The sequence below is a fragment of the Stegostoma tigrinum genome, chromosome 16 (assembly GCF_030684315.1).
Source record: "Stegostoma tigrinum isolate sSteTig4 chromosome 16, sSteTig4.hap1, whole genome shotgun sequence".
Lineage (NCBI taxonomy): Eukaryota > Metazoa > Chordata > Chondrichthyes > Orectolobiformes > Stegostomatidae > Stegostoma > Stegostoma tigrinum.
In genome coordinates, this window is record NC_081369.1 from 48,245,039 (window position 1) to 48,317,127 (window position 72,089).

Sequence of the window (72,089 nt, forward strand, 5' to 3'; positions counted from 1 at the left end):
TGACAGAATTTAACTAATAAAGAAGATGGTATAATCTCAAAATAATCTGGATTAATGCAATTCTTCCTTATTGTAGTATAAACAGTACAGCTGATAAGTACCAAAGTATTTCACACAAGCTGAATGCATTGACTAGCTTTTGCAGCAGATGGTGCACAGTACATGGTATGTATTAGTCAAAAGAACATAGATTGGATGTCCAAATCACACTCACATATATAACTACATAAATCTTTCATTGCTTACATTCCAAATGTTTGCTTGAAAACATTGTGAAATTTGTTGATAACATCATCATGGCGACAGAATAATGTTGATCATTTATTCATTTCTTATAGACGAGACACACACAAAATATAAATTTCCATTTGTCCCATGGGAGATTAGTGTATACAATTTTTCATGTGCTGCAGTCTTTGCCCATCCAGGGATTTTGAATATAAAGTGTATGTAGCTAACCATTCATATATCAATGGGAAGTATGTGCAATCATTGCGTTATTAGAATGATATAATGGATGATGAATGCATGAATCAGACAACAGATACAAACTAAATGTGTTAATTTTTCATTCTTTCCTTCAAGTCATATTTTACTGTTAATCATATTATTGTTTATTATCACCTTATTGTTTACACTCAATCTTATGTCCCTATTTGTTTGCTCATTTCATGTTTCCGCCCTTTAAATCACTTTGATCACTTCATTTTTTTGTTTAACAGGTTCAGACATGTATTATTTCTATCACTGATTGTTGTTCCCATTTATATACGAACTGAAATCATGTACGGGCCATACATGGTAGCAGGCTAATAATTTATCTGCCCGGTAGAATATAGTGCATCGATATCGGTTCCTTCATAGAATCATACAGCATGGAAACAAACTCTTTAGTTCAACCTCCAAACATAATCCCAAACTAAACTAGTCCCAGCTGCCTGTTCCTGGCCCATATCCTTCCAAACCTTTCCTATTTATGTACTTATCTAAATGTCTTTTAAATGTAGTAATTGTACCCACATTGTCCACTTCGTCAGGAAGATCATTCCACATAAAACTTGTCTCATGTCTTTTTTAAATCTCTCTCCTCTCAACTTAAAAATGTGCCCTCTAGACTTGAAATCCCCCGTCCTAAGGAATAGACAATACTATTAACTGTATTTGTATGCCTTATTATTTTATAAACTTAAGGTTGCCTCTCAGCATCCTATGCTCAGTGAAAAAGTCCTCACCTATCTAGCTTTTCTGTATAACTCAAAGCTTCCGAACCCAGCAACATCCTGGTAAACCTCTTCTGAACCGTCTCCAGCTTATAAATATCCTTTCTATAACTGGGCGACCAGAACTGGACACAGTATCTCAGAAGAGGCCTCACCAATGTCCTGTACAATCTCAACATGATTTCCCATTTATGTTAGCAACAAGCTGACTGAAATAAAATATTCTACAACTCTGAAAATATCATCAAATAGAAAAGTGCGTTATTTTCACTGATGGAAGTGTCAGTCCTTTGTTTAATATCTTAGATGCATTTTCATCTCTCTTCAAATAGAGCAGTTCTCTTATCTCTATGGGCATCATAAACACGTCAGTTTCCTTTCAATTCTGAATTTCCTTTATTTTGTCTTTGGTTATGTTTGACTATTTTACTACAGTAGAGATCAGAATTAAATTACAATTACAAATGTTGTCCCTCACCAAAAGTATAGTAGTGATTCACAGAAACTTTGTAAGCCAAATCATGAAACTGCAGTAAAACAGTTTAAATACACATTGCTGCTATCAAAAATAATTAGTTAAAACCTTAACAAAGAAAGAATAAAGTAAAAGGGAAAAGCATGCAGTATATATAGTGCCAATGACCTCATCATGTCCAAAATACTTCACAGCCAATAAAGCATTTTTAAGTGTAGGCATTGTTGTAAATGCAGAAAGTATAGTCGTTTATTTATATACAATAAGATCCCACAAACAACACTGAAATAAGTAACAGGAATTTTTTAATAAATTGACTCGTGGGACATGGGCGTCACTGGCTGGGCAGCATTTATTGCATATCCCTAGTTGCCTTTGAGAAGGTGGTGATGAGCTGTCTTCTTGAAATGCTCCCTGATGCCCTTTGGGAGGGAAAGCCAGGACATTGCTGCAGAGACAATGAAGGAATGGCAATATATTTCCAAATAAATAGAGGGAAACTTACAAGTCATAGTGTTCCCATGTATCTGCTGCTTTTGTCCTTCGAGATAGAGGTGATCATGAGTTTGGAAGGTGCTGCCTAAGGATCTTTGGTAAACTTCTGCAGCACATCTTGTAGATAGTACACACTGCTGCTACTGAGCATCGGTGATACAGGGAATGGATGCTTAGGGATATAGTGCCAATGAAATGGCCTGCTTTGTTCCTGGATGGCGTTAAGCTTCAGGAATCTTGATAGAGCTACATCCATCCAGGCAAGAGGGGAGTATTCCACCTCATTCTTGACTTGTGCCTTGTAGATGATGGACAGGCATAAGGAAGTCAAGAGGTGAGTTGTTCACCACAGCCTTCCTAGTCTCCGAACTGCCTTGGTAGCCACTGTGGTTTGGCAACAAGTCCAGTTAGGTTTCTGGTCAACGGTATCCCCCAGGATATTGATCGTTGGATTCAGCATTGGAGCACCAAATGATGTCAACAAGTAATAGTACGATTATCCATTGTTGGAGATGGTGATTGCCTGACATTTGTGTGGCATGAATGTCACTTGTTACTTGTCAGCCCAAGCCTGGATATTGCCCAGGTCCATTGTTCAGGGCGTATTGTTTAATATGGTCCTGCTTGCATTGGAATATATGGCCCACAAACTTTGTATGACACCAGCACTGAAACTCATAAATCACATTCACTTGTGCAGTCAGAAAAATGACTTTCTGGCTTGACAGTAGCATCCTACTTTGGAGAAAACCAATCATGAGTTTATTGCAAAATAACAGTGTGAGACAACTAGCTTCCCCTCTTGTTCAAATTTTTAGAGACACCGTTCCAGGTTAATCTAAGGTAGGGCTCAGGTCTAAAAGTAGTGGCCATTGGCCAACGATGAGCTTTGCACAAGTAATGATTTGTTCAGGATAGTCATTATCATGCAGGACAGTTTTGAAATGACTTATCTCAGCATTAAGCTTATACAGTGAAGTATTGGCCAGGGCCCTATTCACAAGCTTGCCAATGAGATTGATTTCGTACCATGTGGAACTGGAGGAACCTTATTGCATTTATTGATTAGTGAATGTTTATTTTCGACTGATAATTGTAGACCACCCATTGGCAGATTTCACAAATAATACACTGAGAAAATAATGTACACATAATTACTCCATTTTAATGGTAAATTTGAATGCAGGATGGAGTTTATTTTAAAAATGGGATTATTAAAGACATTGTTTGATGCAGCTGCAGATTTAAATATTATAATCTATGTGCAGGGAGTGTGTAAGATATTTAAGATACATCTGTGTCAGATACTAGTCAATGCATTGAATGCAGGAGTTGGAGGTCATGTTGTGCCAATACAAGACAGAGGTTAGGTTGCTTTTGGAATACTGCCTTCATTTCGGGTCTCTCTACTATAGGAAAGATGTTGTGAAACTTGAAAGCGTTTAGAAAAGATTTATAAGGATGTTGCAGGGTTGGAGGTTTTGAGCTATAGGGAGAGACTGCATGGGCTGGGGCTACTTTCCCTGGAGTGATTGAGGCTGAAGGGTGACCTTATAATGAAGGGTATGAATAGAATGAAAAGCGATAGTCTTTTTCCCAGGGTTGGGCATCCAAAATTAGACGGCATAGGTTTAAAGAGAGACAAAAAGATTAAAAAGGGGTCTAAGGGGCAAATTTTTCACACATGTGTATGGAATGATCTCTCAGAGGAAGTGGTGGAGGTAGGTACAATTACAACATTTAAATAGGAAGGGGTTAGAGAAGCAAATGTCAAATGCAGGAAAATGGGACTACATTAATTTAGCATAGTATCAGTGATAATGGGAACTGCAGATGCTGGAGAATCCGAGATAACAAAGTGTGGGGCTGGATGAACACAGCAGGCCCAGCAGCATCTCAGGAGCACAAAAACTTGTGCAGAATGGTTTGTTTCCCTGCTGTGCATCTCTATGAATCTATGTAGGAGCTTGGCTGTCACTGGGCTTCTCACTGTGACCAACAGTAATGTTTGCAAGCATGAAGCCGAGAGCTGATCCCGTGGCAAGACTACCTATTTGGTTGAAAAGCAGATCTGACAAATATACATTGTGGATTTCATCTGTAATGCAAACGTCTGGTCACATTGTGTAATCTCAAGGAAAGCCATAATCAATATATGTAAATCAACAAAGGGACTGCTCATACTCAACAAATGTGGCTACATTAACAATACGCTCAATGACAATTTATATTAATAAGATGTTCCCCTACACATAACCACACTGCCACATGCAAGGGAAAAATGCAGAGACACTTGTAGAAGGGTAGTAACATGCCTGGTGATGTAGGATGAGATTTGTCCTCAAGGCTCACTGTATCCATGAATATAGGGATCTACCCGAGATACACAAATTGATGCCCCTTTTACACCCTATCTTATCAGACTGGTTCCACACAATATGATTTGGTCAAATTGATGTGTGAGATTTTGCAACAAGTTCTAAATTAGTTTTCCATATTCACTGTGTCAGATTCCTTTAGTTTCGTAACAACCGTGACAAGATCTACATTTTTTCAGCAATAGTGTGTCCATTTGCTTTTTCAACATTGCCAGCTTGTTCACCAAGGTACTACTTAAGAAAGCCATTGATCTTTGCACTGAGTCACTATTTCATGGCAATTTAGGTGTCCCATCAATGTCCGAATCTGTGTTTGGCAAACTGATGAGCTTAGCACATCACACAGTTTTAACAACATCACGTACATTGAAATAGATGCTGTCATCGCATGCATATCATAAATGGCATCATGGTAAGTACTTTAAACATCAAATTTAATATCTACATATATTACTTTTCAAGCATCAACAAAGTTCAGAAGAGCACATTATGCCATGCAATGCTCTCAGGCAATTTTACCTCAGGGCATTCCAGTTACCTTTCCACCTCTGACATCATTCATCTTGGAGGATTCACTACTGCTCCCAGTTCATATTCTGACCTTTTCTACACTTCTCCCCATAGACCATGTTGTTCTGTGCCCTACTCCAGTGGCAAATTCGCAGTCTGTCAGGTTTTATATCACTTTCCTATGTAAAGATCTTAGTGAAATTGTTCCCTTCTGCTGAATCAACTCTTGTTTTACAAACAAATATGAATCAATTACCCACTTATGTGACACATTCTTATTGCAGTGAGTGTTTGGATCCACAAATCATAGTGTGCTCACTATTCGGTAGAACAGAGAGGCCTTGGGGTCCCAACTCCTATGCTCAAAATTCTGAGCAATGAACTATCAGCGAAAGTGGTGGTTGCAGGTATAATTACAGCATTTAAAAGACATTTGGATAAGTACATGAATGGAAAGGAGGGGTATGGGCCAACTGCTGGTAAATGGGATTAGTTTTTCTTAGAACATGGTCAGCATGGACTAGTTGGGCCAAAGGGTCCGTTTTCATGCTGTTTGACTCTATGACTACTGTATTAATTCCAGGTCTGCACCTTTCATAGCAAGGACAGCTTTTCCTCATATTTTTCCAACCTCAGCACGCTTCTCTTGAACTAAATTTCCACTTATTCAACCATTCATTCAGAAAAACCACCTGTTCAAATCATTTGCTACAGCACTGTAATTAAGTTCTGATTGGTTGTCACCTTTAAACATCATGCCTTTTAAGGACCACAGTTTATAAGGACTACTATTATATGCTAAGCTAACAGATTCACACATCAATGAAGAAACAGGACTCTGTTGCTGTGTTATTAAAGCTTTCCATATTGATCTGTTAGCCTCTGATAAATGAAGAGAACATAAGTACTAGAAGTAGTAACATATCTATAGGCTATGGCTTAATGGCCACTTTTACAGGTATTACATTTTCTGGAAAACATCAAAACTCAAAATGGCAATGATTGCCACAGCAGAATGGAATTCAATTTCTTCTACAATTTCAAATAACATAGCCATCAAGACTCAGCAGCCATTTGGACAGATGTAAGTACATTGAATTTAAGCAAGAGTTTATTAGAACAGGCACAAATTCAGTTGGGATCCAGACAGTCCACGCTTCTGCTAATACAAGGGAGAAGAGTGTTGACAGTCAGTTGAGAATTCACAAGTTACAGATCTGACTGTAATACAGTGTAAGGGACAAATGGGGGAATCAAACTGGAAGAGGATCTAAGCCTGAATCACAGGTCCTACAGAAGTTTCCATTATTTATTACAAACAATGCCCTTCCCAAGCTGTGCTCATAGCAGGGTGAACTACTCAATCTAATTTTGTCAGCCAAAATCTTCAACAGTTTTTTTTTAAACTTTGTTGATTTGGCAAAATATTCCAAACATCGTTTTCCTTTAGTCCAGCAGTCTGTACTTAAGGAATAGGTTTATAATTTAACACCTAAACTCTGGGAAACTCAAGCCATAAATTCAAGTGCACAAACTCTGAAACATGCCTTTTCAGTGGATAAGCGCTGGGAGGCGTCGATGGGTAGTACAGAATAAAAACCTTGCATGTGGAGGTTCTGCCCAACCACACTCTCTACTGTGTTCACAGAGACAAAGCAATTGAGTTCAAAAGAGTGAGGCTTCTTTGATGACCTTGTGTTCCAAAGGTCCAGGTTATCACTAAATACACATATTTGGATGTTGTCAGGCTGAGAAGCCATACACAAGAAAAGGAAAGAATATTTTTCAATCAACATGTCAATGAGCCAGTGGTTTCAATGTTTACCTGGGCATCCTCAATGTTAATGTCAGATACTCTAGGAGCCCTGGTGGCTCTTAAATCCCACAAATTTCTGAATTCAAAAGCTGTTCCGGGAAGATAGCGTGTTTGAAGGATAGGTTCTAGGGGATTCTGGTTATCATCTACAAACAGGGTTTCAGAGCCTAGAAGCAATGATTTAAATGCCTAGATTACTCAGCATGATGATTTAAAACATATCCTTGAGACAGCGTTCAGAATAACAATGGTATTCATAGAGGAACATTGTCGGAAATGGCATCACCATCTCTTTTGTTGCCTTCAGCAACACTGCTGTTGTTCCCTGTCAAAAGCATTGCACCATCACCATCCTGTGGTGATCATTAAGCACTACAGTTAGGATTGTTTGAAAGGATTCATTCATAAGAGCAAAGAGCAGTTCAAGTGTTGTTCCACATCCAGCAGAAACCGTAATATTCTGTCTCCACAGATGCTGCCTGACGTGATGAATATTTCCAGTATCTGGATGTTTATACATGACAAATAACCACTAAACATTGTCAAATAAGGCTTGGATTTGTTCAGTCTATTGTAATTAGATTATTAATAATATGATAAGTCTTAATTACACAAAACAATATGAAGGGTTCTAGCTGGGCATTTTCCACCAATGGCAGGAGCATTGTGGAAATGGTGCTAACACCAAGGTGCTGGGCACTGGATTAGCATATTTAAAGGTTCCCCATTTTATAGGGAGTTTGCATTTCACTAACTGCTTCGAGGTTCTTCTGGCGCAATGTTCGTGTCTCTACCTCTGGGCCATGAGGGCAGCTTAGCTTAGTGGCTGGGCTGCAATGAAGAGTGGCACCAACAACATGGGTTTAATTTCTACACCGACTGAGGTTACCTGGAAAGATTCTCGTTCGCAAGCTCTCTCCTCACCTGAGGTGTTGTAACCCACAGGTCAAACTCATCAGTTCTCTCTCTGTTTCTCTCTCTCTCTCTCTCTCTCTCTCTCTCTCTAATGAGAGAGCAGTCTTATGGTATCTTTTATCTCTGGGCCAAGAAGACCCGTATTCAAATCACACCAACTCTGGAAATGTATCATCACACGTCTAAACAGGTTGATTTATAAACATCTAAATAAAAACAGAGCACTCCCACTGGGCACAGAGTGCACCAGCTAATTTGAGGAGGAGGCCAAAGGGACTGGAGGATCAAGGGGCCAAAGAGGGGATCACTGATGGGGAAGAAAATTTCCAGCAATCTCCCTAGAAAAGTTATCCCTGATCTTTTTTGTTGTACTGTTTTGAAATATGCTTGGCCTGATTCTCACCTGCTTCTCCAGTGACCACCTCCCATGGGCCTCCTGCTAACCAGTTCCAGAGCTATTAAGCCCTCTTACCAGGCAGTCAGCACTTATCCCCAGTCTTTCAATGGGATACAGGCTCACTGTTTGCCAACTAAGAGTGTGCTTGTGATAAAAGTGCCAGCAATTCTCACTGGTACTAAGCACAATCTTGGGACCGCCCCCAGCATTAAAGTTCGGATTTCAAATGAAAAACTGCAGATGCTGGAAATCTGAAACAAAAACAAAAATTAGTGGAGAAATTTGTCAGGTCTAGTAGCACCCGTGGGGAGAACATAAGACTTACCATTTCAAGTCCAGTGACCCTTTGTCAGAACTGAACTCAATGGACTGGAAACATTAAGTGTGTTTTCTCTGCCAGAGTTGCTGGGCTTCTTCAGCAATTTCGGTTTTTGTATTAAAGTTCTGATGTTCACATTAAAATTCAGGTAACCTTCTCCAGCACTAAAAATTAACTTCTACAAGATTTGACTCTTATTCCTTTAAGTCTTAATTATTGCAAAATGGTTTTAAAATGTCTTTTATGATGTGTTATTCCAGTTTTCTTTCTCTCTAACAATTTCATTTTCCATACTTAATTCGACGTTAAATGAGGCATTTAAGCTTATTTTAATGTATTTAAAACATGGTTGTTTAAACCTGAAATCTCTTAGTTCAGACATTCTTTTGCTCATTAATGCTGCTTTGACCTGTTGGGTCAAGGAGTTTCATAGCCTCCCTTGTTCAGGTAAGTCTAAGAAGCCTTGCAGAGGGTGAATGCTGTCAAAAGCATTCCAAACGACAACAACATTCCACTGCAAAAACTCATAGGAAGTCTTTAGATAAATGCAAGTCTAGTGAATGGCTGCTTTATCCATTTTGGTGAGCTGTACAGATGCAATTGTCCTGACAATTCACTGATTGGACTCTAATGACCATTTTCACCAATTGTTAGTTCAGGCCCAGAACAATTTCTAATCAGAAGTGTCTCAAGTAAAGAAAATAACTTAAGCTGTCATCTAAAAGTTCAACATATAAGTAAGTAGATTATAGACTTATGAATGAATGAGCCAAAAACTGCAGCAGATTTCCTAATGCAGTTGTTGGAAGACAAGTTAGTGAAGATTAGTAAACAGTTGGCACTGTTCTCTCATTGCTTTGAGCAAAATCCAACCCAATATTGTGTGGCATTGTATGATTCTCATAGCACCACCGACAGATACGTTCACATTAAAATGTTAAATTCATTCACTGCTTCTAATATAAAGCATTATTTTTGTGCAGTCAGTGGCAAAACAATATGAATTCCTTGATTGGCGCTGTTAATCTGGCATGATCGGGAAGCCCTGGCTGACATATAAACAGGAGTGTCAGAGTTTCTGCTCACTCTGAGAGTTGGCTCAGCGGCAGCTGGATCAGTGTCAAGGACTCTCCATGTGTAAATAAGGGGTGACTTAGCAACAGGACACAGGCCTCTCTGTTGATCCCCACTCCCTTCACTGGCATGATATGAATCACATGACTCTATTATTGCTTCCATCTTATTACTGATTGGATTGATCCCACCACCCATGATTTTTTAGAAATGAGTATTACTCTGAAAATCTGTTACGCCAGCCAGAATTTGAATGCATTTCTTGTTAGTCCTCCTGACTGCAGTGTTGCCAATACTAATCTCAGCTTCTTGTCACGTTCTTTTCTACTAACTCTGTGAATACTGAAATATTGCCCCTTACATAAACTTTTAGCTATGTAGCTATCTCTTGTTTCAGTAAAGTCTACAACACGCTATAAAAGCTGCCACCTTCCTTGGATCAGACAGGAGCACCAAGTGGTGGTGTCACCATTTTAAGTATACTTTGGAAAATATCATGCTTGTTGGCAATTCCTAAATGATCTGATCATTAACTCAGTCCTACTTTGCTCACCTGTCACATAAAAATACGGAGTCTGATATTACCATCTGGTCATCACAGAATTATAACCTCAGCTGACTTGTTGGATGCCCGCGTCAGTCAGTGCCTTGAACTTTGCCTCAACATTGTGCGACAAACCAAAAATTGTTCTGCATATAGACTGAATTAAAGATCTAATGTTCCCATCAATTATCAATCTCACTGGACAGTCGTGCAACTTTCCAATTCTTTGAGACATTGCTTCAGACTTTTCTCTAAGCTTTGCATTTGATTCACAGAATTCACATTCAATCCAATGTATAGACCCAATGTTTAAGCAGTTTCTCTGCTCAGAATATGTGCAATATCACTTCAAAAACTATAAATTCTGCCTCCATATTCCAATCACTGGGTCTCACATCTGCAGTGAAGCATCAAAGAGTTTGAATTGTGATGTTTAATGTATAAAGATAGAACGTTTTGACACATTTTTGAAATGTGTTCTTGATTTTCCTTGTTTTCAATTCTTCCCACAGTGCTCTGTCAATGACATGACTGCCACTGCATTAATCTACACCAACGGATATTTAAATTGCCCCCAAAATCACTTGTGGTTGCTTCCAATTACAGAGATACGGAATATCCATGGTCGCTATTCATGTCCTCATTTCTTCATCATCTTCAGGTGGAATTCCTATTTCTCTTTCTTTTGCACAATTTGCCAAGCTTCCTTCTCTGCTCAGTTTGTTTCTGCACTTCTTGGCAGAACAGCCCTTTCCCTCCCAATTTGTACATGTCTTTCCCTTGGCAGGATAGCAGGCAGTCTTTTCATTATACCACAGGTTGTCACATCTGAAACATTCTCTCTCAGACCATTGCTGTTTGCACTTATGTGTACCTGGATTCCATTATGACACTCAGTTAACATCAGCCTTTATCATGCTGATGCTGAAGAGATACCAAATTTCATGCAATTTTCACATCTATCTATGGTTTCTAAAGCAGCTGCTGTTTTCAAATTATGATCCTGTGTTGAATCACATCATCTGCTCAGCAGCCTACACTTCAACCTATATGACTATAATGTTGGACAACTTCATCCATTATTCAGTTATTCCGATCTGTCATATCATGATGGCATCTGGTAATCTTTGTCTCGTGATCTCAATTCCAGTAACCCCTGACGCTAAATATCTTGTCTAAGTTAGAAAGGTATCACTTACTTTGCTCTAGAAAATGGGTTGTGCTTGTTTTGGCACACTTGGCAAGTAGAGTGTCCACTTCACATACCTGTCCACTTGGTCACAGGACACAATTAAACTTGTGCATGTAGCACTTTGTAATAAGCTGTGCATGCAACCCGAACTATTCACATTATTCTCTAGCTGGACATCTGTTAAGTGATTTCAAAAATTTTGGGTTTCACCAAACTGCCTAAAGGCAGACCATATCTTTTAAAGACAGGCTGCCCTCTAATTTCAGATGGTAGAGTACACTTTCAAGTCTCAAGAATTAGAGAAAGTCTACCCAGATATTCTGATGATGAATTAGAAGTTCTCTCTCATTAGTGGACAAGAGAAGTGAGATCCTGTTTCACCTGGTGCGGTAGAAATCCATCTAGACTTCAAACTTGTAGCCAGTTGGAAGAGGTTCCTGAGGAGCTTAAGCCAGGAGCTTCCCAGGCCATGCTTACAATGCTTGAGGATCATTGATCTTACCAGTTTTGCTGCTCAACTCAATATCTATTCCACCTGTAGCCTCACTACTTACATCATTTCCATTCTGCACTTGAAATACATAAGACCATAAGAAATAGGATTGGGGTAGGCCATTCAACCTCTTAATATTTGTTCCACCATTTAATAGGATCATGGTTGATTGGACATTCATCACATCTGCTTTTCTGCCCATTTTAGCAAGTTCTGTTAACTGCCTAAGACAATCTATAATGATCACAGCTGATGGTACTACTGGATAAGTCAGATCCCAGAGTGAAATCCGGCCTGAGAGGTTTGAGTTAATGTGGACTTTTATTGAAACAACATGACACAAGGCTACACAGTCACTTCAACAACCATAAGACCATAAGAAATAGGAACAGGAGGAGGTCATTTGGCCCCTCAAGCCTGCTCTGCCATTCAATTTGGTCATTGCTGATCCAACATTCCTCATTCTTTTTCCTCCCTTTTCTCCAAAAAACCCTGATGATTTAATAATCAAGAATCTATCTATCTTAGCCTTAAATGTGCACAAGGACTCTCCCTTATAGCTCTCTCTAATGAACGGTTCCAAAAATTCACAAGCCTCTGAGAGAAGAAATTCCTCCCCATCTCAGTCTTAAATTGGTGTTCCTTTATTCTGAGGCTATGCCCTCTGGCCCTAGACTCTCTCATGAGTGGAAACATTCTTCCCATATTTATCCAGTCAAGCCCCTTAAGAGTTCAATATATTTCAATGAAATTATCTCTTAGGCATCAAATAGAGTCCCAAACCATTTAATCTTTGCTCACAAGATAATCCCTCCATACAAGGGTTCATCTTAGTGACCTTCTCTGAACAGCCTCCAATGAAATTTTTTTTTCAATAAGGGGACCAAAACTGCTCACAGTACTCTACATGCGGTCTCACTAGCACCTTGTCCAGTTGCATTAAGACTTCCCTGTCCTCATACTCCAACCACCTTGAAATAAGAGCCAACATTCCATGAGGCTTCCTGGTTACCTATTGTGCCTCTATGCTAGCTTTTTAAGTTCTGTGCACAACTCCCTTTGTGTTGCAGCTTTCTGAAGTTTTTCTCTGTGTAAATAATACTCCATTCTTTGTTCTCCATTCTAGAATGAGTAATTTCACATTTTCCCACATTATACTGCATTTGCCAACTTATTGCCCACTTATTAACTTGTCAATATCTCTCGGTGAACTGCTTGTATCCATCTCACAACCTGCTTGTCCATCTTGTTTTTGTTGTCTGCAAATTTGACTATTATACAGTCACTTCCTTCCTCCATGTCATCAAAATATATTACCAATATTGGAATTATTTTATGCGTTCCCAGCACTGCCCCTATGGAAAACCACTGGTCACAGACATTTATTCCACAAAGAATGAAAACCAAACTAAAAGTTATCTAGATGTAGAAAAAAATTCTCAAACACAGTGCTAAGCAAAGTTTCAACCTATTCTCCCATGTTCTTTAGGATAAGTTGAATGCTCAAAGTACCTGTCACTGTAATGACTGTTGAAAAGTATCTGATTAACTCCTTTGCCATTTCCTTGTTTGAAATTATGGAGATCTTTCCAAAGCAATTCTGCACAGTGGCAGGAATGTAATTATTTTCAGCAACTTTCCCTACTCTTTGGACCTAAACAGCTTTCCAATCATTCAGCTTTCTAAGTACCAAATACTTTGTAATGTAGAGGTCAGCACGGGCTAGTATAAAGCACAATATTTCTGTGGCATTGTATACTTGTGATTTTAAAACGTATTTAAATGGAATGCTTTTTCAAGAGTAAAGTTGCATACTGTAGAAATAAAAGACAACACTCACTTCTGCAGAAGGAGGTTATTTTCGGGGAGCCGATAATGTAACAATTACAGTAATTAAAATAGGAAATTTTCTACACTGCACTATCCTCTGAGAGTTGTATGTCCTGCATTACTTGGTTCAGTGGGAAAAGAGACAGCTGTCACATTCTGACAAATTAATTCCCTGGGGCACAGAACTCCATGTTACAGTTCATGAGCATAGTGACAATCCATTTCCTGTTGGCATAATGACTTATGCTCCAATAATTAAGGTTGTCATCTATATTAAGTTGTTGAATCCCTTTCCCTATTTTAAAAAAAAAGTTATGTACTCGTGTTACAATTTACTAAACAAACTTTAACCAGAATTTCACATGCTGTGGTGAAAAAAATGGCCTGCATTTACATGTCTTCTCTCATGAACACTATTTGTCTCGAAGTTTTCTGCAGACAATTAACTATTTTTTGAAATGTATCTGCTGTTAAGGAAAGTAAATACCTACATGAGAATGGTATTTCATCATACTATTAAAATGTTTGAAAGTGTTTCACTCTTTGAGCATCTTTTTACTGAAAACTATAGCAGTCATTTGTATGAAACAAGATCCCAGAAACACAGGTAAATTTCTTACCATTTAAGATTACTGCTCAGAGATGCTCAACGAATCCTTTGAGTCGGTGCTCGCACTTGGCTAGAGTAACATATTGCTATTTCTATTCCCCTGTTCTCACCAAAGCCCTGAATCAGAGTCATAGAGCTACACAGCATAGAAACAGATCCTTCAGTCCAACTCATCCATGCCGACCAGATATCCTAAATAAATCTGGTCCCATTTGCCAGCATTTGGCCTTCTAAACCCTTCTTATTCATGTATCCATCCAAATGCTTTTTAAATCATGTAATTGTACCAGCATCCACCAATTCCTCTGGCAGCTTATTCCATACACACACCATCCTCTGCATGAAAAAGTTACCCCTTTGGTTCCCTTTAAATTTTTCCCCTCTCACCTTAAACCCTTTAGTTTAGGACTCTCCAACCCTCGTGGGGGGGGAATAAAGCTTGTCTACTCACCCTATCCATGCCCCTCATGACTTATAAACCTCTATAAAGTTTTACTGTTTCAAAATATGTATCAGCAGTTCCTTTAAAACACGCAATCATCTCTGTTCCAATCATTGCCATTGGTAAAACATTCCTTCTTCCAACAGAGTACAATGCAAATACATTTCTCTGAAATAACTCCTCTAATCTTAATTTCTTAAACCCTCAATTCATTCACCCGATCAAGCATTTTTTAAATCATATTAATTCTCCTCTTTGCCATCTTTGCTCCAGTAGAAACAGTCTCAATATTTTATGTTTCTCCTTATAACTAGTTTCTCATTCGTGGAACTATTCGGATAGATATAAGCTAAACTTACTGACAATTCTCAAACAGCACACCCAAAACTGCACCCATTACTGTTTTGTGACAGAATCATTAATTTGCTTAATCATTACTTCATTGTTCTTGGGCCCCATACACATTATAAAACCAAACATTGAATTGGTCTTTGTTATGATGTCTCCCAGCACATACATACATTCAGGGATTGATATATTTGAAGCCCTAGGTCACTTTTATTCATCCATATCTTTCCGTGTCTTTAAGTATATACTCCTATTCCTGTTGTTTTCATCCAAAATGCATTACTTTTTCCAAAATGAGCTCATTTGTTGTGGGTCTGCTGGCATGTAAAAAGTTTCAGATTCTAACAATTTTCTAAGTGAAAACCTTTTTCTTTATCTCTACAATAGATCTTTCATGAATGGTTCTGAATCTGTCTTTTGTCATTTTGTATCTATGAGTTTAGTAACTGGTTCATACCCTAAAGGGAATATTCTTTTCCTTTATATTCTATCAAAACTTCACATCGTTTTAAAAACCTCTTAGTTTAGCTCTTAAATTTCTCTATTCCAAGAAGAATAATTTTGTGAGGCACAGTATGTCAGTATACAGTTAACAGATGTGTTCAGGATATCAGCACCTTTTCATTGCATGTGACGTGAAAGAGTGAAAAGCTAAGCCTGGCAGGGTAGTGGCTCAGTGGGCAGCACTGCTATCTCACACTACCAAAGACCCAGGTTTGATTCCAGTCTCAGGTGACTGAAAGTTTGCGTGTGTTTCCGAGTGTGTGTTTCCTCTAGGTGCTCTGGTTTCCTTCCACAGTTCAAAGATGTGGAGGCTAAGTGGATAACCATGGTAAATGTGAGGATACAGGATAAAGTAGGGGTTGGGCCTGAGCGGGATGCATTTTGGAAGGTTGGTGTGGGCTTGAGCGATTGAATGGCCTCCTTCCGTAGAGGTTCTCTGATGCATTTTAACTCAGGTCACTTGAAGCATGACTTGCTGAAGGGAGCATGCTGCCATTTTTAATTGCATAGTTTAATATTATTACATGCATTCATGTGCTTGTTAATGTAATCTTTGTATTTATGACTTAGCTTCAATAAATGTCTTGTCCACGCTCTAGTTTTTCATGTTGTGAGGAAAGCATAAGCATTGCCATATCAGGTAAAGACAGACTGTTGAAGGCAAAATACGCATCATGTTCAGGAGTGGTACCATCTGTGAAAATACTCCGAGACATCAATGGTAAACATTTGGAAAAGCAATTGAAGACCAACAGAACAAAAGCTTCAGTCATCAGACAGTTTGGAAAGTTAGTAGTATCATATTCTGTGGCACCTCTACAGAACTGTCGATAGGGCATTGAGCAGCCAGTAGAAACAGCTAATTTATTTTTGAATCAAATATTGCCTTAATTAATGATTAAAATTAAAACCACAATACAGGCAAAATTAAAGGTTACAAACCTCTGCTGATGCATTGAGCATCTATGCCTCACTTTCTTAAAAGAAATGTTAACAGCTTGTTGATCTGATTTTAAAACAAAAGGGCAGGTAGATGGCAGTGACAGCACAGTTCCAAAGTGCTCCTAAGAGGGAAGGGCAAGTGTATTTAATTTTAAATGGCTTCCTACACAAAGACTCCAGACCTCAATTGACTCTGCCATTTTCATTTTACAATTTGGTGTAAAAGAACACATCAACCACGATGTCATTGAATGGTAAACAGCCTCAAGGGGCTGAATGGCCTTCTCCTTTTCCTACATTCCAGAGAGGGAAGTCCAAAGAATGTCATTGCTCTTTATTTGCTGTCAACACAACCTACAGGCAGAAACCTGCTGCTACAAGTTTGCAGTTCTTAAACGTTTTAGTAAACCAAGACCAGTAAAGAAAATGCAGTAAAATAAAGGCAAACAAAATGGAAAAACAGAAGGAGGAAGAAGCATAATTAGTATAAGAAATCAACATCTGTACTACATTTTACTTCTTAAATTGAAAAACAAAAATCTGCCATGAAAAATGGAACGCAAAAATGTAATTATGAGCTTGGGCATCCAGTAAAACCTTCACTGAATGCCAACTATTTAAATGGATCTGTCTTACAGATCAAGTGATAGAAGGATGCCTCTATGTGTTGCAAAGTGACCAGTAACTTTCCATTGCCTCAAACAAGTCCAGTGAGGCAGATCTTGCCTATTGCAATACTACAGCCTCAGAAAAACCATTTTTGAAGTGGATGCATCACAGATTGCCTAGACATGTGTCATTTGCGAGATGAGAAAACTTTTACTTTTGATTTGAAAACCCTGTCATCTACACAAGCTAACTATTCCAACACAGAACATAGAAGAAAAACAGTTCTGGCACTTGGCATCAGTGGGTTTTACACATGTTTATTTGGAAACCCACATAAAACCAAGATATTCCTCTTGATCTACACATTTTCAGTCTAGTCTATGAAGTTGAAGGCATTCTCAAAGTTGATCTGTTACACTTTGATGAGATCCAAAGTGAAGAATTGTAATGAGCAATTGCTGAAAATGAGCAACTAAAAGATCACAAAAGATCATCATCTAAGGACAGGCTGACAAATATTGAAGACATACCTGAGAAGGTTTGTTTACTTTGGCCATATGGAAATGAACTTGGTGCATCACAACATGTCATTTTCGGGGCAAATAAATTCTAAAATCAAAGCATTGTGCCAAGATCTATTGTCTATGTTACACCAGGGAAACATGGGTATTAAATGCACAAGACAGCTAGCAGTTGGATATGTCTACTGGCTAGGGATGAATCAGATTTTTCGATGACTCGTAAATACATGTGAGACATGCCAAATGTATTAATTCCAGCAGCAGAGGGAGCCTCTTCATCATACAATGTTCTATCCATTCCTTAAATGAAAGTAGAAACAGGCTTATTCACAGTACACAGGGAAGATTACACCCTGTGATGGTTTACTTCTCTAAATTTCTCATTGATTGATGATTTAGAAACAAAACAAGTGCAGCCATTCCTGACACGATGATTGTTATTTTCAATTTATTCAGTGTTTTCAGTCATGTAGCATCTAACAACAGGCTACAGTTCACTGGCAAACTATTTAAAGGCCAGATGTTTTTGGAGGGGGTGGAGAGTGACCCATGTTGAATCATCATCCAACTGTACTCATTGAAAAGATCTAGCAGAGTGTATATGGTATGTTCTATCAACTCAATGATTCAGCGTCTAGCAATAAAGCAAGATTTTCACATTGCATTGCTGCATTTGCATTCAACATCGGTGGGATTACCATCCCCAACACAACTTATGATTGGAAGGTTCATTGCAAACAACCTTGTCTGGCAACCACTAGTTTAACTGTTCCAAACAGGACATTTTTCCTCAAAGACAGAAAATGAAAGAGGCGCATGATGAGTGAGAAAGTAGAGAAACATTACAATACTGCAAAGGGTGTGTGTTAGAAATACAAATACTTGGATACCAGAAAAAAGTTTCCAGAATAGGCAACTAGCCCAAATCAGACAGTTATTACTGATAATGGCATTACTTTGCAAAGGAATATAAACCAGTTCAGATCAATTTATGACAAACTAATCATGCAAGATGAGAATGAAGAAGAAAGCTCTGACAATGATGACATTCAGTGACAGCAACCAGCAACAATACTACTAAGTTGTTGAACAAAATAAAACGAAGAACAACACAAATCACTCTGGACAGGTGTATGATCACCAAATCAGCGTGAGTTGTCAATCCACCAAAGTGTTACATGGAAGTTTGAATTGTTAGTCTTGTAAAGCCTGTTTTTACTTATTTATACAATTATCAAATTTTACAACAAATGCCTGTGTATATTCATGTACATTTGTTTTCTGATCACCTTTGGAAAAAAGAGGAATGTTGTGATATGCCAATACACCTTTAAGAGACACAATATGTAGTACAAACATTAAGAGACATGCTTTAGTGATATTATCACCATATCATAGCATATGACCCAAGGATATAAAGATCTCAGACTCTATCTTAACTCTGGCCATTTCAAGCATGTGCTGGCGGAAGGCTGTAGCGTTTTATAGCCAAATAATTTAATGTTAGGCCCAAACACTGGTGCAGGTATATCATGTGAATATAATATTTGTCTGTGTTAGTAAGCTGTAACAAACATCAATCAATACTTTTCAACAACTTCATTGCTGAGGCCCTGGGTAAATATCCCCCTATGTCCTTTCCAATACCTTTATGTCCTTCCTAAAGTGTGATGTCCAGAATTGCCCCACGACACTCCAGCCAAGACCTAACATTTCAGCATAGATTATGGGTCAAAAGTTATGGTCAGCTGCAAAAGAAAGGCATCTAATATTTGCTAGATATATTTTTATACTTTCAAGGAGCTTTTGTGTTGTAAGTTAAAGATCTAAATGGTGCAGCACCCTCTACATGAGATTTGAGATCTGTTTGGACAGAACAAGAAATATGTATCTCCTAGACCACATTGAGGAACTGTTAAAGAACAATGCATTCTGAACCAGTACATGTTGATCAGAATATTGAATGTAATCTCAAATCAAGAACAGAAAGCATAATAAAGAGAGGGACGAAGGATAAGATTATGAAGGAGGCAGTGGAGAAGGAGAGATAGAGATTAGAGGCAGAAAAAAGGAACAGGTACTAAATGTTCTTTATCTATATCAATAATTCACAGTTAGGAATGGGGGTCCACACTTTGCATAGAGTTAAAGAGGTTGTTTGGTAATAACTAGGATTCATCGGAACTGCTAAATCTGATACTTAGACTAGAATTGATTAACCCTAATTTCTGTAACACATTTAACTTGTATCTGTCAGTTGGAGTACAGGAACCACAAGCAGTTTAATATAATGCCTCAGCCATGGAACAACAATGCATAGTTGGCTCTATGAATATCCGTCTTCTCAGGAAGCACAAAAGCCTGATCCACTACCTCTATAAAGAGGTGTTTGCCTTCCATGGTAAGTTTTGTTATAACAGCATATTTCAAATCTGGACAAGTGAAGAGGAGAAATGAATTCACTTTTTGTGGCAAACATCTCTACCTTGGATTTGCTGCAGTGCTCCAGAGAAGCTCAACGAAAGCTGGAATAATAGCATCTCATTTTCCACTTGGTGACCCTGTAGCCTTCAGGGCTTAATATTGAGTTCAACAATTTTAGGACCTGAGCACCTTCTCCCATGTCTTTACACAATACAATATAATAGGCCTTGTCATCACATGGGCTATTACCAAAAATAACCCATTATCAGCCACTAATGGTCCTAGTTGGCAGCCAGTGATTCTCTCAGGCTAACCATTACCCATTCCTCTATCTGCCCAAGTGTTGTTCTCTCTCAAAAAATGCTGGAAATCAGAAACCAAAACAGAAATAGTAAGCAAAAAACTCAGCAGGTCTGGCAACATCTGCAGAGAGAAAGCAGAGTTAACGTTTTGGCTCTATTGATCCTTCTTTAGACCAGAAGAAGTGTTCTGAAGAATAGTCACTGAACCCAAGATGCTAACGCTGCTTTCTATCAACAAATGCTACTTGGCCTAATGAGTTTTTCCAGCAATTTTGATTCTGTTTATGATTTCCAACATCTGTGGTTCTTAGTATTTTTCTGTTTTTTCCCATGTGAAATACTGCTTAGAAAGTGAAGAACTCAATGTTGGCTCCAATCTTGATTAGATGGAGAGGTCTATGGAATGAGGTGAGGATTTTCAAATGACCTAAGCTGACTTTGTTCTAACACTTTGGCTCACTCGAGAAGACTGAGAACAGAAGAAATGGCTACCTATAATTACAGACACCAACCTCAGCTATCTGCTTCTCCAAGCTGAGACCAGTAAACTGCTCTGAGGAAACTGTAACCACTCTATTGGGTATTCAGCAACACATTTCCCAATTGGGTGTTCCAGTTCAGACTGATAACCTATCATAGGTCTTTTCTGTCTACTATTCTTATGCTATACATTTAAACTATTTCTTTAAAATCACTTTTTATAGCCACAGATCAGGGTCTGCCTCAGAATGGTCTGTGAACTCTGAGCTTGTACTTCCTTTTTAGTTTTTGAACATTTGAATGTAAAGATGTCCAGAGGAACACGCTCATGTTTTAAACAATATGAAAGGCATTTAGTGTACAACTATTGCTGAAAGTTAAGTTAAATTTGTGATGGTTGTTAGCTAGAATACAATACAAAGATTACAATGATAAAAGTAAGAGTTATATATGAACATGAAAATTAGATCAGTCTTTGATATCATTGCAGAGCTGGCTTGCTTGAACATAGTCTTTCTGAAGTAGAGTTATTTATACTTGAAGTCAGGCTCACTACTGCAATGATTGCTCGAGGCAAAAAGTTGGAGATTTCTCCCACTGGTGGACTCGGTAAGAACAACTGGTGGGAGTGAGTGCAGGCTCCTTTGTTTCAACTCTATGGCACTGTGGGTTGTGGCTTTTGGTAGTCAGGTTCAGCATAGCAGTCCTTTAGCTTTTTTTATGTCTTTGATACTTCTATGTATCTTGATGTTGTGAGCAATGTCTGTTTCAAAATGCCTTTGTCTTTTCTTTTAATGGTGGTCAGATAGTTCTCTTCTTTCATGCCTGTTCTACACAATCAAACAAATATTTGGATACCATATTTGACTTTGATAAATCCTTCACAGAAACACATTCTGCGGCAGTAAAGGAGACCATTTGATCCCTTATGACTGTATCTGCTTTCAAAATGAGCCTTATGGCTGAGTGCCATTCTTCTGCCTATTCCCCTTTCCCTTGCACATTGAATGGTTATTTGTAAAGAAACAATGCCCTTTTGAATGCCTCAGTTGACTTTCCTAATTTGGCACTTCCAGGCAATGCATTCCAGACCTAAACAACTTGTTATCTGATAAAAGTTTATACTTTTGCAAATCACATTAAATCTGTACCGTCCTATTTTCTATCCCCATTTATAAGCGGGAACAATTTATTGCCAGCTACTCCATCCAGACAACACATCGTTTTGAGAAATTTTATCAGGTCTTTTCTTAATGCTTTCTCTTCAAGGGCCACAGTCGCAACATCTATCTTCATCACTAAATTTTGTCATTCTTGTAAACTGCTTCTACAGTATTGCCAATACATTTATTTGCAAAAGCACACCTGCAAGTTAGTCAAACACAATGTCCTCTTTAAAACTTCATGCTGGCTCTTCCGAAACAATCTGCCTTTTTCTGCGTCACTACTCATTGTATCCTGAATAATTGTTTCTAGAAGTTTCAATACCTCCAATTTTAAACGTTTTAGTCACTCGTGGGACATGGGTATTGCTGGCTGGGCCAGCATTTACTGCCTCTCCCTGGTTGCCCTTGAAAGTGGTAGTGAGATGCCTTCTAGACCCTCTGTAGTTCATACGATCTGATCTGTAATTGCTGGGCTTACTGACAATTTTTATTTTTGAACAAGAGTGGAACGCTTGCAATTCTCTAACCTTCTAGCACTGCCACTGAGTTGAGGGAAGAATAAAAGATTATAGCCAATGCTGCTTTAATTTCCACTCACAGCTCCTTCAATATCATTGGATGCATCACATCCACTCCCAGGGCCTTGTCAACTTTAAATATTGGCCGTCTATCCAACACTTTCTTCTTAGTAAATTTGAACATTTCTAGGGATGGTAACTTCTCCCCTGACACTGGGCCCTAGGTAGCATCTAACTCCTTGTTAAATACAAATGCAAATTATTCATTTAATACCTCAGCTATGCACCATGCCTCCATGTGTAAATTCTTGTTTTTATTTCCAGAAGGCACACTATCACACTTTAATGTTTGGGCTAAAATCAGGGCTTGCGAGTAGGGGGGGCAGGAGATAATCAATCTGAATTAGATAAATCAACAGTGCAGGTTAAGGAAACTCATTTTCAATTGAAATATTTGCAAACACACTGCTTGAATGAAGATTCTATTTGGCAGAGTATGCCCATAATTTTGATGTGCCGCATCGTATTTTGATGCCCACGCTGCGTTGTATAGGTTGTCACTCTCCCCTCCCTACATAAGACCCTGCGTGATAATTTTAAGGACATCTCCTGCCCTCGACTCATTTCCATCCACCTCCTTCCTGCCCACCACACCCACGACATAAAAAATCTTACGTCTTCATATTTCTGAATACTTTGCACCCAGCCACGCGTTGTTCTTTTTGTGCAAAAATAATACATTTTTCGAGTTGTTAATATGCTTTTCCATACAGTAGCAGACAGTACTTTTCGAAAGTTAGGATCAGTGAATTTGTGTTCCCAGCCAGTTACATATTGATGGTTGCAAGTTAATATTCACAGGAGATGCTCCAACACACAGTGTTTGAAAACCAGCAGCATGTCTTCTTCATGATATGGAATAGACAATAGTCATTTATAAAGTCGACAATTGGTACCAGTGCTTGATAAACATGGGTAAAAATCTGAATGCACCTTGATGTACATTGTAATAGAGTAAATAATGTCAAAAGATGGCGGCAGCAGCAGTGTCAGTATGTGCATCTGAATCCTCAGATCTGAAGCTAGGTTTGAATGGCCAGAAGTTAAATAATTGTAAATACTTCATGAAGTTTTATAAGCTTGCTTGAAGGTTTATTTTTGCTCGAGAGCTGGCAGAATGTGTGAGTCAGTTCCAACGTGTTCAGCCTTTTAATGGGTAAAGGGCACGGAGTAGAACATTTGAAGATACTGCAAGGATCCAGATGGTAAATGTTAAAGATACTTAGGTAGTGAATGAGCACTCTCCAAAGCTACAGGTACGAGCATAGAACAAACACAAAACATAATTTATGTATCAATACATATACAGGCATGTGATACGAATGTATTTGAAAGTATTCCCTTATTCCCAGTTCCTAATCTAATACACAGCTTTCTCTTTTTTACTTAATCTTTCAAAGGCCTCCAGAAAGTGTTGCAATAAGAAAACTTAAACAGCATTAATAAGTATTAGTCTAGCAGGTTTCACAAACAGCAATGTTCAACACATTTGTTTCTCTGTTTGGTCTTCTCTTAAATGCTAGAATCATGACATTTCACATCTTCCACTCTGACAGTAGAAAAGTGACGTGTGATGCCCCTCCATTGTTATAATCCCAGTTGATGTCATTACCAGACAAGTCAGTTCCTGGACAGGAACCTGGTTTGATAGATCAAATTTTGATTTGTTATTGCTTTGGCAAAAGTGGTCTCTCACTGAAACACAAACACCAGCTTTCCTGCCTTTATTGTTCACCCTTTCCAACTGAATAACACATAGTTACAGCAAATTTTGATTTAACAGTAAAACAAATTTATTACCAAATGAAATTAAGATAGAATAAACCAAATCACATACATATATTACCAACTCAAAGAGTTTTAAACACAACGTAGTAGTATAATCCCACTAAATCCCAAAACACAAAACAATCCTTCATAAATAGAAAATAGTTTCTGTATAATTACACTCTGATACAGTATCTAAACCACCATCCATACAATACTCACATCAAAGTCCTTGTATCTAACACCTCACCAGTCACTTGTGACTTCAACTTTTAGGCAGAAACCATAGATAGCCTCTTAGTGCAGCTATCATACAACCGAGTTTTAATGTTCTTCAACAATTTAACCCAATACTTCTGGTCTAGGTCTAACGTTAACTCTTTACTCTAACTTAGCCTAGTTCATGAAATATCCTTGCTTTCTCAGAAGCATACGGCACATCAAAATTATGGGCATACTCTGCCAAATAGAATCTTCATTCAAGCAGTGTGTTTGCAGATGTTTCAATTGAAAATAAGTTTCCTTAACCTGCACTGTTGATTTATCTAATTCAGATTATCTCTTGCCCTGCTCCTCGCGAGCCCTGATTTTAGCCTAAACATTAAAGTGGGATAGTGCGCCTTCTGGAAGTAAAAACAAGAATTTACACATTGAGGAATGGTGCACAGCTGAGGTATTAAATGAATAATTTGAAAGCATAGCCATCTTATCCAAAATTGCAAAGTCGAACTGAAACCAAAAGTGTCACACTCTCAGCTTTGGGTGTTACCTTATGCTTTTAAAGAAAACAAATTCCAAATTTTTCTAATAAATCTTGAGGCCCCATTGTTTACCTTGCTAGTAATCTAAGACAAACGACAAAATAAAACATTAGTTAGCAATGCACACAAATTCATTCACTCAAAAGCAACAAAAATTGTTTTTAAAATAAATCACCATGGCAACAGATATATAGATGTTAGTTGTTAACCTGTGACACATAGAAAACCCACAGCTTACCAAAGACCAGAAACATAAATTTATGCTAAATGATATTAACTTTTGCCCTAAGGTTTACATGACACCATAGGCTGGAGAAAGCCTGTATTTTCTTTAATGCAATGTCTCTTTAAAAACAAAATGTGTTGGGCGGCATTTTAAAAAGTGATTAATTAGTTTCCTGATTATGACTACATTAATTTGCAAGAAATGCCCAATGACTGGACCGACCATGACAATAAAGAGCTAAGACGCTGTGGGTAAAAAGAAGCAAAAGAATAGCAAAATATTGTGGAAGCTGGGAGTCTGGAAAACTTAACAGGTCTGTCAGCATCTGTGGGGATAGAAACAGAGTAAATACTTCAAGTCCAACAGGAAGGTACTTGCAGCATGAGGATTAATATGTTTGCACGTATTGCACACAAATAGTTTGCACAAATTTCCAATTCCTCTGAATTGCTAAATACTAAACAAGCAAAGAGAACAGTTTTCTGTTTTGCAGCCTTTGAACAAATCTTGGTGGTGAAACAGATCTTTCGGAAACAACAGAAACTGTAACTGTGTGTTATACAGTTGGAAAAGACAGACACTGAGGGCAGGAAACAAAAAGGATTATGGATTGCAAATACCTACTGTTGGGGCATTGAAATGTGCCAGATCAGACCAGACTCTGTATAAAGACGTTGGAGAAGAGACTCTTGTGGGAATTCTGTGCTATTAGAACTCCTATGACCTGAGTCAGAAAGAGCGCTTAGATATGCGCCTTGTCTATATGTGAGGGCTTCAAATAGATCAGAGCTGGTGAATATGAATCAAGAACTGTAACAATTAAATAGGAATTGAGAACTCATGCAAACATGTGGGGAGGTGATGGCCCAGTGATATTATCACTGGACTGTTAATCAAGAGACCCAGACAATGTTCTGGGGTCCTGGGAACAATTCCTGCCATGGCAGATGGTGGAATTTGAATTCAACAAATGTCTGGAATTAAGAATCTAATGATGACCATGAATCCATTGTTGACTGTTGGAAAAACCATTTGGTTCACTAATGTTCTTTAGGGAAGGAAACTGCCATCCTTACCTGGTCTGGCCTACATGTGACTCCAGACCCACAGCAATGTGGTTGACTCTTTCAAAGGCAATAGACAATAGATTAACTGCCCTTTGTGCAATTAGGGATGGGCAATAAATGCTGCCTAGCCAGCAATGCCCTCATCCTGGAAATGTATAAAGGGGGAAAAAAAATCAAAGTTGGAAAAATAAGGTTACATGTGGCCTCACACTTGTGCACAAAGGAGTGCAGGTGCTTGTAGCTACATGAGGAAATATCTGTCACATTAACACTTGAAATTTATATATTTCAAGTATTGTCTGTATGCTACTTAATGTTTGAATTATGTTCATTTCAACTGGTCTGTTACTGTGAAACCTTAAAAGCATGAAATCCTGTTCAGCAGCTTTCCTTCCTTTGGCACTGTGGTGATTTTTTTTTTAAAAAAGTCATCATTTATTATTGTGATGGAACAGCAAGTTCCTATCAAATGATAAATCATTCTGATCTGACTATACCTTAAAATCTGTGTGTGGTTTGGGTTGCCAAGACATAAGTCACATAAGAACTGCAGGCAATGTGTGGAATAGGAAAAGGCCAAAATACTTGGGATTAACAATCTTAAAAAGGCATTTGAGAGATGATCTTAAAGACATGCACAAGATTGTTGTTGTTATGGAGGATTAAATGTTGGGGGGAAAACAACGGAACATTGGTTCAAACTAACAAGAACTAACTTACAGACTGGCATTATTCACAGAGTGAGCAACACTTAGAATGGGCTTTCAGACAGCAGTCTGGAGGAGGAAATCTTGAAATCATTTGTGCAACCAGTAAATAAAGCAGAATTGCAATAGATTTCAACCAAATAGAAAAACTATGATTGATTAAATGACCTTTCTCACCCACCTTTTTAACCATAAAATGTTTTATTTTAATATAACAAAGTTTTATTCTTTAAATGACATCAATCAACGCAAACATCTCCCCAAAAGTTTAAAGTTTTCTTTCATGTCATCTATTCAAGTAAGTACAGAAGGCATTTGTTGAAGGGGGAAAATATCTTTAAATTAACCTAATTCTTTCAATGCAATAAGAGTAGACACAACATGAATAGCTCCTTTCATGAATGTGCACCTCAGTATCTTATAAGCACTCCTAATAATATCACTTTCAATTGATATGTCAAGCTGGTTTTCATAGGTGTCCATGGCAATTGCATCGATAAATAACGTATTCGTAACATCCTTAAAATGTAGTGAATTCATTAGCAAATGCAGTTCTATTCAAAATGAAGTAGTCAAGCTGATTTTGATAACGCAATCTGAAGAACTGAAGTTTTTTGGATTACATTAATTATTAACGATTTCTGCCATTTAATCACTAATGAGGAAGTTCTTTATAAAGATGAAATTATAAATAAAATAGCAGATTAAAAATGTTCAGATGAATCATAAATCACCTTCTGAATCGTGAAAAATACGTGTATAATGAAGTGAATGCAACCTAAAGCATGCAAAATTACAGTTTTTTTAACTATCCCTTTTCCAATCACAACATAACATGGTGGCTCAGTGATTAGCACAGCTGCCTCATAGTGTCAGGGACCCAGGTTCAATTCCATCCTCCAGTGACTGTCTATGTGGAGTTTGCATATTTTGTCTATGTCTTGAGCTTAGTTGGTTCACTGAGCTGATTTGTTGTTCCGCAGACGTTTCGTTACCGTGCTTGGTAATGTCCTCAGTGCAGCCTCTGATAAAGCATCAGTGTGTTTTCCCGCCTGGTTTTTGAAAGGACCAATGTCATCTACAAGACTCCCTGCAGAGACTGCGAGAGACACTACATTGGACAAACAGGAAGGTAACTATCAAGAGTACATGAACACCAACTGGCTACAAAAAGACACGGCCAGTACTCACTCATCTCAATCCAGATGGAGAACCACAATTTCGACTGGGACAACACCAAGATCCTGGGACTGGCTAGGCAGAGACAACCTCGAGAATTCCTGAAAGCATGGCACTCCACAAAGCTATTAATATGCACATTGAACTCGACCTCGAAAACACACTGACACTTCATCAGAGGCTGCACTGGGGATGTCACCAAGCACAGTAACGAAACATCTATGGAACAAAAAAACAGCTTGGCGAGCCAACCAACCTCAACACCCACAACCCAAGCTACAGATCTACTCCAAAACCTTTCCTGATGTCTGTATGGGTTTTGTCCCACAGTCCAAAAGTGTGTAGATTAAGTGGATTGGCTATGCTGAATTGCCTATAGTATCTAGGGATGTGCAGACAAGGTGGGTTAGCCCTGGAAAATCTGGGGTAGGTCTGGATGGGATGCTCTTCAGAGGGTCAGTTTGGACTTGCTGGGCCAAATGGCCTATTTTTGCACTGTAGGGATTCTATGAAAATGACAGCACAATCTCTTCTGAATTGAAATGTTTGCTCAAGAACACTGCAACCCATTTGAAGATTTAATGTGCAAATTTGGTTTAAGAGGTGAACTTGCCACATGGATTTTGCTTTATTTTAGTAGGCAATTTCACAGAGTACTGAATGTTTCACAATAATTAATAAACAAGTCAAAGCTGGTAGAGATATTTCAAAAGCATTCGACACTGTGTCAGGAAAGCTTTGCTAAAGTTATCAGCAACCAGTGGCAGGCACCCAAATGGAAGTCTGGCAGAGCCAGTATCAGATATCCCTGAGAGGGACATTACAACGCTTGATCCTGAATGTCTCTACATTTTTCTTTGTGGGACACTGAGTGTCACCAGTTACTGTACCATTCCAGCTATTCTTACCTCAATCCCTCCACTTTAAAGTCTTTTTCATAGATCATAGATCAGCGAATCCCCGCAGCGTGGAAACTGGCCCTTTGGCCCAACAAGCCCACACTGACACTTGGAGCATCCCAGCCAGATCCATCCCCCTATATCCCACCTAATCTACACATCCCTGAACACTTCAGGCAATTTAGCATGGCCAATCCACCTAACCCGCACATCTTTGGACTGTGGGAGGAAACCAGAGCACCCAGAGGAAACTCATGCAGACGTTGGGAGAATGTGCAAACTCCACACAGACAGTCACCTGAGGGTGAAATTGAACCCAGGTTCCTGGCACTATGAGGCAGCAGTGCTAACCACTGAGACACCGTGCTAAAAGCACGGAAATATAATTATTTCATATGTGATTGTCAGTGCCACTTTTGTTAATCCACTTCTGTCACAATAGCCTGGTTAGACACATACAATCTGAGTTTAGCTGCTTTAAAAGAATATCTGCCTCTCAATGTATTCCAATGCTGTGCTGCCTAAGATAATGCACCCACTATACAAAATATTCACATTTATAGATCCTAGATTTACAAAGGCTTTAAAGAGAAGAACTAAATCAAACACAATATTAAATATTTTTGAAAGGAGGCCCCAATTTTTGTTCCCAGATCAGTTGCACAGAGATGGAAGAAATCTTAATTTGATGAACCCGACTGGTAGAAATGCCCACCCATTCTTCCAGTTTTCAGTCTGCGGGCAGACTGGATTGTGTGTTAGGCTGGGTGTCCGAGGAGAGCCTTTCAGACTGCCAGATCCGAAGGCATACTGGACTGAAAAGCTACCTGAGGGCTCCAGTATTGTGGTCAAAGTTTAAAAATTAAAATAAAAACAGAAAGCATTATCTTGCCATCTGTCTCATTTCCAAAGACACACCTTGGTTCTATAAGTCTCCCTACTCTGTTCTTCACATCCCCATGACCCCTCATTGTCTCTGTGTCAAAGTAGCTCAAGTGAGGTCCCGGAGGACTAGAGAATTACTAATGTTGTCCCCTTGTTTAAGAAGGGTAGCAAGGATAATTCAGGTAATTATAGACTGATGATCCTGATGTCAGTGGTGGGGGAAGCTGCTGGTGAAGTTACTGAGGGATAGGATCTATTTACATTTGCAAGAAAATGGGCTTATTGGTGATAGGCAGCATAGTTTTGTGCAGGGAAGGTCATTCTTACCAACTTGATAGAATTATTTCAGGGAGTGACAAAGTTGATAGATGAGGGAAGGGTTGTGGATATCATATACAAGGACTTCAGTAAGGCATTTGATAAGGTTCCCCGTGGTAGGCTGATGGAGAAAATGAAGTCGCATGGGGTCCAGGCTGTACTAGCTAGATGGATAGAAAACTGGCTGGGCAACAGGAGACAGAGAGTTGTAGTGGAAGGGAGTTTCGCAAAATGGAGAACTGTGACCAGCGGTGTTCTACAGGGATCTGTGTTGGGACCACTATTGTTTGTGATATACATAAATGATCTGGAGGAAGGTATAAATGGTCTGATTAGCAAGTTTGCAGACAATACTAAGATTGGTGGAGTAGCAGATAGTGAAGGGGACTGTCGGAGAATGCAGCAGAATATAGATAAATTGGAGAGTTGAGCGGAGAAATGGCAGATGGAGTTCAATCCAGGCAAATGCGAGATGATGCATTTTGGAAGATCCAATTCAAGAGCAAACTATACGGTAAATGGAAAAGCTCTGTGGAGAATTGACACACAGAGATCTGGGTGTTCATGCCCTGAAGGTGGCAACGCAGATCGATAGAGTGGTCAAGAAGGCACACGGCATGCTTTCCTTCATCAAACAGGGTATTGAGTACAAGAGTTTGCAGGTCATGTTACAGTTGTACAGGACTTTGATCCGACCACATTTGGAATACTGCACACAGTTCTGCTTGCCACATTACCAAAAGGATGTGGATGCTTTGGGGAGGGTGCACAGGAGGTTTACCGGGATGTTGCCTGGAATGGAGTGTGCTAGCTATGAAGAGAGATTGAGTAGATTCAAATCATTTACATTAGAAAGATGGAGTTTGAGAGAGACCTGATTGAAGTCTACAAAATCATGACAGGTATAGACACGATGGACAGCAAGAAGCTTTTTTCCAGAGTGGGGGACTCAATTACTAGGGGTCATAATTTCAAGGTGAGAGGGGAAAAGTTTAAGAGAAATATGCGTGGAAAATTCTTTACGCAGAGGGTGGTGGGTGCTTTGAAAGTGTTATCAACGGAGGTGGTAAAGGGGGGCACGATAGTGTCATTTAAGATATATCTAGACAGATACATGAGTGGGCAGGGAACAGAAGGGTATCGATCCTTGGAAGATAGGCGACAAGTTTAGATAGAGGATCTGGATTGGTGCAAGGCTGGAGGGCCGAAGGGCCTGTTCCTGTGCTGTAGTTTTCTTTGTTCTTTGTATACGTTCCCTCTCAATCTCCATGTCATCCTATGCCCAATTACATATCTCCCAGGGTCCTTTGTAGCCCATATGCCACCCTCTACCCATCACTGCAGCTTCTCATACTCCCTGTGGCACCGTATGCCTCCAATCATACCTATGGTCATTAATAGCCCCTTTGCCAACTCATACCATCCTATTCATCACCCATTCCTTCCCTCTCTATGTCAATTAATTTCATATGTACAATTGGCAAGCTCAGATGGCATACAGACTGTGTTTATTGATCATGAGAAAAAAAAACGCTTCAACCTCTCACTTATGGAAACAAACATTTCACTTCTGCTTAATTCCTTACACAAACCGACATTTCTACTCAATGGGCAGTTAGAACTGCCCATAAATATTCACTTGGTGGGCACTCTATTGAGAAAATTATAGTTTGAGAAATCAGTCCTGAGCATAAATCCAATAATGTGAACATCTAGCAATGTTTACTTTCAACTCTCAATTTATCTTTGGCAGTCTCAATAAATTTATAAACGGTTTTAACTCAAAAATGCCTTTTTAGGAATATCATAGGCTGCCTTACCTTCACTAAAGGTGTGCTGGGATATGATCCAAAGATGTACAGCATCTCTCCAAAAAGGGGGACATGTAAAACATTGTTCTAGCCTTCACCCCTCACAACACTCACCTCCACACACTCACCACCCAATCGCCTACACAAATTCAGTGTCCACTTCCATCAAATTCTCCTACTATGTTAAGCTACTGAGTGTTCACAAGTACCCATGCATGTAGGAGAAGAAATATAATTCTAGTCTCCAAGTTCTCTATTGAAAATTCATAAGGCATTTTCATTCATTTGAAAAAACGTTTGACACAAGGCCTGAAGTTGGACAGTTACAAGATATTTAAGCATTTTTATGCACAATCTTCTCCATAGTTAATAGCTTCAAAGGCATCTTACTACCCCACCAATAAAAAAGGGTCCCCAACAGCTCCTCCCCACCAACCTGCAGGAGACCATTTCCAGTTCTCCAGTGGTATCCCAGTAAATCAAAGCAAATGCACTATGAACACAGTTGCTTTGACCGGATCAAATCTCAACACTTCAGATTCCATACGGGATGATCCAGTTTCTGTGTAGACAGGCAGCCATTTAAATGGTCAGCTGCCCCCAGGAATCACTCATGTGCAAACCACAGCCCACCATAACACAAATGAGAAATCTAGGTTCGGAGAGTTACTTAGGATCCCTCACCTCTGGCATTTTCACAACACTGGACATGTTCTTTGCCCTGGAAAAAAAAAATTGCCAGTTTCTATTTAGGGTGCAAATTACATTAGTTTTTCAAAGCAGATGTTTTCATTGAAATTTGCTCTCAAACTTATTTTTGCCATGTGTGGCAAAGGAATAAAAGCTGAAATAAATCAGACAATGAGTCTTAGAAAATACCTAGACCAAGATTTTGTTAATAACTGGGAAGATTATGGAAAGTACAGGAGAGAATTGTAAAAGTTAACAAGTGAGATTAAGTAAGATTACAAGAGATTAGCATCACAGTTAACTCTTCAATATAAGCCGTTAGCTGGAAAATGAGATGGATTCATGAAGGATTCAGGGGGAAATTTTCACGTAGAACAAGAGGACATGGCTAAAATAGTAAATAAATATGTTGCATTTTCCTTCTCAAAGGAAGTTGATAGGATTACAAGAAAGTCAAAAGAAAAGTTATGAACACAGTGGTAATAAAGACATTGTGCTAAAAAGGTTAGTTACTAAAAGTTATGTTAATTCTGGTTCCAATGAAATTAGTCCAAAGCTACGAAAAAAAGACAGTAGAAACAGAGCAATGGTTACATTTTTCAATTGTCATTAGATAGAGTAGTGAAAGAGGATTGGACTGTAAGAAATAATAAACCACTAGGCAAGAAAAGTGAGACAAATAAACAGGATAACTACAAGTCTCACAGGTCAATATTGGTCTTGGAGAAATTATTAGATACAATATTACAGATAAAATAAATATAGGAAGAAAGGTCATTTGCAGTAGTGTTCACAAAGTCTAATTTTGATTCCATCACACTTTACAATTTTTACAAATGATCTGACTCAAACGCACGGAACACAATTACAATATTTGCATATAATACGAAATGTGGCAAAGCTGTCAATTGTGACAAGAATAATTGCAAACTTCAAGCAGATACAGTTCAATGCAGACAAGTGAGAAGACATGCACTTTGAGAAGATTAGTATGGATAGTTTACTATAAACCCCACAATGTTGAAAACAGTAGATGAGCAGAGACCTTGATACCCACATACATAAATCCTTAAAATTAGCATGAACAGTTGATAAAGTGATTTTAAATGAAAGCACATATTACACTTGGGTTTATAAATACAGGCACAGAATCTAAAGGCAAAGAGACTATGCTAAAAGTTTTGAGTAACTTGTTCAACCTCCGCAGGAGTACTCCAGACAGTTCCGACCAACATACTTCAGAAAGGTGCAAAGGTCTCATAAACGTTGGAAGTTTACCAAGTTGTTACCAGGGATGAGAGGAGATTTTGGGATGAGATTTTGGTTACGAGAGGCAGGATAAGGTAGGACTGTCATTCAAAAAAAATTCAACTGAGTTTTCAATGTCATGAAAGGATTTGATAAGGTAATTAGCAAAAGTAAACTGTTGACAGGTGATAAAGTGTGAAGCTGGATGAACACAGCAGACCAAACAGCATCTCAGGAGCACAAAATCTGACATTTCGGGCCGAGACCCTTCATCAGAGAAGGGGATGGGCAGAGGGTTCTGGAATAAATAGGCAGAGAGGGGGAGGTGGACTGAAGACAGAGAGAAGATCGGTGGAGAGGAGAGTATAGGAGGGGAGATAGGGAGGGGATAGGTCAGTCCAGGCCTGGACTGACCTATCCCCTCCCTACCTCCCCACCTATACTCTCCTCTGCATCTATCTTCTTTTCTCTCCACCTTCGGTCCACCTCCCCCTCTCTGCCTATTTATTCCAGAACCCTCTCCGATGAAGGGTCTAGGCCCGAAACGTCAGCTTTTGTGCTCCTGAGATGCTGCTGGGCCTGCTGTGTTCATCCAGTTTCACACTTTATTATCTTGGATTCTCCAGCATCTGCAGTTCCCATTATCTCTGTTGACAGGTGGCTTAATGACCAGAAGTTATGTACTTGGAATTAATGACAAAAGATTGTAATGGCAAACAAGATTGTTTTGCTCAGTTATTGGAATCTGAAATACTGTGTCTAAAATGGTGATAGGTGCCAGATTTCAGAAAGAAAAAAAATTTAAAAGTTGTCAGCCAATACCCACAGGCGAGAAAACTACATTGTTATATTCAAAAGATTACGGGAATTGTCAGCTTTTGTGCTCCTAAGATGCTGCCTGACCTGCTGTGTTCATTCAGTTCATCACTTTATCATCTCAGATTCTCCAGCATCTGCAGTTCCCATTGTCTGATACAATTTTAACCTCACTGCGAAGCCTCTTCCAGCGATGCCTAACCTGAAGAAGTTACACTCCTCTCTCTGGGCCAACCTCAGGGGATCTCTCTCGCACTGCAACTCTCTTGTCCTCTCCACCTATCTTCACCTCTATCCTACTTCAATCCGCCTCCCCCTCTCTCCCTATTTATTTCAGAGCCCTCTCCCCATCCCCCTTTTCTGATGAAGGGTCTAGGCCCGAAATGTCAGCTTTTGTGCTCCTAAGATGCTGCCTGACCTGCTGTGTTCATCCAACTCAACACTTTGTTACCATTGTTATAATCAAACTGACTGTTAGTCTAAACATGATTGCATTCAGAGAGCTGAATGGTTTCTTTCTGTACTGTAAGATTCTATGATAATCATAAACATAAAATCTTCAGTGCCATCCAGCAGCATTTCAGAATTTATCATCATTTTGCTTTAAAAAATGTGTCCTAATTTTTTTTAGAAGCCACCACAGGTTTATCACAAAAAGAAGCATTTTAATAATTCTCTAAAGGCACCTGTGAGAAGACAGATTTTAAAAACTCCACCTACTATTTAAAGGTTTATTTGGCCAACACTCGTCAACTTCTTATAAATTAAACACATTTAGTAAGGAGGGCTTTGAAGAGTTGAGAGGGCTGTTTTCTTTTAAACCATTATTGTTTCCAGTGTTGGGTTGATGCCAGGTGACCTGTCCAATTCTATGTTTTTTTTGAGTCTTTGCAAAGATTGTTACAACTAAGTAGCATACTGGGCCATTTCAATCAACTATTTTGTTGTGGTGTCTGGAATCACTCAAGGTTTGCAGATTTCCTTCCCTCAAGAACATGAGTGAACCAGATGAGTTTTCCCCCCAACAGTCAGCAACTGTTTCATGATCTTAATACACTCTTAATTCCAGATATTTACTGAATTCAAATTCCATCATATACCATGGATTGTGGTTATGAGGTTGAAAAGGTAGGGCTTGATTTTTCTTTTGCACAAAGCATAGCCTACAATTTTCTTTGACCAAGTTGATCATTGATCAGAAGTCATAGGTTTGCAAGCAATGACAAAAGATCATGATGGGAGATCAGGAGATTTTGTTTCCACTCAGATATTGGCATTAGAAATGGTCTACCTGAACGCTTTTTTTTTGCACACTGCTGTGGTTTTTTTTGTATAATTTTTTTCAATGTTGAATAACCTGTGACCAAATAGAAAAAATGCTTATATTTAATGCAGCAAATTCTCAGTAAAGGTTCTACTCAGCATATACTTCCGGCCTCGCTGTGATTCTAGAACAGCCTCCCAGCCTGGAAGAGAAGGCCGGCGCAGATTAGAGGCCAGGTGTCTACGTGGACTGGGTTGAAAGGGTTATTGTTCTGAACTTTTTATTTCTCCATTTTAGAATTTATTCCTACAATCTGTAATGCTGGAATTTTTATTTCTTTATTTTTCTATTTTTTTTCTAAGAACTTGTACTGAAGAATCTGTACCGAGGTATCTTTGCCTAAAATAGCACCGTAAGTGGTGACTTGTAACCTTTTCACTGTACTTATTTGAGTAGGTGACAATAAAGCTAATTCACTTTTATTCAACGTCAACTAGGTATGTTGTGTTTCCGTTTGCACGGCACAACTCAGACAAGTCTAACAATTTAATTGCCTTGGAGCACTAAAACTGACATGCAAGATGAGGTATATCTTTTGACCTGCATATAGGTAAATGAGAACATTATCTAGTGTCTCTTTGATTTAGTAAAGCATGTTTTCAGCCTTGACAAGCATTTACCCTTGCTTACTTTTCCACCTCACTGCAGTTCTGTATAATTTGCTACCTAACATTTTGTTCAAAATACCCATTTCGAAGCTAAATCCAAGAAAAAGAAATCAGCTGCGTTGCCACTGTCAACTAGCATTGATAATTGTCATGTTTAATGCACTGCCAAATCCAAATCAATGGCCATCCTGAATATTTGATTAGTTTTCTGAACCAACTGCATGCATGATTCTACATTAATAATTCATAAATACCAGTTAAAGACTGCATTAAAGCAAATAAGAGATTGCTATCCAATGAGAAGGAAAAAAAACTATTAAATTAAATGCACAGATGCACCTAAGCACTTTTCATTAAATTAATTCATGCATGTGGAGAGCCTAAAGACAAATTTAACTACACAATAATCAAACAGTATAAAATCCTCAAACAACTTAGCATAATTCCTTCTTCTCTCTTCCTGGCATCTCATGGATAACAGGATGGTTGGGGGGGGGGGGGGGGGGGAGAAGAAGAAGAATCTTCTCCTCACTTTGTAATTCCTAAGACAACTCCTAGGCAGGCTTGCACCTCAGTCCTCTTAGTGCAAACTAATTTCTCATAGTTTAAAAAACTGCTTCACTGTGCAATCATAATTCAAGTTAGCTCTCAGGCCAGATCTCTGGAGAGCAATTCAGTCAATTTCATTTTCTGTTCGATCCCTGTAGACTTGAAAAATTGTTTCAAGTGGACTTTCAAATTCCTTATGATTTCATTATATTTCCACCATACTTGGGACAATCACAGTGTTATGAGCAATTATTCTTCACAAAAACACAATTGTCCCCCTAGCTCTTGCACGTCTTGCCCAAAACATTAAATCTGTCCCCAAATTCTTGTACCATCAGCTAATGAGATCATCCTTCATAGATTTTAACCAAACCCAGTAAATCTTGTGATCATACAGTGTAGAGCTGAAATAGCACAGCAGGCCAGGCAGCATCAGAGGAGTAGCAAAGATGATTAATCTTGAGGTTGGCTGCCTCGCCGAAATGGTTCACAGGCACTTCATTACCCTGCTGGGTAACATCATCTGTGCAGCCTCCGACGAAACGCTGTTGTGTTTTCCTACCTGGTATTTAAACTCTGGGTCCAACCCATAGCCTCCCTCCCAGACACACCAACTTATAGGTTAACCAAGGAGTTACAATGAAGACTAAAGCACCTCATCATCAAGTCACCCCTCTCAATCCACTCAGCCTAAGAGTTCCTCAAATCCCTTAAGGGCATAAGAATAGACAATGATGAGACTGTGGTGTCATTTGTTATTACTGCCCTATTCACGTCAATTGACATAATATTGGCAAGAGAAACACTAGCAACACTGCTAAAAGAATGAGACGTCAGTGACACCATCTCCACAGACAACATCCTGAAATTACTGGACCTATGCCTCACAACCTACTTTACCTTTAATGGCCAAATCAACAAACAGGTCAATGGGACACCCACGAGATCACCTATCTCAGAAATAATAGCAGAAGTGTGATACAGAGTCTCAAAAGTATAGCCCTTCCACAAATCCAACTCAAAGTGTGGATCTGATATGTGGATGACACTTTCGTCATCAAACGGACCAAACTAGGGGAGATGCATCAACTCTTAAACAACACTCTCACCAGCATCAAATTCACCAGGAAGAAAAGAATGAACAGCTCCCGTTCCTGGACATCATGGTAGAACACAAGGCTAACAGGGAAATCCTGATGAAGGTACACAGAAAAGCCATACACACTAAGTACTGAATTTCAACAGTAACCACCTTAACACTCACAAACCAAGTTGCATGAAAACACTATTTAAATGAGCAACAACACACTGTAGCAACTCGGAACTACGCCAAAAAGAAGAGAACCTCCAAGTATTTAAGGATAATGGATACCCAAACAACTGGATCTGACGATGCCTGTCACATGAACAACAATAGGGAGATACTGCTCACCCTAACACACATCACGCTACCATACATCAAGAACATATCCAAACTGACCACAAGACTCCTACGACCATTAGACAGAGTAGGACACAAACCCATGTCAACCCTACGCTAACTGACTCGAACCAAAGATCCCTTACCCACTATGTACCGAAACAACACAATGTACAAGATTCCATGCAAGGACTGCGACAAACATTACATTGGACAGACAGGTAGGAAATTGGCCACAAAAAAAGAGTACATGAACACCAACTAGCAACAAAAAGACATGACCAACACGCACTCGTCTCCATCCACATGGATAAGGAGATCCGCCAGCTCAGTTGGGACAATACCAGGATCCTAAGTCGGGCCAAACAGACAGAAGCACAGGAATTCCTAGAGGCATGGTATTCCACCAAGAAGGTCGTAAACTGGATATGAGATAATCAAATCCACCAGACCCCAGAGTTTAAATGCCAGGCAGGAAAACACAATAGCACTAAGGCTATACTGATGATGTTACCCAGCAGGACAATGAAACATCTGCAAACTAACAAAACAGCTCGGCAAGTGAACCAACCACAGCATCCACGACCTGAGCTATAAACCTACATAAGAACCAGCTAATTCTGCACACCTATTCAAATTTTACCATAAGCTCCTTTGTTCCAGGGAGAACAATGTCAGTTTCTCAAACTTAACCTAAAATTCCTCACTGTTAGAACTATTCTGATGAATCTCCACCACATTTTCTCTAGGACACTCACAAACTTCCAAGTGTGGTGAATCAATTTGAATGCCATACTCTCGTCATGGTATAACCATAGCTTTACAAATAATCAGTAAAGCTTCCCTGTTTTTATACTCAATACCCTATTTATGAAGCTCAAATGCCACTGGCTTTGCTAACCACTGTCTCAATGCCCTACCACCTATGAAGTTCCACGCAGATAAACCCCAAACATCCTTCTGTTCCTGCACACATTTTGAAGATTGCCATTGCCTATCCCTCGTGCCAAATGCATCATCTCATACTCTATCTGCCATTTCAACTAGCCCAAGTCCTGTTGCAGTCATGATTGATCACCTTCACTGTTTGCAGCACTTGCAAGTTTGCTAACAAAGCAAATATTGAAATGTCATGGTTTTCTGATGTCAAATCTATTTATATATAGCAAAGAAGCAATTTTGAGCTATTACTAAATTTATTCTGAACAGACCTGAACTCTTTCCTCTCTGAATAATTATATCATTAGTATTTCACATCAAACATTGATCAGCATCCTCGTCTGCATATCAGACTTGCCAAGGTTAAAAGTGTACTAACGATGATTTGGAGGTAAACTCTAATTTCTACAGTAGTTGCTCAGAGTTTGGCCTTTTCCTTCAGAGGAGATTGTTTGCACTCATTTAGCCAATTTTATGCTTAGGACTATTCCAATAAAGCCTGCAGGAAATGAGCATAAACTGGTGCCAATACAATGGGTATATATTTAAAGACAATCTGCAGGTCAAGATTTGTGGGGAACGTCCAACTCAATACTTACAAGTGAATGCATTTCAAATCAGAACTAAATGCCCTTCAATCTGAAACAAAAAAAATGCGAATATCCCATTTAATGGATGCACTGCATCTTAGTTATATTTGAACTTTTAACCTGGATATCCCAAAAGTGCAACTTGTTTTTTTGAAACCAAATGTTCAATTTTCAAATCAGCCAGAAAGATGCAAACTCAACATTAAGGACTCAAGTTCAGAACTTAAAATGCGATTCTAGTGCAATAGTGAGGGAGCATTGCACTTCCAGAGTTTACACATTTTGGACAATAAGTGTATTGGTCTAATCCATTGATATTTTTAAAAAATAGAACCCTACAGTACAGAAACAGGCCATTAGGCCCAAAAGATCACATTAAGCCTGCAAAGAGCATCTCACCCAGACCCTTTTACCCCTATCCTTTCTTTGTAACCCTGCATTTCCCATGGCTAACTCACCTAACCTACACATCCCCGAACATTGAGTAATTTGGCATGGCAAATCCACTTAACTTGCACATCTTTGGACTTTGGGAAGAAACCGGAACACTTGATGGAAACCCACATAGACACGAGGAGAATGTGCAAACTCCATGCATGCAGTCACCCAAAGGTGATATCAAACCTGGGTCGCTGGCACGGTGAGGCAGCAGTGCTAACCACCGAGCCACCGTGTCACCCCAGTGAATAATGTTCAAAGAGCAGCAACTTGTGTGTCTATCCTCAGCCAACATCTCACAAATGATTAACTGATTGTTCGCTGTGTTACTGTTTATAAGGATCTGGGTATATACAAAAAGGCTGATACATTTAAGTTTACATAAGGATCACTAGCTTCAAAGTAATTCATTCTATGTGAAGTATTAGAGATATTTCTGATATGCAGTCAAGCAAGAGCCACTACCATCTCGCATGGGTTCAGAATTTTTAATTTTGTAGTAGATTGCTTGTGTGGTTGGTTGCAAATTTATGCTTAAACAACAGGATTTTGACTAATAATTGTTACATCTTTCAGCGTACAATTCTTGGAATCATTCCACATATTTAGTTGATAATGTGAACTGCCCTCATATTTCTTGAGATTTGAAATTTTTTTAGGTTTGTAATCTTAACATATTCAATGCCTCTCAATAAGTCGTCAACAATCACACATCTTAACTATCAAGGTATTCCAAAGTTCTAAATATAGGTGTGCAGTTTCTTACATAAAATTAACCCCAATAGTTGCTTGTTAGGAACGGAATAAAAACTGAAAAGGTAAGAATGAAAAGTTAATTTTGTTTTTTAAAATCAGTCTAAACAAAAGTCTGGTTGTTCAATTATCTTGAAATTACAGTATTAGATGATTTACGTCTGATGGGAATCGTTTACAAGAACAATACAAATAACACAGCATTAAGACAATTAATAGCAGCAGAGCAAACTGAAATAACACAAATCAACACCAGATTGCCCATCGCCTTTAGAATAGGCTGACCGCTGGACTGATGACTTATGCATCTTATTACAACCTCTAAACATTCTGCTTACACACAGCCCGAACATGTGACAGAACATCAGGAAAGTGAAACATACTGAGAAGGAGAAGACACAAGGAGTCAGAAACAAACAATGAAATTAAAAAGAAAACATTTCTTTACTCATATACTGCTTTTTAATAAGATATATAGTTGTACAGAAAATCACTTGTTTATTCAGCAAAATATGAAATCACTGAATCAATGTATCTGCTCAAATTAACTAGTTTAAGCCAATGTTTTAAAAATCCAGAATGAGCCTAATAGATGGTACTAATTAAGTCAGAGCTTCTTTTGCAAATAGATTTGATTCATTTTTAAAAAGTTGTATGCAATGAAATTTTTTTTTAAAATGAGCCGTGTGTGTTATAACTTACAAAGCGAAAATTCCACCCCTTCACCATTTAGAATTTCCTCTAACAATGTCACTGCTTACAAGTTGGTTATAGCTGCTAACTATTAATAATGTTAATCACACTGAAAAATATATGACAACTACTAAGCACAGGCACTCATATGTTAGAGCAAACTTGCCCAAGAGATTTCAGAAAAACAAGAAAGCCACCATTTAGAGTAAACTTACAGTGACAACTGGTAAATTACTTACATTAAGTGCCATCCATCATGGCATTACCAGGTTAGCAAAATTAAATTGAGCGCTTAGGAGTTTCCCTATAACTGTGGTGTTTCCTGTAAGACAACACTGTGCTGACTTCTGAACAGTATCAAAACAAAGAAAATTGGGCCCTCATGGTCTTTAACTGAAAATATCAAGCAATAAAAACATAGTAACAATGGCACAAATATAGTTGAAATGAGATCTTAAACAAACTTGATTTCAAAAGTGTAGTGCGAATAATTTAATGAAAAATATTTTTAAAATCTTTGTCAGAAAATGGGGTTTAATTAGCTACATCAAAAATTGTGTTCTACTTAGATTTAACAAGTATGCATTTTTTAAACAATTGCACAACCTCCTAATGTGTACTAAATTTTGAACAACACATTTTCTTACAAAGCCTATTCAAATACAGCTGTCAATACACCCATTATTTTCAATATAAAAAAACGCATCTCAGCACGGCACAAACTCTTGAATTAAGTAGGTAGGTCGGAGAGGTGTAAAGGCAAAGACTTCCACCATCCTTTTAGGTTACTTGGGAGCCTGTGGAAGGAAAAGAAAATATTACAACTGGCAAAACACTTTTCAAAGTGCTTACCATCTCTGTTTTACATTGATTGAATGTCAATTTTCTGAATTACGTAGGATGCTAAACAATGGAGTTGCGCTCCATAATTCAGTAATTTTTTTTGTGAAAACTGTACATTATTAACTTTGAGCAATATACTTAATTCTCAGTGCCCTTATCCAAGCAACAAGCATTAAAAGCATAGCCTCCTTCTCTTTAGTTTTTAAGAGTGGTTAATTTCCAACTTTACCACATGCGAACATCAAATTCAGCAAGGCAGAATTTGAGCTTAATCATGTATTGCAAAGGTAGACACTAACATATTTTCATTTCTAAAGTCATTATAACTTCAATGAAGAACTTTTTTTTAAAAAGAATATCCACTCATGGGATGAAGGTATCAGTGGCTAGGCCAGCATTTATTATCCATCCCTAATGCTGAGATGGAGACTCAACTACATTGCTGTAGGTCTGGAGTCACATTTAGGTGAGCTGAAGTAGGGATGGCAGATATACTTAAAGGCTTTCATTGAACTTAAATTTCACTATCTGCCGTGGTGGGATTCAAACCCATATCCCATGAACATTAGCCTGGGTTCCTGGATTACCAGTCCAGTGACATTACCACTACAACACTGCCTCCTCGTAAAGCCTCATTTCCTTTAAACTGACTTTGTCCACTGGTGATAAAAAAACAGCATTGACATGATTTTGACACAATGTTCTCACTAATTTTTAATAGTTAAATCCCAACATTTTTACGTAATTGCAGTACATAGAACATAGAACATAGAACAGTACAGCACAGAACAGGCCCTTCAGCCCACAATGTTGTGCCGACCATTGATCCTCATGGATGCACCCTCAAATTTCTGTGACCATATGCATGTCCAGCAGTCTCTTAAATGACCCCAATGACCTTGCTTCCACAACTGCTGCTGGCAACGCATTCCATGCTCTCACAACTCTCTGCGTAAAGAACCTGCCTCTGACATCACCTCTATACTTTCCACCAACCAGCTTAAAACTATGACCCCTCGTGCTAGCCATTTCTGCCCTGGGAAATAGTCTCTGGCTATCGACTCTATCTATGCCTCTCATTATCTTGTATACCTCAATTAGGTCCCCTCTCCTCCTCCTTTTCTCCAATGAAAAGAGACCGAGCTCAGTCAACCTCTCTTCATAAGATACGCCCTCCAGTCCAGGCAGCATCCTGGTAAACCTCCTCTGAACCCTCTCCAAAGCATCCACATCTTTCCTATAATAGGGCGTCCAGAACTGGACGCAGTATTCCAAGTGCGGTCTAACCAAAGTTTTATAGAGCTGCAACAAGATCTCACGACTCTTAAACTCAATCCCCCTGTTAATGAAAGCCAAAACACCATATGCTTTCTTAACAACCCTGTCCACTTGGGTGGCTATTTTAAGGGATCTATGTATCTGCACACCAAGATCCCTCTGTTCCTCCACGCTGCCAAGAATCCTATCCTTAATCCTGTACTCAGCTTTCAAATTCGACCTTCCAAAATGCATCACCTCGCATTTATCCAGGTTGAACTCCATCTGCCACCTCTCAGCCCATCTCTGCATCCTGTCAATGTCCCGCTGCAGCCTACAACAGCCCTCTACACTGTCAACGACACCTCCGACCTTTGTGTCGTCTGCAAACTTGCTGACCCATCCTTCAATTCCCTCGTCCAAGTCATTAATAAAAATTACAAACAGTAGAGGCCCAAGGACAGAGCCCTGTGGAACCCCACTCACCACTGACTTCCAGGCAGAATATTTTCCTTCTACTACCACTCGCTGTCTTCTGTTGGCCAGCCAATTCTGTATCCAAGCAGCTAAGTTCCCCTGTATCCCATTCCTCCTGACCTTCTGAATGAGCCTTCCATGGGGAACCTTATCAAATGCCTTACTGAAGTCCATATACACCACATCCACAGCTCAACCCTCATCAACTTTTCTAGTCACATCCTCAAAAAACTCGATAAGGTTTGTAAGGCATGACCTACCCCTCACAAAGCCGTGTTGACTGTATTTGATCAAGCCATGCTCTTCCAGATGGTCATAAATCTTATCCCTCAGAATCCTTTCTAACACCTTGCAGACGACAGACGTGAGACTTACCGGTCTATAATTGCCGGGGATTTCCCTATTTCCTTTCTTGAAGAGAGGAATTACATTTGCCTCTCTCCAGTCCTCAGGTACGACTCCAGTGGAGAGCGAGGATGCAAAGATCTTCGCAAGTGGCGAAGCAATTGCATTTCTCGCTTCCCAAAGCAGCCGAGGACAAATCTGATCCGGGCCTGGCGACTTGTCAATCTTAATGTTTGACAAAATTTTCAGTACATCAGCTTCCTCTATCTCTATCCATTCCAGCATGCACACCTGCTCTTCAAAGGTTTCATTCACTACACAGGTCGTTTCTTTCGTAAAGACAGAAGCAAAAAACTCATTTAGGGCTTCCCCTACCTCCTCAGGCTCCACACACAAGTTCCCTATGCTATCCCTGATCGGCCCTACTCTTTCTTTGACCATTCTCTTATTCCTCACGTAAGTGTAAAATGCCTTTGTGTTTTCCCGGATTCCTTCTGCCAAGCCTTTCTCGTGCCCCCTCCTGGCTCTCCTCAGACCATTTTTGAGCTCCTTCCTTGCCTGCATGTAATCCTCTCTAGCTGAACTTGACCCTAGCTTCCTCCACCTTATGTAAGCTACCTTCTTCCTTTTCACTAGAAGCTCCACCGCTCTCGTCATCCAAGGTTCCTTTATCTTACCCCGTCTTGCCTGTCTCAGAGGGACATATTTACTCATCACTCCCAACAACTGTTCCTTAAACCATCTCCACATGTCTATAGTTCCCTTACCATGGAACAACTGCTCCCAGTCCATGCTTCCTAACTCGTGTCTAATCGCATCATAGTTTCCTCTTCCCCAATTAAATATCCTCCCATTCTGCCTAATCCTCTCCTTCTCCATAGCTATGTAGAATGAGAGAGTGTTATGGTCACTATCACCAAAATGCTCTCCCACCACAAGATCTGATACCTGCCCCGGCTCGTTTCCGAGCACCAAGTCTAGAATGGCCTCTCCCCTCGTCGGCCTGTCAACGTACTGCGTTAGGAAACCCTCCTGAACACACCTTACAAAAACAGCTCCATTCAAATCTTCTGCTCGAAGGAGGTTCCAATCAATATTAGGAAAGTTAAAGTCACCCATTACAACAACCCTACTGCGTCCACACTTTTCCAAAATCTGTCGACCTATGCTTTCTACAATCTCCCTGCTGCTATTGGGGGGCCTGTAGTAAACCCCTAACGAGGTGACTACTCCCTTGCTGTTCCTAATTTCCACCCATACTGACTCAGTAGGCAGATCTTCCTCGACAATGGAAGCTTCTGTAGCTGTGATACCCTCTCTGATTAGTAGTGCTACACCCCCTCCTCTTTTTCCCCCCTCCCTATTCTTTTTAAATGTTCTAAACCCTGGAATATCCAGCAACCATTCCAGCCCATGAGAAACCCATGTCTCTGTTATGGCCACAACATCATAGCACCAGGTACTGATCCATGCTCTAAGTTCATCACTTTTATTCCTGATACTCCTTGCATTAAAGCAAACACACTTTAACCGATCCCTTGGTTCCTTCCCAGGAAAATCCTTCCCACTAGCTGGTCTACCTCTTGCTACTGCCTCACCTGCATCAACGCTCACCTCTGGTATACAGCTCAGGTTCCCACCCCCCTGCCATACTAGTTTAAACCCTCTCGAACTACTCGAGCAAACCTTCCACCCAGGACATTGGTCCCCTTCCAGTTCAGATGCAACCCGTCCTTCTTGTACAGGTCCCACCTTCCCCAGAAGGCATCCCAATTATCAACATATCTGAAACCCTCCCTCCTACACCAGCTGCGTAGCCACGTGTTCAGCTGCGCCCGCTCCCTGTTCCTCACCTCGCTATCTCGTGGCACCGGTAGTAAACCAGAGAACACTACTCTGTTCGTCCTGCTCTGCAGCTTCCATCCTAACGCCCTGAAATCACTTTTTATATCCTCAAACCTATTTCTGGCTATATCATTTGTGCCAATATGTAACGCGATTTCTGGCTGTTCACCCTCCCCTTTCAGAACTTTATACACCCGATCGGAGACGTCCCGGACCCTGGCACCAGGGAGGCAACATACCTTCCGGGAATCCCGATCTTGCCCACAAAATCTCCTGTCGATTCCCCTAACTATCGAGTCCCCTACCACGAGTACTTTTCTATTCTGCCCCCTTCCCTTCTTTGCCACAGTGTCAGGCTCAGTGCCAGAGAACTGACTACTATGGCTTTCCTCTGGTAGGTCAACCCCCCCAGCAGTATCCAAAACGGTATACTTATTGCTGAGGGGAATGCCCACAGGGGATCTCTGCACTGTCTGTCTGTCCCCTTTCCTCCCCCTAACTGTAACCCATCTATCCTCGTCCTGAGCCTTAGGAGTGACCAACTCCCGATAACTCCTCTCAATTACCCCCTCTGCCTCCCGAATGATCCGTAGTTCATCCAGCTCCAGCTCCATTTCCCTAACACGGTTTTCAAGGAGCTGTAGCTGGGTGCACTTCCCGCAGATGTAGCCAGCGGAGACGTGTGCCACATCTCCCAACTGCCACATTTACACATTACACTAGTTGACTTTATGGACGATATCACAAGATTGTAGGTTTCATTAATGTCAACCAGAATTTATTTGAAACATTTGTTAGAACAAAGGTACGTCTTTAACATCAGTTTGTGGCTACATGACTAAAGGGAATACTTCTCAATTCCTTCTTATACTAAATGGTGACATTTTTACTGAACAGGAACAATGCAATTTGTACCAGTCACCCAGTAAATAGGTTTTACTTCATAAAAATATTTTAAAATGCTACTTGTGTTTAGTCTATTTACACTATATTTACTTTCAGCTCGTGCACCATCAAATATGAGTAGCAACAAAACAAACAGGAACAGAATAGTTGCACACATCAAGTAAAAAAAAATTTCACTCTGAAAAAAAGATTATCCCATACTTATTTTCTCAGAAGTTCAGTTACTTGTTGGAATACTACTGTATTATTCAACTACCACTCGCTGTCACATTGTCAAAGTGGGCGTGCAAGAGAAGCTAGATAGTGAGTATTAAACAGCTACTCAACCAAACGAATATCGCAGGAGACTCTTAGCCCACTTTTAGCAGTCAAATTACAGTCAATTTACTTATCCATGCATAACTCAAAAGCAATTTTAATCCTCCCACTGCTAATCTCTCAGACAAGGACTCAAATCTCAGACTGACTGCCTATAGTTGAGCTATTCATACAACAAGTCACTAGGGCAAGCACACATTTTAATATCTTTCATCTTTTTAAGTTCAAATGGTGTTGAATTGGCAGCTATCGACTTCCCCTACTTACATTTATTTTAAATTTTCCACTGAAACCCTTTCATACTTTCCAATAGTCCTGCAGAAGGCGTTAAGGCCACGGCATCAACGATACCAAAAACATTGGCCAAATATTCAGATTTTGATGAAAGTGAAATCAGTGCACATATGTGCACAATGTATCTACCATCGGCCTTCATTCTCTTAGATTCATCCAGATGTTAAAGTTTGTACTAATATGAATTATCGAACATTACTATTTGCTCAACAAATCATTCAAATGATTTCAAACTTGAACCAAGTGGAATGACTGGAGGGGTCATGGGGGAGAAAGGAAAGGGTTTTCTTTAATATTTAACATTTACCTTATTTTCTCCTCCTTCTATTTCTTCAACTCCTGCTTGTGTCATGAGGTCAGCAATATTTTTCTCTAGATCATCAATGCGAGCACTCATCTCATCAAGTGAACGATGTCAAAGAAATATCACTAACTTTCTTTGGGAAAGCTGTATGCTTTTGTTAGCAAGGATTGAATTTTTTTTCAAAGTAACAAACGAGTGAAAGGAAATGAAGTACTCAATCACAAGTTGGCAGATTTCCGTGTGATAAACCCAAATTAATGCAAAAATTGCCAAGTAACAACTTGAAACTTCAGAAGCCATTTTTCAGTTTAGCCACCACAATGCCCTCAGAATTAGACTGTTAATTTAATATCTAATAATGGAAAAAGGTGTGCTACAAACTCATCTCAACTAGAAACTGAATCTAGAAACTAGAAACTGCCCAATGTTTTCAGTCTAAGTGATAACACTAGATTTTCTATGAGTCCAGGCTGGACTGAAACCTAAATCCAAGGGGTAAAACAGCAACATGCAATCCTCACAGTGCTGTATGGTTGCCTACTGGATAATATTCAAAACATCTGGCACAGTTTGTAAAATTTTACCTTCTACATTGCAAGAAACTCAAAAGATTTTTAAACCAAGATTTACAAATGAGAACTAACACAACTATCATTTCCACAGGAATGACTGCCTCCTCTTTTAGACTCACCTCTATAACCAAGATTTTGGTTTCTCTTCCCAATCTCTTCTTTATCTAAGTTCTGTGGAACACTTTGGAGTGTTTTTAAATGCTGGTGATATATAAATGCAAGTTGTTCTAATTGCTCAGAGAAACCAGGCCTCAGCATAAACAATGAACAATACGAGAGAAGTAATATTTTCCGCAAAGAGCACTTTTTTGCTAATCTAGTGGTGTTTATTTTCCAAACCAAACAATTATGGGGTTTAAAATGATTCTCAGACAGGGCAATCAGCAAAGCAACTTTGCAGACTTCTGAACGGTTTTCAGTAAGCAATAATCACCAACATCTCCTCAGGATATCCTACTAAAGGATCAGTGCTGAGCATCTCCTTTATCTGTCCAGGCAGTCAGGAATGAAATAATGCATTTCATCAAGACACAGTATCCCTTGTTTCAAGCAGATCTTTATGTAAAATACTTTAGCACCTCTATGACAGAAGTGAATGGATCTTGTCTGGGCTATTGACTGTGACAATGATTTTTTTTCCACTACTTTAATTAGGTTACCTGATGGTGCTCATCCTGTTATCACTGTAATGTCCTAACTTGTCCTTTGGTTAAAGATATCAGTCCTGTTATAAGTAGCAAAGATTACTGTATAGTATAAAAACTGTTGGTAATTCTGTGTTGTTGAAGAAAACTTCTAGGTTAACAGTTGAGATTGTTTTCACAATAGCATGATGTAAAGACTCCCTAATGTTTGAAAAGACCTGGTGTTGTGTGCTAATTTAAAATACTCCACAATCCTGTTTCATCTTTTCAAAAAGGTAAAGCTTTGAGCATAACTGACATGGTCATGAGGAGACAGCAAGCACTGCATATGTTGGAGTCAGGGTCAATACAGTGTGGAACTGGAGAAACTCAGCAGGTCAGGCAACACCAGAGGAACGGAAAAGTTGACGTTTCGGGTTTACACTTTTGATCAGGACTCTAACAACGAGCAAATGGCACAATTCAAACCCAGGCCAACAGCTAGCAAGTGGCAGGATTTGGGTGTAAGCCTGAAACATCAACTTTCTTGCTCCTCTGATGCTGCCTGGCCTACTGCGTTCCTCCAGTTCCACACTGTATTGTAATGGGTGAAATTATCAATTTCATGACCAACTGATCACTTTAACACTGTCAGATGTGCTTCAACTAAAAAGAAAATTCTTCTGACATAACAAGATAAAGATTGATATAACCAAAGAACATACTGATACATGTTGGGCAGACGGTGACTCAGTGGCTATCATTGCTGCCTCACAGCGCCAGGAACCTGGGTTCGATTCCTGCCTCGGGCGACCCTCTGTGTGGAGTTTGCACATTCTCCCCGTGTCTGCCTGGGTTTCCTCCAGATGCTCTGGTTTCCTCCCACAGTCCAGAGACGCGCAGGCTAGGTAGAGTGGCCATGCTAAACCCGTAGTGTTCAGGGATGTGTAGATTAAGTGGGTTATAGGGGGATGGGTCTGGGCGGGATGCTCTGAGTCAGTGTGGACTTTTTGGGCTGAAGGGCCTGTTTCCACACTGTAGGGATTCTATGATCTATGATGCTACTGAAACTTCAAGTAAGCTCCTATTTAAAAAGGTACACTTCAGGTATATCACCTGCCAGTGAGTACAGCACAAAGTTGTCTGTAAAGGAACACTGAATAATACATTTTTGTCAGACAGTTTGGATACTTGGTGCTCCAGTTTTATGCTACAGTACATTCAAAGTGTCAGCAAGTAGGGTGAGGAACTCTGTCCAGTGGACGGCAAAGCAATTTAACCCAAATTTCCTCCATATCAGGTGAACGGAAAGGACTATAACTTTCGATTAAAAAGTATAAATTAGTTAGCAGTACCAAATTTGTATTCGTAATAAAATGCTATGGCTGAGAAAAATTGCCATAGCTGATTCAACCAATCACAAAAACGTGCTCAAGCACACATACAACACAACTAAGCTGCTCATCCTATACAACTAAATAATCTCTTCATGCGAAAGCTAATTTCTTCTGTATCATTTCAAAACAATTTAGTTTCTACTTTTGGATTTGACAGAGAACACAGTTCAACAAGTTGCTATTAGTTCCTATTTAATCTAGTTAAAATGAAATTTTCACCATCAGTAAATTATGGTTTTATTTTAGGTGCAACCCAGTGTCCCCTTTACATTGCGGAGCTGCCTCCATTGCTATGTACATTCTTTGATGTTAGAAAACAACCTGTACAGGGAAATACTACAAGAGCATTGGGCTACAGGACTATCACAACAGAGGTCTTATCTTCAGAAACAACCTTTAAGACAATAGGCTTGTAAGGTATATGTAAGATTATTTTAATCACTCTGATTGGGCTTTGGAGTAAATGTAAAAAATTGTACTAATGTCTGCACAAAATTTATACATATAAATTCAATACAAACATTTTAAATAAGGCTATTGAGGCTTCCTTGGAATTTATGTACATTGCAAAATTAAAGTGAACTTACAGTACAGAAACAGCTCATTCAGTCCAACTGGTCTATGCTGATGTTCTTTACATTCAACTCAAAATCACTTCCCACCGTACAACAGCTAACTTTTAAAACTTGGAACTTTATTTGTCTTTGGAAAAAAGGATATTTCTACCGATGATCTGGTCAGACATTGTCTGGAATTTGTCTTGCATCTGTTGGAGCAGTGTAGTAACCTGAAAAATATAAATTAACTATGCTTTTATCAGCTTTAAGCTTTTTTTGAAAAATAATTGCAATTTACTTCATAGATACTGATTACATGAGTCACCAGTTTATCCTCTTTAATTCTTTCGTGGGATGTGGGCATCATTTGCAAGGTGAGTATTTATGACAATCCTTAAATGCTTTTGAAATGTGTGGCTTGTTGGCCATTTCAAAAGGTCATTAAGAGGCAAACGCATTGCTTGGAGTCTGAAGTCACATGCAAGGATGTCAAATTTTGTTCGCTAAAAAGGCATCAGTGCTGCTAGATAGGTTTTTACCACAATGGATAATAGTTACTAAAGTTAGCAATATTAAGGTTTTTTATATCCTAGATTTATTGTTAAAGTATACTGATACTGTAAACATTTATTCAGGGCATTAAAACGTCACCAAATATTTAAACTGTCAACAAAATAATTGTATATAATTCTGATTTGTATAGCTCAGAAAATATCCCTCAGTTGTGCACCGAAATGTCAGTTTTGAGTCTGATCTTAACACTCAGAGTGGACTTTAAATTCACAATAGCCCAACCCAAAAATGAGAGTGGTCACTGAGCCAAAGCTGGTGCATGGGTTGAATTAGGCCTGCATGGGTTAAATTTCCAAAGGCTTGCCACGTTTGGTCAAATGTAACAATTCTTTGAATAATTTGAGAGGATAGTGCTAGGAACACGTGTAAATTTGAATTTAATTAATTTCCAAAAGTACAGTGTGTGCCTAAGTTGTGGTAATAGTTCCTTCATTCCATACAGATAGAAATGATATTTTCAAGCAAGTGACGAGGGCAAACGGCAGGCAAGTTGTGCTAAGTGATATTTCATTCAGGTCCCTATTACAGTTGCTCTTAATGATCTGAGAGTTTAGGAATCAATATTGAAAAAATTCCAAAACATCCTCAAAACGTGGACTAACGCAAATTCTATTTTTTCATGCAGCAACTGGTTGAGATCTGGAATGTGCTACCTGAAAGCATAGCTGATGCATGTTCAATTTGGGCTTTCAAGAAGGAACTCTACTATCATTTGAAAAGTAAGAGTATGCACAGCTACAAGGAGGAGGCCAGGAAGTGTCAATTTGATCTTTTGAAGAACCAACACGATTGTAACAGGCCAAATAAATTTCTTCTGTGATTCTGTGAAAGTCAGCTAGAGGACACAGAACACTGATCAGCATTAGCAGATAAGTAGTTGCAGGTGCAGTTCAATGGAGATAAATTGAAGCACTAATTTTTGCTTAAATTAGGAACAGTAACACACTTTCAATCGCAAGATATATTAAATATTAAGCAGAAAATCCCCATGTGCAGATACAAGATCAACAGTGACAGTTCATATAGGGATACTTATTGCAGAATGACAAAGTGGTATGTTTGACTTGTAGATGTTTAGAATAAAAAAAAGCAGGGTCATCATGCGGATTTATGTAAACATTAGTCAGGCTGCAATTTGACAACTGCATACTTCAAGATCAGAAGGCAACAAATAATGTGCAGTAAAAATATTCACTAAGATGTCAACAGAAATAAGGGGTTACAATAATGAAAATGGACTTGTGAAATTGGTCGTTATTCAATCGAACAGAAGATTAATGGGGAAGGCATGATCCTGATGAGGTTTTCAAATTATGAAGGTTGTGATACTTAAATAGTCATTGATTCCACTGGTTGATAAATCCACTAGCTTCCAACCATCTTAAAAAGTATAAAGCCATAGAAGAAGTAGTTAAGAAATGGGATGTTGGTTTTTATCTCAAGGGAACTGGAATACAAAAGAGTGAAAGATACGTTTGTCATAAAAAGCTCAGATCAGATTCTAGTTAAAGTCAATGTATTTAATTTTGGGCAACACACATTACGAACATACTAGCCTTGGCTAGAATTCAATACAGATTAATTAGGATGATACCTGAGGTTAGGTTAGAGAAGGAATTATACAAATTAGACTTGTTTTCAAGAATTTAGAAGGTTAAGGAATGATCTGATCAAAGTCTTCAAGATATCAACCTGCAAATACAAGGCAGATATAGATAAATTCTGTTTCCACTGGGTGGGAATTATAGAACTACAGAGGGTGTGGTCTGAGAATTAGGACCAGACTGTTCAGGAGAAACATCAGGAAGCACTTTGACACGCAACCGGTGATAGATTCTGCAACCGTTTTCCACAGGTGGTAATGGATGTGGGATCTGTTGTTACTTTAAAATCTGAGATAGATAATTTTTTGTTTAGCAAAGGTATTAAAGGCTATGTGCCAAAGGCAGATACAAGGAGTTAGGCCACTGATCAGCCATAATCTGAATGGGAGAACAGATTTGAGGGGCTGAATGGCTCACTCTTGTTCCTGTGTTAAGCTAAAAGAATAAAATGATGAGGAAAGTTTATATTGCCAGATTAGAATTCCCTCAGGTGCAAAAGATTAACTGGTGATTTAATTGAGGTGTTTTTAATTCAAGGATTTGAACAGGCGGATAGAAACCTTCTTTGAGATCGTATGCAGAAGAATATTGGAGCTAGGCTATTCAGCTTGGGTCAGAGCATTCCTTCCAAAGAAGGATAATGGAACTCTGGCCCACAAAAATCTAGTAAGACTAGGTTAACTAAAAATTCCAATACTAAGATTAAAAGGTTTCTGTTAAACCAAGGTATTGAGGAACGTGGAACCAAAGCAGCTTTTTTAAGATATATTGCGACACACCTGGTGCAGATGAGATTTAAACCTAGACTTTCTGGCCCAAAGGCTGACGTGCTACTGATGCCCTCGTCCTTCTAGATGGAAGCGGCCTTGGAGGGTGCTGTCTGAGGATCTTTAGTGAATTTCTGCAATGCATCTTGTAGACAGTACACACTGCTGCCACTGAGCGTTGGTGGTGGAGTGAGTGGATGTTTGTGGATGCAGTCCTAATTAAGCTGCCTGCTTTGTCCTGGATGGTGTCAAACTTCTTGGGTGTTGTTGGGGCTGCACTCATCCAGGCAAGTGGGGAGTCTTCAATCACACTCCTGACTTGTGCCTTGTAGACAATGGACAAGTTTTGAGGAGTCAGGAGGCGAGTTACTCGCTGCAATATTCCTAGCTTCTGGCCTGCTCTTGTGGCCACCATGTTTACATGGTGAGTCCAGTTGAGTTTCTGGTCAATGATGACACCCAGGATGTTGATAGTGGAGGATTCAGTGATGGTAACACCATTGAATGTCAAGGGACAGTTTTCAGGTTGGCATCTGTGTGGCACAAATGTCCCTTGCCACCTGTCTGCCCTATGCTGGATATTGTCCAGATCTTGTTGCATGTGGACATGGACTGCTTCAGTATCTGAGGAGTCACCTGGAATGGAGCTGAGCATTGCACAATCATCAGCAAACATCCCCATTTCTGACCTTATGATGGAGGGAAGGTCATTGGTGAAGCAGCTGAAGATGGTTGAGCCTAGGGCACTACCTGAGGAACTCATGCAGAGATGTCCTGGAACTGACATGATTGACGTCCAACAACCACAACCATCTTCCCATATGTCAAGTATATAGCTCCAACCATCAGAGAGTCTGCCCCCAATACACATTGATTCCAGTTTTGCCAAAGCTCCTTGATGCCACACTCGGTCAAATGCAGCCTTGATATCAAGGGCTGTCACTCTCTTCTCACTTCTAGAATTCAGCTCTTTTATCCATGTTTGAACCAAAGCTGTAATGATGTCAGGGGCTGAGTAGTCCTGGTGGAATACAAATTAGGTATCACTGAGCAGGTTATTGCTGAGAAGGTGCTGCTTGATACTACTGTTGATGACACCTTCCATCACTTTATTGATGATTGACAGTAGCCGATGGGGTGGTAATTTGCCAAGTTGGATTTGTCCTGCTTTATATAGGACATACTTGGGGCAATGTTCCACATTGTCAGGTAGATACCAGTGTTGTAGCTGTACTGGAACAGCTTGGCTAGGGGAGTGGCAAGTTCCGGAGCACAAATCTTCAGTACTTTTGCCGGAATGTTGTCAGGGCCCATAGCCTTTGCAGTGTCCAGTGTCTCGAACAGTTTCTTGATATCACGTACGGTGAATCAAATTGGCTGAAGACTGGCATCTGTGATGCTGGGGACCACTGGAACAGGCTGAGATGGTTCATCCACTTGGCACCTCTCTCTGAAAGTTGCTGCGAATGCTTCAGCCTTATCTTTTGCACTGATGTGCTGGATTTTCTATCATTGAGGATGGGGATATTTGTGGAGCCTCCTCCTCCAGTGAATTGTTTACCTGTCCACCACCATTCACAACTGGATGTGGCAGGACTGCAGAGCTTAGATCTGATCCATTGGTTATAGGATTGATTAGCTCTGTCAATTACTTGCTGCTTTCGCTGTTTGGCATGAGAGTAATCCTGTTTGGTGGCTTCACCAGGTTGGTACCTCATTTACAGGTATACCTGGTGCTGCACCTGGCATGCCCTCCTACAGTCTCCATTGAACCAGGGTTAATCCACTAGCTTTATTGCAATGGTTGAGTGGGGGATATGCCGGGCGATGAGGTTACAGATTGTGGAGTATAATTCTGCTGCTGTTGATGGCCCACTGTGCCTCGTAGATGCCCAGTCTAGTTGCTAGATCTGTGCAAAGTTTGCGCCATTTAGCACAGTGACAGTGCCACACAACACGATGGAGGTTATTCGCAACGTGAAGGTGGGGCTTCGTCTCCACAAGGACTGTGCAGGGTCACTCTTACTGATACTGTCATGGCCAGGAAATCTGCCAGCCCTCCCCTGGCCTGGCCTACATGTGACTCCAGAGGGCAACTGACAGTCAACCACATTGCTATGGGTCTGGAGTCACATGTAGGCCAGGCCAGGGGAGGGCTGGCACATTTCCTCCCCTGAAGGACATTAGTGAACCAGATAGGTATAGATCCAAACGACTCACTCAATCTGTCTTCATAAGACAAACCCGTCATCTCTGGAATCAATCTAGTGAACCTCCTCTGATCTGCCTCCAATGCAATTACATCCCTCCTCAAAGGGACCCAAATTGTGCACAATACTGTAGGTGCGGTATCACTAATACCTCGTAGAATTGCAACAATGCCATCCTACTTTTATCCTCTATTCCTTTAGCGATTAGGTGATCTTATTAGTAAGTGTGCAGACAACACCAAAATTGGCAGAGTTGTGGATAGTGAAGAGGTATGTCAAAGGACATGGAAAGACAGACAGTTTGCAAATTTCAACAGAGAAACTGCAGATGGAGTCTAACCCAGACAAATGCAAGGTGAAGTATTTCGGATGATCAAATTCAGATACAAACTATAAAATAAATAGCAGGTACCAAAGTATCATTGACATACAGGGGGATCTGGGTATAAAGGTCTACAGATCCCTGAAAGTGGCAACACAGGTGAATAAGGTGGTCAAGAAGGTACACAACACGCCTGTGTGTGTCAAATATAAAAGTTAGCGAGTTATGTTAGAGCTGTATAAAACTTTGTCAGGCCACATTTGGAATATTGCGTGCAGGTCTGGTCACCACACTTTAAGAAAGACGTAGACGCTTTAGAAAGGACACAGAGAAGATTTACCAGGATGTTGCCTGGTCTAGAGAGTTTTAGGTATTAGGATAGTTGGATAAACTTGGAATGTTTTCACTGGACAGATGTAGGGTGAGGGGTGACCTAATAGAGGTTTACAAAATTGCAAAAGGCATAGGTAGGTTGGAATAGTCAGAGGCTTTTATCCAGCATGGAAAGGTCAACTACACGGCAGCACAGGTTCAACGTGAGGGCAAGGTTTAGGGAAGAATTGCAGGGAAAATTTTTCACACGGCACGGTGGTGCCTGGAACACACTGGCAGAGGTGGTGGTGGTGGTAGCAGACACATTAGCAGTGTTTAAGGTTTGCTTGATGGAGACATGAATGGGAGATGAACAGAGGGATTAAAACCAGGTAAGGTGGAGTAACAGAAAGATAGTTCACCACAAATGGCTGTTGAAGTCAGTTTTAAAAAGAAATTACCAAGTATTTCTAACAGATGAATATAAAAGAACTGCAACAACACAGGTAGATGGACTGAATACCATTGTTGTGCTCTGATCTTTATATTTGTATGAAGAGGTACATTTATTTAGTCTTTGACAGATATTGATAGTGATGTGTTTATGTACCATGTCTTGTAAAAACAGACCCAAACACAGAGACTGCTGCCTCTTCAGCGTCAGTTCACGTCAGTTCAAACTGATGACTTTTGACGTGTCACATCCAGATACAGATGAACACCAAGGTTTCCAAATTAGGGATGTCACCTTCACACAATACCTGGGTCCAAGGTGATTAGGAGAGACACTTGGTCGTTTAATTGTGCCATTGTGGATTCTGGCTGTTTTTCAAAGTCAACATCAATTCTGGTTACACATGCATTGGGCACATTTTTTCTTCTTTCATTTGATGTGGAGATCACTGGTAAGATCACCATCAGTCATCCAATCTCAAATGCCTTGAAAGTGCTGATCAGCTGTGTTTACTTCGGTTACTCATAAATATTCTACCGGTCTGGGACAACAGTTTCTGGCAGAGGACAAGGTGAAGCCGCCCCATTCGGGCAGGGGACACCCTGTGCGTCTAGGTAAAGCTGCAGCCAAGGAAACAGTCAGGAGGCTGAGGCCTAGTCCGACCGGCACAGCCCGAGCCTCCAGTCGCGCAGCTCACTGGTTGAGAAAGCTGCCCGTTCACCTCCCTCCATCACTCACTCACCACTGCAGTCAAGTCCTGCACCGTCTTCGGGTCTGTCTCCGACATCTCAAGATTTCTTCGGCCTCAATCCTCAGCAGCTTCGTTACCACGGCGATCCTGCCCACTCCGACAAATCTGCCGTGACCTCACAAGATTTCGCCGACGTCCCGCTGCATCATGGGTGTTGTAGTCGTCTCCCTGATTCCCCGCCTTTGAATTGAAATAGCCTGTGCCTGATTCCCCACCAACTGTCAATTTTCCACTTTGGACCTTACTTCCTGGGTCTTTTGCTAACATTTTCATCCAGCTCCAGCAAATTTGAAATAATCACATTTTTAGCGCCCAGAACGAGTAGGCTATGCTGGAAAGACCTGGCAGCATCTATGAACAAAGAGAGGAAAAATTTAAGGTCGTAATCTTTATCAGAATCTCCTGAACTAATATCCCAGAGGGGAAATCTAATAAAACTTGAAAATGACACATAGTGATCTGACTTGCCTTGTTCCTCAGAATTATAGTCCAGTACAAACCGGTATTTTCACTTTCAAGTTTTTTTTTAAACCAGGTTTTCCCTCTGGGACATTTTGTTTCGGTTTAGCAAGGAATAACTTGAGCACACAGCAGAGTCTAGAACTTTTTCCACTTTTGAACAATTGCTTCATGTGGTTGAACTTGCTTTCATCTTGAATAATAGATCTGCACAATACATGATTAGACATGGAGCTTGTGGCAAAGCAGGAAGCAGATAGGAGAAGAGCAGGAGTGTGAAATGATAATAGTGGTATTATGAGATGGTGAGTTAGAGGAAAGAGAGAACCGGAAGTGAAAGGAAATTGAAGAGAGAAGTAGGAATTCAGGAAAGCTGAGAAATGTTCTAGTAGGAAGGGAGAAATTCTTTAAAACAGTTAATGAATTAAGAGCAAGGAGACAAAAAGAAAGCCAAAATATTTTTCACTTAAAAGTCATTAGGACACGCAGAACATAGAACATTGAACAATACAGTGCAGAACAGGCCCTTCGGCCCTTGCTGTTGCGCTGACCTGTGAACTAATCTAAGCCCATCCCCCTACACTATCCCATCATCATCCATCTGCTTATCCAAGGACTGTTTAAATGCCCCTAATGTGGCTAAGTTAACTACATTGGCAGGCAGGGCGTTCTACGCTCTTGCCACTCTCTGAGTAAAGAACCTGCCTCTGACATCTGTCTTAAATCTATCACCCCTCACTTTGTAGCTATGTCCCCTCGTACAAGCTGATGCCATCATCATCGGAAAAAGACTCTCACTGTCCACCCTATCTAATCCTTTGATCATCTTGTATGTCTCTAGTAAATCCCCTCTTAGCCATCTTCTCTCCAATGAGAACAGACCCAAGTCCCTCAGCCTTCAATCATAAGGCCTTGACTCCAGACCAGGCAACATCCTGGCAAATCTCCTCTGCACCTTTTCCAATGCTTCCACATCCTTCCTGTAATGGGGCGACCAGAACTGCACGCAACATTCCAAATGAGGCCACACTAGCGTTTTGTACAGTTGCAGCATGACATCATGGCTCCAGAATTCAATCCCTCTACCAATAAAACCTAACACATCGTAAGCCTTCTTAACAGCACTATCAACCTGGGTGGCAACTTTCAGGAATGAACTTTACCACAATATTACAAAACTAGTTAAAGTTATATTGTTTTGACACCTGGAAAGAATGACATATAGAGGACAGGGAAATGGGATTGACAGGGTCAATAGATTGGATTGTATACCTGTAAATCAAGACAGACCACTCCTGCTCAAAGTTAAAACAAGATTTATGGCGTTGGATCAGCAACATGCCCAAAAGGAAGAAACAGTGAAACTTCCAAATGACACATACAGGTCCAACCCACCAAAATGAAGGTTCAATGTGAACTATCTATTCAATTGCAAGTATGACTGGTTTTATTGGTTTTCTCCTGGGTGATGTCTTTATGGCAGTTTTCAAAATTATACAAGGTGAGTCACCATGGAAACTGGGAGACCACTTGCCAACAGTAGAGTCACAGAGACAAACAGTACAGAAACGGACCCTTCGGTCCAACTTTTCTATGCTGAACAAGTTTCCCCAACTAAACTGGACCAATTTTCCTATGCGTGTCCCATATCCCTTTGCACCTTTCCCATTCATGTAACTTAGATAATTATTAATCAACAAGCCAATGAATTTGTTAATGAACGAATCATTTGTTGTTTTTTGTTGCCAACTGTAATCTTTTCTGCTGTCAGCTGGGAAAAAGTTTGAAACTACTTTACAGCAGTGATGCCAAGGTGGCACAAGGACAGAAAGAAAAGACCTGCAAGGGGAAGAATGGCCAAATGTAGCCGTAGATTCTGTTGGTGAAGGTTTTGAGCTTTATTAAGTCTTCAGTAAAGAGAGATTTGGAGAGCAGGGGGTGTCTTTAAACTACTAAACATGAATGACTTCCTGTTCATTGCATGATCCTTCTGCCTCAAGATGGCCCTGGCGACAGTTTCAATCGGATGTGGAAGCCTCATTTGTTCCCCTCATTTGCTCTTTACTGTGGAACAGCTGCTGACTGATCATCCAGCACTAAACTGGACAAGTTGAGGCAGAACAGCAGGAGAAAACAGACCAGTCATTTTGAATTCTGTGTCCTTCACATCACTGAGAAACATAAAATGCAGCCTAATATTTCCAGTTGAATAACTAGTATTCGTAATAATGGCTTCTATAGTAGAAAGAGAGGAAGAAACTGCATGAAATATTGGTTATATTTCAGTTCGTCTACTTAAGGCAAAAGAGTGCCAATTTTTTTATTCACTCGCGGGATTTGGGCTTCGCTGACTGGCCAGCATTTATTGTTTGACCCTAACAGCCCTTTACAAGGTGCAGGTGAGCTACCTTATCATAAATCTAAAATTGAAAAATGCCTGTGAATAAGGCCATTGAATGTATTACACCATAGTGCTTCTTTACTTGGCTCAGTATTGTTCCTTCTGTTCTTTTCAACAGCCCTATGACATTTAACTTCACCCATAGAGATAAATGACTGGGCCCCTTTCTTGACAGTGCTGCTATTTCCTGCTACTAAGAGGTGTCTAGTATTAGGGCAGTGCAATATTACACGTGATCTTCGAAAAGAAACAAAGCTAAGGATTCCTGAAATGTTACTATTGAACTGTGATATAAAATACTGCACAAAAGTGATTGTTCTAATATGTGACTCCTGCACTTGAAATTGAGGAGTATTAGAGATAAATGTTGTTGTTTACATGGTTGTGATGCTGGATTTCATTGAATTACCTCTAGAATATATAACCAGTGGAGTGTATGTAATCACAACTAATTACAATCCAAAAGACATTGTTAGTATTCTTTATGTCTCTGTATTACCACAATATGCATGGTTTCTTGAGCACTATCAAGACTACCTATGGTCAATGAACCCAAGGATCCACTCCCTGCTAAAGTGCAGATCATAAGTGCACAAGTTGGGCCATCCTGACCTATATAGGAAATCCAGGCATGAACTTCGCAATGCCATCAGGGATGCCAAGAGGCAATACCAAACTAAATTTGAGACTCAGACTAACCATTTGGACATCCATCTGTGTTGCAAAGCTTACATGACATAACGGGCTACAAAGCAAAGTCGAACATAATCACAGGCTGCAGTACATCCTAACCTAATGAGCTCAATGCATTCTATGCTTACTTTGAACAGAAGGGCAGTGAAATAATATCACCTATCCCGTCAGTCTCAGATGCACCAGGTACCTTTGGTCACTGCCACAGATGTTAGATCAGACTTTTTAAGGATGAACACACACAGCTGTGTCTTCAAATCCTGTCTGGACCAGCTGGCGGGAATATGCACAGACATCTTCAATTTCTCCTTACTATGATCTGAAGTCCCCACCTGCTTCAAGAAGACAATCAATATCCCACCAATTCCATGGGCACCCGCATGGGTCCCAGCTATGCCTGCCTCTTGTAGGTTACGTGGAACAGTCCCTCTTCCACACCTACACAGGCCCCAAACCCCACCTCTTCCTCCGGTACATTGATGACTGTATCTGCGCCGCCTCTTGCTCCCCAGAGGAGCTCGAACAGTTCATCTACTTCACCAACACCTTCCACCCCAACCTTCAGTTCACCTGGGCCATCTCCAGCACATCCTTCACCTTCCTGGACCTCTCAGTCTCCATCTCAGGCAACCAGCTTGTAACTGATGTCCATTTCAAGCCCACCGACTCCCACAGCTACCTAGAATACACCTCATCCCACCCACCCTCCTGCAAAAATTCCATCCCCTATTCCCAATTCCTCCGCCTCCGCCGCATCTGCTCCCACGATAAGACATTCCACTCCCGCACATCCCAGATGTCCAAGCTCTTCAAGGACCGCAACTTTCCCCCCACAATGATCGAGAACGCCCTTGACCGCGTCTCCCGTATTTCTTGCAACACATCCCTCACACCCCGCCCCGCCACAACCGCCCAAAGAGGATCCCCCTCGTTCTCACACACCACCGTACCAACCTCCGGATACAACGCATCATCCTCCGACACTTCCGCCATTTACAATCCGACCCCACCACCCAAGACATTTCTCCATCCCCACCCCTGTCTGCTTTCCGGAGAGACCACTCTCTCCGTGACTCCCTTGTTCGCTCCACACTGCCCTCCAACCCCACCACACCCGGCACCTTCCCCTGCAACCGCAGGAAATGCTACACTTGCCCCCACACCTCCTCCCTCACCCCTATCCCAGGCCCCAAGATGACATTCCACATTAAGCAGAGGTTCACCTGCACATCTGCCAATGTGGTATACTGCATCCACTGTACCCGGTGTGGCTTCCTCTACATTGGGGAAACCAAGCGAAGGCTTGGAGACCGCTTTGCAGAACACCTCCGCTCAGTTCGCAACAAACAACTGCACCTCCCAGTCGCAAACCATTTCTACTCCCCCTCCCATTCTTTAGATGACATGTCCATCATGGGCCTCCTGCAGTGCCACAATGATGCCACCCGAAGGTTGCAGGAACAGCAACTTATATTCCGCTTGGGAACCCTGCAGCCTAATGGTATCAATGTGGACTTCACCAGCTTCAAAATCTCCCCTTCCCCAACTGCATCCCTAAACCAGCCCAGTTCGTCCCCTCCCCCCACTGCACCACACAACCAGCCCAGCTCTTCCCCCCCACCCACTGCATCCCAAAACCAGTCCAACCTGTCTCTGCCTCCCTAACCGGTTCTTCCTCTCACCCATCCCTTCCTCCCACCCCAAGCCGCACCCCCATCTACCTACTAACCTCATCCCACCTCCTTGACCTGTCCGTCTTCCCTGGACTGACCTATCCCCTCCCTACCTCCCCACCTATACTCTCTCCACCTGTCTTCTTTGCACTCCATCTTCGGTCCGCCTCCCCCTCTCTCCCTATTTATTCCAGTTCCCTCTCCCCATCCCCCCCTCTGATGAAGGGTCTAGGCCCGAAACGTCAGCTTTTGTTTTCTGAGATGCTGCTTGGCCTGCTGTGTTCATCCAGCCTCACATTTTATTATCTTGGAATTCTCCAGCATCTGCAGTTCCCATTATCTGTCCCACCAACTCCTCACTGATTATCAGCTGGTGGATCTGACCTCCATAATTATGAGGGTCTTTGAGAGGTTGGTCATGGCTCATATCAACTTCAGCCTGCCAGATCCCTTGCAATTTGCCTGCTGGCCTAACAGGTCCATGGCAGATGCCATCTCCCTGGCCCTACACTCATCCTGGAACATCTGGACAACAATGATACCTATGTCAAGCTACTACTTATTGATTACATCTCCACCTTCAACACCATAATTCCAAACAAACTCATCTCCAAACTCCAGGATCTAGGTCTCTGCCTCTGTAACTATATTCTTGACAGCTTGACCAACAAATGGCAATCAGTAAGGATAGGCAACAATGCCTCCTCCATGATAATTCTCAACACCGGTGCCCTGCAAGGCTGTATACCTAAGACTGTGTACCCCTGAATATGCTCCTTATACGCACAAGCCAGTGTGGTCAAGTTCTACATCAACTCCATTTACAAGTTTGCTGATAATGCCACCGGTGTAGGCTGGATCTCAAACAACAACAAGACAGGGTACAGATAGAATGCTAAACGGCATGATGTAGAGACAACAATCTCTCCATCAGCCAGCAAAATGAAGTAGCTGGTCATTGACTTCAGGAAGCAGAGTGGAGGGCACGCCCCTGTCTGCATCGATGGTGCTGAGGTGGAGATGGTTGAGAGTGTCAAGTTCCTAGGAGTGATGATCACCAACAATCTGTCCCGGTCTGTCCACATTGATGCTACGGTCAAGGCAGCACAACATTTCTACTTCCTGCAGAGGCTAAAGAAATTCAGCATGTCCACAAAGACCATGTCAACTATTCTTCCCAAGACAAAAGAACCTACAGAGAGTCATGAACCCAGCCCAGCCTATCACACAAATCAGCCTCCCATCCACTGACTTCATCCATACTTCTTGCCACCTCGGGAAAGTGACCAACGCAATCTAAGTCCCCTCCCACCCTGTTGTACTCTCTTCCGCCCATTTTTGTTAGGCAGAAGAAACATTTTAAAACCTGAATGAACAGATTCTAGAAGAGATTCTTCCCCACTGTGATCAAACTTTTGAATGGACCTCTTTAATGTTGATCTCTCTCTGTACCTTCTCAGCAGTTGTAGCATTGTATTCTGCACCCTGTTCTGTTACTCTGATGGACTTGCATGGTATGATCTGCCTGCAAAACATATAAAGCAACACTTTTTTCCGTATCTCAGTAGAGGTGAAAATAATAAATCAAATCAAATGTTGCACCAAGGTTTTTGGAGGGATTCAGTCCACAAGGCTCAGCAAAATTTCTCACCATTTCTTACCAAAACCGCCACTCTGAGTTCCATATCAAGAGTTCTTGACATCTAGCTCATTCAGCACATTTGGTAAGGTGGAAAGTTGTATATCACTGAAGATAGTTGCGATTTTAAGGAGGAATTTAACAAGCTATCGGCCAGCCTTAATTGGCAACTCACTACTATCTCACAAGAATCTTGCCACACTGCTTGGCAAAAACAGAAAAGATGCAGCAACAGGCTCCCAATGTTGAGATAAGCCTTGCTTGAATCTGCCACAGATCTTGCGATTACCCATATTACACAGATGTCTGTGAGATTCCATTGTCTGTCTTCAATGTGACCATCTTTGACTCCATTCCACAGGAGGCTATCCACCACCATCTTGGAACAACCCCTACCTGGCACAAGGTAGAAAAGGCCACTTGACAGCTAAAGGACAAAAAAGGCATCAGGAGTGAACGGAATCTCCCAAAACACTGAAATATGGTGTAAAAGCACCAATAGAATGATTACATAACCTTATTTCCTCTTTTTCAAAGGAGGAACATGCCAGGAGATCTCAAAGATGTTATAACCATCTGACACATCTGACAACAGTAACTGTAAAGGAATTTTTCTGCTGTTGGCCACAGGGAAAAGTATGGCAACTGTGCTCTTCAATTACCTTCTCCCTAAGATTAACGAGCTTATTCCAATGAGTTATAATGTCAGTTCTGCCTTTGTTGCGCTTGCCACACATCATGTTCAGCTTGTGTGTCCCACAAAGGACTGTTGGTTGACTCTTAACAGAAATAAGAAATGATCTTTATTGATTACAACACAATTAATATTATAATAATGGTTATGCTACTAACTAACAATTAACACCATAAATCTGACAATTAACACTGTAAGTCTAAGTCAGTATCTTGTACTTTAACTTAACTTGGGATGATCAAACATCACCACACTTGATCTTGGCTGCAATGCACATGGTGATGGTCAACTGGTCATCCTCTCCCATTGGTGCCAGGGGCACCTCTTCTTATGGTGGTTGGTCTCGAGTAACTGCTCCTAAGGGTACTGTTGCAGTGATTCTTATCCATGGAAACTTCCGCATCCCTTTGGGACAATCTTCGATTCTCATCAATTGATCAATCAGGAATCGATCCCCCTATTGATCAGACCCAGTCGGGCAGTGCCATGCGGATAGTGGGGTGGTCTTTGGTCCTCTATTTCTGAAAGTGTCCGGGTCTTGTAAGTCAGGTAGGCTTCCCAGGTAAGAGTGTGATGTGTCCCTTTGTCCCAGAAACAGCTCAATGTTTCCTATTCTCCTCGTAAATAGGCTGAGCCAATTGTGTATTGTGTTTTCTGCAGCTGCAGCCCGCCTGTCTGAGTCTGAAGTTTGCTTATTTCAGTATGTTTGCACAGATACTTTGGCCAATGTATGGCTTGTTTTCCCAGCACGCTTGGTGTATTATCCAATTCTGCCATTTTGAGACACTTGTCTGGCTTTCCTGTCCAGGGTCAGAATGAACGTGATCTTTGCCACACAGAAACTTCAAAAGAAATGTGGTAAATAACATTTGTGCATGGCTTTCACAAAGTCCACTATGAGGGATTGTGGAGCATTCTCCTTCATTTTGACTGCTCCCAAAATTTCTCACTATCATCAGCCTGCTCCATGGTGACACATGGCTGTGATTCTAAGCAATGAATCCACACTGAGCCAGTTCCTAATGGAACTAGGTCAAACAAGGCTGTGTCTTCACAGCAATGCCCTGCCCAATCTTTTGACTGCAATGCTCCACCTCACCTTTAGCGAGGTCCTTTCTTGAGCATAATTAATCTACACTACAAACAGGAATCTGTTCAAGCACTATTGCCCCAGTTCAGTTCCAAAGCCATCTCATTGTCTGTCATTGTACTACAACATGCAAATGATGCACGGGGGTCTTTCCACACTCAGGGGATGTACTTCAAGCTGTTTTCAACACTGTCATTGAGGTGAACAAGAGTATGGGTCTTGCACTAAACAATCACAGGATGAAGGTCATCAGCATCTTACTCCAAAACACTGCATTGCACCACCCTGCCCCCACAATCATTCCTGCTGACACACACACACGCACACACACTTAATCAGAATGTACAACATGGCCTTCTTCATATGACAGTACAATGGGTTTAGAGGTAGATTTTGTCCTGGTTTGTTTTATGAAGAGATGTTGAGATAAAGGTGACAAGCGATCTTTTCATGCCAATAATAAAGGCAGCTTGTGAGTGCCGCGTTTGTTAGGCTTCAGACTACATTTGAGTTGTTTTATTTTGGAATAATAGAAGCAGCATATAACGGTGGAGTCAAGCTCCCATAGAACCAGGGTTTTAGTTCAGTTTTCAATAGCTGTTGAGGTTTTGAAGCTGCAATACATCTCTCCCCACAGCAGCAAAGTGCTGGAGTTCTCCCTCTCTCTTTCTGCTTCGTTCAGAGTTTTCGCTTCATATACTTTCTTCCTGGACTTGAGAATTGCCTGTCAGACAATCTATTTTATGAATTTGCCTTTGCCAAGGGTGTGTTTATGGGATGTTACTATTTTGGAACTATTGCTGTTGAGTACTTAAATAATGTACTATTCTGCTACGTTTTCCTATACAGCTAAGTTATTCCAATTCTCCATTATTTTGTTTGTATTTTAACTGTAGTGTAAGAGGTAATGTGTTCTGATTCAAGCCTGGGAGATTGACCAATAAAATGCATCCAGAACACAACACCTTTAAATATAACGAAGTTTGGGAACCAAGCTATCTTCTTAAAATACTTTGGCAGAGTTTGATCTGTTACCTAATTTTCATACCTGTTGAGCCTGCTGCCAACAAGGATAGAAATTGACTAAGAGGTTTAACACCATATTCGTTGTACGAGTGTAGCCTTTGGTCATCTGCAGAATAAAGACAAACCCTGCACCAGCACATGGCCCACACAGCAGTATGATACTGACCAGCTAGTAACTGATGTCTATTTCAAGCCCACCGACTCCCACAGCTACCTAGAATACACCTCCTCCCACCCACCCTCCTGCAAAAATTCCATCCCCTATTCCCACTTCCTCCGCATCTGCTCCCATGATGAGGCATTCCACTCCCGCACATCCCAGATGTCCAAGTTCTTCAAGGACCGCAACTTTCCCCCCACAGTGGTCGAGAACGCACTTGACCGCATCTCCCAGATTTCCCGCAACACATCCCTCACACCCCGCCCCCGCCCCCGCCACAACTGCCCTAAGAGGAGCCCCCTCATTCTCACACACCACCCCACCAACCTCCAGATACAATGCATCATCCTCCGATACTTCCGCCATCTACAATCCGACCCCACCACCCAAGACATTTTTCCATCCCCACCCTTGTCTGCCTTCCGGAGAGACCACTCTCTCCGAGACTCCCTTGTTCACTCCACACTGCCCTCCAACCCCACCTCACCTGGCGCCTTCCCCTGCAACTGCAGGAAATGCTACACTTGCCCCCACACCTCCTCCCTCACCCCCATCCCAGGCCCCAAGATGACTTTCCACATTTAGCAGAGGTTCACCTGCACATCTGCCAATGTGGTATACTGTATCCATTGTACCTGATGTGGCTTCCTCTACATTGGGGAAACCAAGCGGAGGCTTGGGGACCGCTTTGCAGAACACCTCCACTCGATTCGCAATAAACAACTGCACCTCCCAGTCGCAAACCATTTCAACTCCCCCTCCCATTCTTCAGACGACATGTCCATCATGGGCCTCCTGCAGTGCCACAATGATGCCACCCGAAGGTTGCAGGAACAGCAACTCATATTCTGCTTGGAATCCTGCAGCCCAATGGTATCAATGTGGACTTCACCAGCTTCAAAATCTCCCCTTCCCCTACTGCATCCCTAAACCAGCCCAGTTCGTCCCCTCCACCCACTGCATCACACAACCAGCCCAACTCATCCCCTCCCCCCACTGCATCACAAAACCAGCGCAGCCTGTCTCTGCCTCCCTAACCTGTTCTTCCTCTCACCCATCCCTTCCTCCCACCTCAAGCCACACCTCCATTTCCTACCTACTAACCTCATCCCACCTCCTTGACCTGTCCCTCTTCCCTGGACTGACCTATGCCCTCCCTACCTCCCCACCTATACTCTCCTCTCCACCTATCTTCTTTTTTCTCCATCTTCGCTCCGCCTCCCCCTCTCTCCCTATTTATTCCAGAACCCTCTCCCCATCCCCCTCTCTGATGAAGGGTCTAGGCCCAAAACGTCAGCTTTTGTGCTCCTGAGATGCTGCTTGGCCTGCTCTGTTCATCCAGCTCCACACTTTGTTATCTAGTATGATACTGACTTTCCTTTGTGGCTCAGAGCCAATGGCTAACCACAGCAAGTATCTCAAAACCCTGAAGAGGTTTCACAAGCCCTCTGCAAGATGGCCCAATATTCTTACTCGATCTTTTCAGACAGCAGTTAAGAGTTAATCACATTTCTTTGTATCTGCAGACATGTGTAGACCAAACCAGGGAAAGATAGCAGATTTTCTTCCTTAAAAAGACTTAATGACTCTCTTTATTTAATGGAAATGGTTGAAGAGAATAGAATTAACGTCAGAGATAACACAGAGTGGAGCTGGAGGAACACAGCAGGCCATGCCGCATCAGAGGAGCAAGAAAGTTGACATTTCAGGTAAACATCAACTTTCCTGGTCCTCTGATGTTGCCTGGCCTGCTGTGTTTCTCTGGCTCCACACTGTGTTATCCCTGACTTCAACATCTGCGGTTCTTACAGTCTCTTGACGGAATTAATGTCCTTTGAAATAGCAGTTCATGGTTACTGAGTCTAATTGTAAGCCTCCTACCGTAACAACATCTAAACCAATGGCCATCTTCGTGATCCGTGCATGGAATGGGTGGCTGCTTAAGACAGCATTAAAACAAAATGGGTTTTATTGTGGAAAAGGTATTATTACATGTAGCTTAATGACAATAAATTAATTCCACTATAACAAGTTTAGAAATAGACTTTTTCAGTTCAATCAAGTACAGCATCAGCTCCAGCCAGCCTTAAAGAATATATCTGTTTGTTTACCACTACAATCTAATTAGAAAATATTTTTGTTCAATTGCCACTGAACTGTGCACTTGAAGGCTTAGTTTATTTTCTGCTTTTAAATAGACTGATTTGGGAAGTTGACTTTCTTGCCGTAAATTAATATAAAGTTAACACTTCAAAGCGTTTCGAGAACTCAATGTTCCAATGATCAGCGAGTTTTATAGTGTTTACTAACATAAGCTGTTATGAAGTTTCACTGAGTCAATAAACAATGCAGTCAGTAAATCAACATTTGCAAGCTTGCATGGGCTTTCTATGAGCCACGTGACAGTCTCAACATAGTTCATACAGCATGTGATAAAGACATTAAATCCTTACAGTGAGTGTTCCAGGGCGAAATTCCTTCACACGTTAAGGTTTACCAAACTTACCCCGTCGACTCCAATAGCCCCATTATCTGCCGCTGGTCCTGAGCATATTTGTGCGGCTATTTGCTTCATTCTGTCAGTGTTGTTGGAAGGGTTTAACTCAAGGAATGCGAAAATAGTTTTCACGCGCTTCAGGATTATGATTTGCTATTTTGGTAGACGGAGAATTGTTCAGACGACTGGGTTCCCAATCTTAAAGCAATTTATCGGATCTTAATCGATTTATTATCGATTAGAATGGAGCACAGTACAAATATCCAATGTGTAGTTATGGACCTCTACTTTTTTGTGTGATTTTAAGCGCAGCTGTTGGATTTGTTGCTTTATTTGTGATCTAAAGCATTCTGATTCCATATTCGCAGATGCTGCTGAGCAACAATAGTCCATCTGCGTTTACGTAGCCGCAGAGTGGATTTCCCCAAGGCGCTTAACAGTAGGTGTAGTCCGACAATATTTGAGACCAGCCACATGGACGTAGCTAAAGTGTAGGTTTAAAGAACATTGTAAAAGAAAATGGGGCAGAGAGGCAGCTTGGTTGTGGGCGGGGGAAAGGATCGGGGGATGTGTCTCGGCAACTGGAGTCAAGGTCAACAGCAGAATCCCCCTGGGCTACTTGAGAGACCGGAATGAGTAGCTGCAAATTGAAAGTTAGTGGAATTAGCAGAAATAATAAAAGAGAGACACAGAAGTAGGCTGTTCGGCCTTTCCAGCAAGTTCCGTCATTCAGTAGGAACATGGCTGATGGGCA

The 72,089-nt window shown here is 40.6% G+C and overlaps 1 protein-coding gene across 1 annotated transcript; it reads right to left on the reverse strand.

Moving 5' to 3' along the window:
* Positions 1-42,270: 42,270 nt before the first annotated feature.
* On the reverse strand, positions 42,271-59,157 carry hsbp1b (heat shock factor binding protein 1b). The gene is made up of 4 exons (XM_048547052.1): positions 58,995-59,157; positions 52,174-52,240; positions 48,865-48,962; positions 42,271-43,069 (listed from the first exon to the last, which is right to left on the reverse strand). The coding sequence occupies exons 1-4, from the start codon at positions 59,037-59,039 to the stop codon at positions 43,058-43,060; spliced, it is 222 nt and encodes a 73-aa protein (XP_048403009.1). The 5' UTR covers positions 59,040-59,157; the 3' UTR covers positions 42,271-43,057.
* Between the last annotated feature and the right edge of the window lie 12,932 nt (positions 59,158-72,089).

Bases quoted from the DNA above. Each gene is read 5' to 3' on its own strand.
- hsbp1b (XM_048547052.1), bottom strand. From the start codon at position 59,039: ATGTCGGAGACAGACCCGAAGACGGTGCAGGACTTGACTGCAGTG. The intron at 52,241-58,994 runs GTGAGTGAGTGA...TATATTTTTCAG, and splicing joins TGCAGGACTTGACTGCAGTG to GTTACTACACTGCTCCAACA. The intron at 48,963-52,173 runs ATATCCTTTTTT...GACATCGTTCAC, and splicing joins TGACCAGATCATCGGTAGAA to TTGATGAGATGAGTGCTCGC.